This window comes from Euleptes europaea, chromosome 8 (assembly GCF_029931775.1).
Source record: "Euleptes europaea isolate rEulEur1 chromosome 8, rEulEur1.hap1, whole genome shotgun sequence".
NCBI classification, from domain to species: Eukaryota; Metazoa; Chordata; class Lepidosauria; order Squamata; family Sphaerodactylidae; genus Euleptes; species Euleptes europaea.
Window position 1 is genome coordinate 38,744,918 of NC_079319.1, and position 57,704 is coordinate 38,802,621.

General features: G+C 41.9%; 2 protein-coding genes and 1 non-coding gene across 3 annotated transcripts; 2 read left to right on the forward strand and 1 right to left on the reverse strand.

Annotated features, from left to right (window-relative positions):
• Positions 1–1,402: 1,402 nt before the first annotated feature.
• TRNAY-GUA (transfer RNA tyrosine (anticodon GUA)) lies at positions 1,403–1,496 on the forward strand. Its single transcript has 2 exons — positions 1,403–1,439; positions 1,461–1,496. It is a non-coding gene; the product is annotated as a tRNA-Tyr (tRNA).
• An 825-nt stretch (positions 1,497–2,321) lies between these two features.
• Positions 2,322–20,841, forward strand: MYBL1 (MYB proto-oncogene like 1). The gene is made up of 16 exons (XM_056854819.1): positions 2,322–2,373; positions 5,489–5,594; positions 5,684–5,755; positions 6,008–6,100; positions 6,357–6,577; positions 9,169–9,352; positions 9,925–9,999; positions 11,708–11,806; positions 14,377–14,607; positions 15,317–15,673; positions 17,196–17,341; positions 17,533–17,647; positions 18,246–18,362; positions 18,451–18,555; positions 19,502–19,678; positions 20,679–20,841. The coding sequence occupies exons 1-16, from the start codon at positions 2,354–2,356 to the stop codon at positions 20,805–20,807; spliced, it is 2,247 nt and encodes a 748-aa protein (XP_056710797.1). The 5' UTR covers positions 2,322–2,353; the 3' UTR covers positions 20,808–20,841.
• Positions 20,842–35,215: 14,374 nt separating this feature from the next.
• VXN (vexin) lies at positions 35,216–51,909 on the reverse strand. The gene is made up of 6 exons (XM_056854784.1): positions 51,748–51,909; positions 44,609–44,664; positions 39,877–40,045; positions 38,728–38,789; positions 38,026–38,111; positions 35,216–35,410 (listed from the first exon to the last, which is right to left on the reverse strand). The coding sequence occupies exons 1-6, from the start codon at positions 51,809–51,811 to the stop codon at positions 35,224–35,226; spliced, it is 624 nt and encodes a 207-aa protein (XP_056710762.1). The 5' UTR covers positions 51,812–51,909; the 3' UTR covers positions 35,216–35,223.
• Between the last annotated feature and the right edge of the window lie 5,795 nt (positions 51,910–57,704).

Consider the following 57,704-nt stretch of genomic DNA (forward strand, 5'->3'; position numbering starts at 1 on the left):
AGGCTTGTAGTGTCTTTCATGAATTATGCATATAATGTCCATAGTTGTCCTTAATTCCAGTTGGGTACCGGATTCCTGTTCTACCCAACTGGAATTAAGGACAACTATGGACATTATATGCATAATTCATGAAAGAAAGACACTACAAGCCTATTGTTGATTTCTGTTGAATTTTATTATCTTCAAAATATTGCCTTGTTGTATATACAATTCTGTATATTAACTTTTGTTGGTTGAAAAGGCGCTATGAAGTAATAGTGCAACCTTATAGGATTATTATATATGTATAAAATATTGACATAAGTGAATTATTAGCCTACATCTGTGTTTTTGAATACTACCAATTTACAGTTGAATTTACAATTTTTTTTGAATAGTACCTGGAGGTTGGCAACCACAAGTATGCCCTTCAAAGTGCCATTTTCTCCAAGGGAACTGATCCCTATAGATCAGTTGTAATTCCAGGAGATCTCCAGCTACCACCTGGAGGCTGGCAACCCTATGGAGCATTACATTTCACCTGCTCTTTGTGGCTCTTCCTCCTCCTGTGTGTTGTTGGTGTGTAAGCAAAATGAGTAAGATGATCTAGTAAGAGCCTAATTCTAGCTGCTGAAGTATGCAAGCTTGCCAGATAAACAGAATTCTAAATCAGTCAAACTGGAAAATACAGTGACATATAATTATTTTATTTGTAAGATGCCTAAATGCCAAATAGCTAGTATTTTAAACACAGAAAAGCAGCGGGTGAGAACAACGTAGCGGAGGAGGGAAAGAAACAATAAGGTTAAACCTTTGCTAATTAAATATATACTTTCATTTCCTTAAACCTTTGCAAACTCCGTTGGTTACAATGAAAGTACTAGTAGATTTAAGATGAGAGCCATAACTATTGGTTTATAAAAGCTTTTCAATTAGTTGAGCGTTGGCACAAAGCGTTCTTTCCTTATACGAGAGATTAATATTTTTTTGTTAAATCTCCCACTGTTAAGACAAAAGGCATTTTCTGTCAAGATTATGATTAATGTCCCTTGCCGATTGTACTCAACATCGTCTTTAAAACAGATTGCAATGCTACCTACGTTTGATCCGATGTAAACTACGTGGATCTCAGTGGGATGTAGTTCTGAATAAAAATGCACGGCTTAGGGCCCCGGCCGATATTTTTATATGGCGTATTGACGCTTCTCCATGCCCCAGAAATTGTTCACTTTTACATCCAATAACTGAAATAATGTTTAAGACGCTTGAGAAATACTGACTGTTATGACATGTCTTGCGGCATATTTGGGAAAAGTAGGTACAAGTGAAATTTCCCCCCTGCCGGTATTTATTCATTTACCAGCTGTACGATGTTAGCGGTGGAAACTCTGTATACAGAAAACACGAAAGCCTTTACAAGGTCCCTTCGATAGCTCAGCTGGTAGAGCGGAGGACTGTAGAGGCGCGGCTTCAAAGCGGGAATCCTTAGGTCGCTGGTTCGATTCCGGCTCGAAGGAGACAAAATTTTATTTTTCGCTTTGGTGCTGCTTGCTGAGTTCTTGGAGACCCCCCCCATCCATCCCATAATTTTAGTGAAATGGGCTCTTCACTTTAATATAAGCACGTTTTCTCCTGTGGGACTCGGTAGGAGAGAGCCGATTTATGTGAGACCAGCAGACGGAGTACATGAGGAACTTAGACCGACGTTCGTTTATTTATTTATTTATTTATTTAATGAAGAAAAGGCGAAGTAACAGCTGTAGGGAGCACCGCTTTCCTTTAGGGACCTCTCTCACAGACACCGAAAAAGAGGCCCGCACCTTCCCCACAAAACCTGGAAGGAGGGGGGGGACTCTCTTTCCCAGTATCCCTTGCGCTTTAGGCCCCCTCCGCTCTGCCTCATCTTCCCTCCACCCCGCCAATATCCCTCCACCTTTCCTCCCTTACTGGCCGTTCCCCCTTCTCTCGCGCCGCCCCTCCGCTTGGCCGCGTGCTGCCCCCAGCAGCCAATGGGACGCCAGTCCGCGTGCGCAGATTCAAACGGCGGCTCTGGAAAAAGGCTGGGCGCGAGATTCGGCGGCAGGGACGAAGGGGAAGAAAAGTAGCCCGTCCAGCGAGTGCGGCGGCGCTCAGAGGGAGCCGCCGGAGGGCCGAGAAGTGGCAGCCCGGCAGGAGGACGCCGCAGACGCCGAGCCCTTCCCCGCCAGCAGGGTCTGGGTTAGAGCCATGTCCCCCGTCCGGGGGGCCGGCCGCGGCTAAAGCGCCGGACTCGCCTTCCGGGGAGGGGGGCCCCGCCGGCCCCCGGCTGCGTGAGAGACCTTCGGCCGGTGACCCTCCCCGCTCGCCTTTCCTCGCCTTATGGTGCGCGCCAAGGATGGCGAAGAGGCCACGCAGGTGAGTGGCCGCACGGACCCTGCCCTGACGCCTGCCCGTCTCCGCCAGGAGGACTCGGCCCGGCCCTCCTGACATCTTCGCGGCTGCCTCTCCCCTCAGCAGCCCTCCCTTCGCCGGCCGCCCAGATCCCCCGGGGCCCCTTTCCAGGGCCAAGTCCCAGTTTTTGTGGGGGCGATCGACTCGCTCCCTTCTCCTCTCTGCCGCACGAGCCCGCCACTCCCGTCTCTTTCCCCGTTGGGAAACTGACCCGGCCTCCTCCTCCTCCTCCTCCTCCTCCTCCTGGCGGTGTTGTGTTTGGCCCTGCCTGACACGCGAGGACTGAAACGGCTTCCTTATTGGCGACCCGGGCCGCCTTGTCACGGCAGCGTGGCCCTGCTGTTCTAGCCCAGCGTCACTTTTCTGACCGCCGTCGGCACACGCGGGAGAGGATAGTGGGGTTGCCTGTAAGCCGAGGCGAAGTTTTCTTGCTTGAGTGGACATGGTGGGAATAATGATTTGTGCTGTTTTTACGGGGAGATGGCAACAGAGAAGGCGAGGCAGGGAGCCTTTCTTTGGCCCTCCGTTGTGGAAAGACTTTTAAAGGAAAAACCGAACCTGCATCTTAAGATGTGTAGTGTTTTTGGGGCGGGGAGGGAGTCCCTCTTCTGTTAGTCCAGTGACAAAGGGCAGTGTGCTTGTTTTTGAAACCTGATTCACTTTTTCTACTTTGGCAGCTTGGTCTGAATTGGTAGCGAATATCTGTGTATATACAGATCAAACCTGATTTGAATCGTGCTTTATATTAGGCACCTCGTCAGCTAGCCGGCTAATATTTCTAGGAGCTCGGACTTATGCTTTGCCACAGTGGCAGGCAGCAACTTTCATTGAAATCAGTGGAATTTACTTCCAAGTAAAATATGGACAGGATCAGGCTATAATCCTCAAATGTGCGGCTTCTTGAATATAAAATGGGATGTTCATAGTGTGAATTTTGTGAATAGTAAGAATGTTCTGACGGATGCATGTTTATTTTCTGATGCAGTTTTAAAGATGTATGGCTAATTGCTATATGTACCGTAGAAATGTAGTCACTGATCAGTGGTCCTGAGGGCATGGCCTCTCACTTGAAATTACTTGACATGGAGTAGCATAACACTGAATGATATGATGTCATCACACAAGCATTGGAAATTAAGTACGTCTAAGTATGTTTTCTAAGCCTAAGTATGGGCTTAGGAAAAAGTAATGCACATCGTAAAGAACAACAGAGAAGGCTAATGTGTATCACTCAAGCATAACAATAAATGGCTTAAGTCTGTGTATTACATTCTTTATTCCTAAGCATTCTGCATTACTTGGTTATATTACTTGTTAAAGTCATGGTTTGCATTGAAGCTCTACAATATAATTTAAAAGGTGCTAATTCTAAGCATTAGAATTTACTTATTGTAAATAAGTATATAAACAGTTAGATACCACAGTACGTACACAAACCAGTTGTCGGACAAGCATTAAAGCTCTTACTCACTATAGCTGTGTACAGATGGTTATCTATATGTCTTTGCCTGTATTAGCTTACACTTCATATATACTGTCAGTGTCCAAAATGTTTTTATGGAACATCCTTTAGAAAGCTTTTAAAGTGGACACTATAAAATTGAAAATTTTCATTCGCTTCTCATAGCTGTTCTTTCTAAAAAATATTTAGGTTTTCATAATTTTGGCCTTTGATGAAAACTTGTTTTTGTCCCCAAATGTTTTGATAGGGGAAAAAACCCTAGCTAATCTGGGCTTTCAATGTGTTATGATGTCATCAAACAAGGGGGCTGAATCCTCTTGTGAAGAAGAAAAAATACTATTCATATACAGGATGGGTCTCTTTAATCCCTTAGTTAACTAATATGATTGATATGGAGTGCTGTTGAATCAAAGATTCTTGTAGATTTGATTATTTTGTTAATGTTGAAACAAGTGGGAATTTTCTGTGAAATAACTACAGCAGCCCCATGTTTACTGACTGAGTTTCTCAGAAGAAAGTAAGAGAATGAGAGAATAATTACGAGAGAAACATACAAAAGTATTTTATTAAGCCAGCAGGTGGCGCATGCCTCTCAAGGTGAACAAAGGTCACAATTTACTCACTGTTTAATTTCTTTAATAAGATGTGACAAACAGAGTGTTGCCATTGGAAGACTGCATCCCAACAATCTATTTTTCTTAAACACGTCACTTTCATGAAGGGGAAAAAGAGTTTACCCTTTCCCGCCTAACTTCTTTGGAATTGTCTCCATGAAGGAAAAGTAATGTTGCCAGTGAAACAGCCTGGTTTACCTGTCCATGTGTGCATGGTGTTCCAGTAACTACCTATTTTAGTTTTTATACAGCAAGAAGTGAGCCTTATTTTTAAACAGAGTACCGTATTTTTCGCTCCATAAGACACACTTTTTTCCTCCTCAAAAGGGAGGGGAAATGTCTGTGTGTCTTATGGAGTGAATGTGCACACAGAGCTGGCTGGGCGCGCAGGAATGATGCGAGCCGGCTCTGTGCGCCCCGTTCCAGCGCGCCCAGCTGGCTCTGTGCGCCCCGCCTGCCTCCCAGCTGGCCGTCGGGGTGGGGAAAGCCGGCTCGCGTTGTTCCAGCACGCCCAGCTGGCTCTGTGCGGCCCCGCCCGCCTCCCAGCTGGCCGTCGGGGCAGGGAACGCCGGCTCGCGCCGTCCCGACGCGCACGCGCCCAGCCGGCATTCACTCCATAAGACAAGTTTTTAGAGGAGGAAAACAAGATTTTTTCTTGTTTTCCTCCTCTGAAAACTAGGTGTGTCTTATGGAGCGGTGCGTCCTATGGAGCGAAAAATACGGTAACTGTTCTTACTTAGTGTTATGCTAAGTTCAGAAACGTCCATACTGTTTCAGATTGGTTCTTGGATATTTCACAACCCCACATTTTGATCTGACCTTATTGATTCTTGCTGTTTGACTTAGCAAGACTTTGCTACAGATGAAGGTAAATCTAGTAATTTGAAAACTCAGCTGGGTTTTAAAAGACAGATATGGTGGGTGTATCTCCATCTCCAGTGAGCTGTTACAAATGCATAGTTTCGCTGTCAATGTTAACTTAATAATAGCTTGCACTTTGCAGTGAGGAAGATGATGATGACCTTCACTACGCAGATCATGACTATGAAGTCCCACAACAAAAATGCATAAAGAAAATTTGTAATAGAGTAAAATGGACACGTGATGAGGTGAGTCTTAACTGATTGAGGGTATTCCTTCTGTGTGGATCTGGCATCATGTGGCTATTACAGGGTTTTTAAAAATTGTGCCTTAACAGGATGAAAAGCTGAAAAAACTAGTGGAACAGCATGGGACGAGTGATTGGACATTCCTTGCTAGTCATCTACAAGTGAGTTAAAATTCAGCTAAGCTCAGACATACATGAAATAGCCTCATTCCCTCTCTCCATTTTTCCTTGCTGGTTTGTGGCATGGTTCAGCCACGGTTTTCGAGTTCTGGATAGAAGGTAAACTGTAGTTTGGTTGACCCAAGCCACAATGTGTAAGATCTTTTTAATTTATGTGTTCAAACTTTAGTTCTCCCCCAGCTGTTCTGATTTAGCAATGATGCACAACAAAAAAATTTCCCTGTTCTTCTGCAGAATCGTTCTGATTTTCAGTGCCAGCATCGATGGCAGAAAGTCTTAAACCCAGAACTGATTAAAGGTCCTTGGACTAAGGAAGAGGATCAGCGGGTAAATAATTTACATTGTTCTGGAATAATAATTTTTTTAAGTACTGTAGGGTTACCCAACAGTGCATTACCTTGTTTTGCTCTATGGCTGTCTCAGACTTAGGAGGTATAAAATGAGCAAAGGTTCATATTATAGATATTTGCAGTCCCATTGTTGTGTACTTAAAAGTTCTGTTGCCCAAATATCATAAATGTGACTGTGATGCTTTTCCTGACAGGCTAACTTCAGCAGTGTCTCTGATCAATTTGCATTCTAGGTTATTGAACTTGTTCAGAAATATGGTCCAAAGCGATGGTCTTTGATTGCAAAGCACTTAAAGGGAAGAATAGGGAAGCAGTGTCGAGAAAGGTGGCATAACCATCTTAATCCTGAGGTAAAAAAATCTTCTTGGACTGAAGAGGAGGATAGAATCATCTATGAAGCTCACAAACGTTTAGGAAACCGGTGGGCTGAAATAGCAAAACTGCTTCCTGGAAGGTATTTTTAAATTTACCGCTGTATACTGTACATACAAATAGCAAATTATTTCTAGATTTGTGAAGTTTATACCCAAATTAAAGCACCTTAGTATCATAGCTTTGATGCAACAGTCATTCTGCATCTTAAGTATTTACTGCTTGCTATGTATCTTTAAATCCTAGCTTTCATGACATGCAAATATAGTAGCATCACCTAACCACATCCTGGTGGCTTGAAATAGACTGAGGGGTGTGTGGTAGATCAACTGCCCTGTGGCCTCTTGGTTTCAGCTGCCAGCATGCAAATATTTGTTCTCTGCTTCTTCAAGTGTCTGGCATGTGGTCTCCTGACACAGAACTTTCCTGGTATAAGCGGTATTATGACTCCCCCACCCGGCATGACGTGCAGCCTCACCTCACTTCTGGTGCAGAATTAGGGTGCACATTATTTATGTATTTAGTTTATACCCTTCCTTTCTTCCCAATGAGGACCCAAAGCAGCTTACATCATTCTCCTCTCCTCTATTTTAAGCTGAGTGGGTGTAACTGGCCCAAAATCATCCAGCAAGCCTCTATGGCAGAGTGGGGATTGGAACATGTGTCTCCCAGATCATAGGAATCCCCCGTGTGGGGTCGGTGGACGCCATGGTGCCTGCCAACACGTTTCCTGGTGCCCACCAGGTGCTTTTAGAAAATGGGTAGGGCTAGGTGGGTCTTCTTCTGTTTAGCTAGTCACATTAAAAGGCATCCTGTTAAACAGAGCATCTGCCTGAAATGTTAAAGAGTTACTATTAGAGTTATTCATGACCTCACTCCCTTACATTTTGTCATTGTGCCCACCATCCTGTTTTAGAATTCCGAAGGTGACCTCAAGATCAAAAAAGTTAGGGACCCCTGCTCTATCCACTATACCACACTGGCTTTCAAATTGTGTCAGTTACTCTAGGGTGAAATGAGAAATAAGAGCCAAGAAATATGACCTTCCAGTGGAATTTTCAGGATTTGTCAATTTGGTGATTATGTGCTGTGTACCTTCTCTATCTCTATTTTTAGTCTTCCTCCTTGTCTACAATTCACCTTTCATTTGGGGTTATGTAAAATCTGGATTTTAGAGGTTATTTTCAACTAGCTGTTTTTTGGAGTTGCATGATACGGTTCAGAAACTGAAGTGGGGTTGTATTCAGGAACAGTAAAATCTGAGTGGTCTGGATGTGAACATATATAAAAAACCGTATTATGGATGCTCTTATTACTCCTGTACAGGGAAGTGTCTGCAAATAAGCCTTGGGCTGAAACAGAAAGTTCTAGTTCTATTTTCTTAACTTGTTTTGTTGATTGATGAAAATAGGTGCATCCTAGACTATTTCCTGCATATTTAATAGTATGATTATGAGATACTTACTGATGTTTGCTTTGTTCCATTGACTAATGTGAGGGGGGCTTTCCAAGACCAGCGGCAAATTCTTCTGCCTCGAGCCCCTTTCTGGCCGTACAGTCCCAGGGCCCCATCCAGCTTTCCCCAGGACTTTTCCATGTATCCTCAACAAATTGTGCCACATTTTCTACCAAACTCTGGGTTGCAATCCAACTCCCCCTGCCCGTTGTACCAGCCCCTACTACATCTTCCCTACCCATTCCTTGTTCCTGGTCAGCCATACCATTTTCCAACCCTGCTGTTAATGCATCCGGTTTCACATTATGAAGATGACCGTGTGCCATCTCCTCCTGCTGAGTAAGGAACCATACAGTTCTGTCTCCAAAGACATTGTTTTATTTTGGAGTCTGTTCACAAGGACATGAATGTCCTCTTTTAAAACCAGAATTAGACTAATGTGAGGGAAGTGTATGTGATATTCTCACTTTCAAAAGTCTTAATTTATATAATTCATCTGTAAATAGGTGTTTGAGGTTTTTAAGTTGTGGTTAATGCTGGCTATTGAAATAATAGGCTTTCCTTTTAATCCAAAGAAAATGAAACTAGCTCTTGGAATGTAAGGAAGCCTGGGGGGATTAACTTTTTAAAAAAGTAAACAGTAGTCACTTTGCCACATAGCAACCTCCTTTTGAAATTTAGGAGACTTTCACAAGCGTCTCTTATACGACTCAGACAGAAAGAAAAATACAGTAAATCTACCTGTGCAGGTTTCGTAATGAATTTTTCCCATTTTTTGTGATAGAAAACTAGTACTTTGCTAAAATTATCACACTGTTTAGAAATATTTGGAACAATTTTTCTTCATTCTGGGAAAGTCTTGAAATGTATTTTTTTATCTTTATAAAAATAGATGTATCCTATTCCCATTGTTTCTACCATGAGTAAGTTACTTAATTCAGTTCCTGAGTCTATGCAATATTTAATCAATATAATTTCTAGGTTTTGGGCACAATCCAGCCAAGTTTAAGCACTTTTATGTCTCATTGATTTCAGTGAGACTTACATCCTTGATCCTATGTGTTTTTACTGAGAAGTCCCACTTTTATCAATATGCCTTGCTCCCAGATAATTGTGTAGGATTAATCCTTTAACATATAACTAACGTTTTCCTGTTGAAGTCGGTATGACTTAAATGTTCTTAATTTTGGATTGGTCATGCCCTGTAATTTTTTTAGGACTGACAATTCAATAAAAAATCATTGGAACTCTACTATGAGACGAAAAGTTGAACAAGAAGGATATTTACAAGATGGAATCAAGACAGAACGGCCTTGTTCATCAAAACTGCCACATAGAACTTGCTCTTCCAATGATCATCTTCATAACCAGAATCAGTTTTATATACCAGTTCAGGGACATGTAAGTTTTCCAAAGATTTTTGTATTTATAATTTTTTTAAAAAAAAACTGTTAATGAGAATGGGAGGAAGGTGAATTTATTATACTGCAAGAAAGCTACAGTAGAAAAAATATTTTATTTTGTTTGGAGGATGCTTAAAAAATTAGATTCTTAAAGCAAATACTGTTATGAATGTACTCAATGTAAATTCCTGAAAGGAGCAGTTTGGAGGGAGGTATATGCATATACACAATTTAAAAACACACCATAAAAGCCTACAGATTTAGATGGCATGTTTTTTGTAGTTTTCGGAACTAAATAGTCAAAATGTTTTCAGAACTCCACAGCTGACCTGTTTATTTGATACATTTTTAAAACTTAGCTTGGCATTTCATCATGGGGCTCTTGTCTTTGCAGAAATTTGATGTTTGTGATGCATTTTGGTTTCTTAATTTAATGCCCTGGGTGTTCATTTATATATCAAAAGATGATCAGTTTTTAAAATAAACCCATGAAAATTTAGTGTGCTACCATTGAAAAATACATAAGAAAATTGTCTAAAGAATGTATAAAGAACAATTATGACTTGTTAGATCCCAGGATACCAGTATATGTCATCAGAAGGCAACTGTATTGACCATGTTCCGACTTCTTCCAACTTTATTCAGGTAACTCTTTTACTGACTTTCTAAACTTAAAAAAAAAAAAAGGGCATTCTTTGCAGCTGGGGAACTGCAAAATGTATTACAATGTAAAGGCTTTGTATAAAAGTATTCCGTATAGGGAACTTCTACAGATCACAGTATATTGGGAATATGACCTGGAACAGTGTAACTGAAATGAATAACTAATCACAATTTCTCATAAGTTATCATTTCTAATTCCAAACTTGGTCCCATGGTACAAGTTTTTTGTTTTGTTTTTAAAAAACCCTATACAATGGCATCACATACAAATAGATGAGGCATTGTTACAAACTTAGGGAAATCCCCAGATTTGCAGAAAAATCTGAAAAGTAAAAAAAAAAGTGGGGGGAGGTCTAAAAACCCCCAATCAAAACAGTAAAAGTGCCATCTGTGCAAGCTTGAATGGTGTTGATGTTAGCAGAGTGAGTGCTCACCAGTTTGATAGAAAGGTGAGAGACAGAGCTGCTCTGAGAAGAAGCAGGATAGAGACCTAAAATAAGCATTTGGTGACAGACTAGGAATGACACTTATTGAACAAAGGTGGACCCCCACTTTCCTATCTAACTAACCTTCCCTTTGCTGCCCCCTGCAGGGGCTTCTTCTCATGTTTTGTACACCTGACTTTCCTTACTACAACAGCTGAGGTGAAAAAATATTGGGTAGCATTTGGCATTGTTAGAGCAACCTTATATGATGGCTGACAATAAGAGGAGGGGACTTGGAAGAGCAGGGGAAGAGAAGGAAAAACAGCAATGACTGGGGCAGGAAGTAGATGGACTGAGCCAGCAGGAGAGAGTGAAAACCAGTTGGGAAGGGGATGGGGAGAAAATAATTTGGAGGGCTGGAAGTGGGAGGGGAGGGAGGGCCAGTGGACTCAGGTAAAGAGATTTCCCTTCCTCTGGTGACAGGTCAAATGGAAGGGAAAGTGGAAGCCAGTGGGGAGTGGGCTCACTCATGAGCCTCCACAGTCTGCACTTGTCAGCCATCTTTGGTGGCTGGTGAGACAGCCCCAACAGCTGCCACTCGCTAACCGTCGTGGGTGGCTGCAGTGGTGGAAACAGTCCCAGGAGTTAAAGAGAGTCCAGCAGCTGCATTCTCACTCCCCTAGCAAAGAATGGAATGTGGCAAAGCAGGTTGATTTTATGTTGTCTGAGGATGGCTGCAATGGTGGGACTGTGGTTGGCAAGCCCCTGAAAAACTGATGTGAAGCAATCATGGAAGCCTACAAGACAAAATGCTATGGGGGATGGGGGTTGCAGTGAGGAGAGAGAAATTGGACGAACTTATCTGTCCTCTGCTGGCAGAGTTTCTCCTTGTGGAAGAGAGAGGTGGGTGTGATCACCCTGTTTCATGTCTTCATAATGCCCCCTTTTCCTTGTGGCTTTTTGACCCACAAGGTTCCTACAGGTCTCAGCATCAGCTTTTTAGAAGTCTGAGGGCTGCTGGAGGAAGAGAGAAATAGGAAAAAATCCTCATTTGTGAGCACCACCAGCTTGTGGTTTGTAGGATCCAATCCATGGCAGCTACCTAGTGAATTTATTATTAGGATTGTGGCCTCAATTGGAAATGGTTTAAATAGCTGTGGTCCAGGGAGGCAAAATTTAACAAATCAAACCTCCATTATTACTTTAAAAGATGTCTATTAAATACAATATTTTGTCTCTTGTTTTAAATATGTATACTTCACCAGCCATTTGATGATGATCCTGACAAAGAGAAGAAAATAAAAGAACTTGAATTGCTACTTATGTCAGCTGAAAATGAAATCAGAAGAAAGAGAGTCTCATCTGTAAGAACTGCTTGAGTAAATGTGCTTTTTTATGGTGCATTGATGAATAGCAGTAGAGCCCATCTGGAATACATTATATGTATGAGCGGCTTCATATTTCTAATTTTCTAATATGTGTCCTGTTCTCATCTGTGGATGGAAATCAAGGGGTATTGATGAGAGAGATTCTTTTTTTCTTCCCTGGGCATGTAGGACAAGGGGGAAAATAGCTGATACAAAGTTTGGGTAACATAATGTGGTACTTCTAACTGTTGCTTAACACTCAGAAGAAAGCATTTATGTACTTTTTGCTTTCCGCAGCTTTCCTTTATCTCAAGGCCAAATTGGGGAGGATAAATGAGATATTCAGAGAGATAGGGGAAGATCACAAAGCAGCATTTACAACAGTTGCTGCAGTGCTTTCTCTGGGTTCATAGGATTCTTACCTCACTATAGATGCTAATTTTCTGCCCCCCTAGCATTTCCCCTCTGTGCTAATCAAGCTAACACTGTGTGCATTATACCTCTGCAACCTGAGTTCCTTCTTTCCAACATTCCTGTCACCTTCTGAATGGGATATAAGGACTCAGAAATATCCATTCCAACTCGTATCTGAGGAAGGGAGCTTTGACTCTTGAAAGTGTATACCCCAAAATCTTGTTGATCTCTAAGGTGCTATTGGACTCCAATTTAGTTGTTTTGGCTTGGGATCCCAAAATTGTGGTTGGATTGTAGCTTGTTAGTAGATTAGACAGGCAGAGTCTAGAAGATATATCTGCACCTCCATTTGATCGGGTTTGAGGCACACTGATTTGTGTTCAGTTTCTCCAGAAGTTTATTTCCTGTGGATTCCAGAAACTTACACCTTCACAGAATCTACTGCTCAGTTGTAATTTACCATCAAGTTCAAAAGCCCTTACTGTCATGAATTAATATTTTGAAAACAAAGATTCCTGTGGTCCAGCTCTTATACATGGGTATGAAGAGCCCAAGGGCCATGTGGCTGGATTACAACAAGCTCTTACCTGTCTCCTGTAACTGGCCATGCTGGTAGGCTCCAGCCACCTCTCATCTAGTGGCCACAGGGCCTGAGCATACAATTACCACTTCTTGCTGCTTCTTAGCCTCAAATACAGGAGACCCAGTAGTGGCCGTAGGGCTACCTTCCATCAGCCCTTCTCCCTACTTCAGCTGTATATGTGGCGTGATCTGGACATGAGAAATCTGGGTACCTATTGCCCATAGGGCTTAGGACCCTGGCTGTAGCTCAGAGGACTTCCCAATCGTGTTCCATGGCATAATGTGCAACATTGTGCCTGTCCCAGTGTGGTGTGGCATGACGTGAAGCACGTTTTAGTATTTATTTACTTCATTTTTACTCTGCCTTTCTCCCCATTGGGCACCCAAATCAGCTTTCATCATTCTCCTCTCCATTTTTATCGTCTCCTCCATTTTATCCTCACAACAACCCTCTGAATGAGGTCAGGCTGACAGTGTGTGACTAGTCCAAGGTCTCCCAGCAAGAACCATGGCAAAGTGGGGATGTGAATCTGGGATGAGAAGCTAATCCGACACTGTAACCGCTATACCACACTAGCACTACACCACACTAGAATATGCATGGATATAGGTACAGGCTAAATGCACAGTTCCCTCCCCCCAAGGGGGGCATCCTCTTGTATCCTGTTCAATTGCATGAAAGTCTCACATTCTGCATTCTGTTTGAGCAAACCGTGGGTTGGGTCACCGTGCCTACCCTTGGTCCAGTGAATTCATCAGAACAAGTAGTGGCCTGCTTGTTACCAGTTCCTTAAAGAAAGGCAACCAAGATGGGTGGTGTATATGGGTGTGTGGTTTACTACAGATGAGATGGGTAGGAAAAAGAGTCGGGCTTCCCTTTTTCTTTTCTATGCTTCAAACTGCCTCTTACTCAAAGTTGTTTTTCCTTTAAAAAATCAATACACAACAAAGAAGAAAAAAATTTGAATGTTGAAAGCAAGCATTTTATTTCACAGTGAACTTGCATTTTTTTGGTCAGACTCTGGAAGCAGTTCAGTTGTGTGTGTACACATGAAGCTGCCTTATACTGAATCAGACCCTTCGTCCATCAAAGTCAGTATTGTTTTCTCAGACTGGCTCTCCAGGGTCTCAGGCAGAGGTGTTTCACATCACCTACTTGCCTAGTCCCTTTAACTGGAGATGCCGGGGATTGAACCTGGGACCTTCTGTATGCCAAGCAGATGCTCTACCATTGAGCCCCAGCCCTTGACTTGCTCTGCATAGCATTTGTTAAAATATTGCTGTATAATTGGCGTGTTTTTGTGAATTAGCCCTGAAATTTAGAAGAGCTAAGAACAATGTTTGTATTAATTAAACTAGGTGAGTTATTTAGTCTTTTTCTGGTTTGAACTTTACAGAATCCCAGCTTGTATAGAGCACAGGGGAAACAAAACAATTGTCTACTGGAGTAGGTGTCTAAACAGTCACAGGAACCTGCACACAAAATCTATCTATTGACATCCTTTTAACCCTAGTGGTTTATTTTTCATGTTTAATTTCAATAAAGCAGCAATATCTTTTTGTATTCTTAGCAAGCTGGAAATTTTTCTAACTGGTCTGGAAGTTTCATCATGGAAGATATGTCAAATACCCTGAATAGCCTTGGGGAACAAGCAAATGACTTTTACACTATAGAGGAAACCCATGCTGCAGGCACTCAGCAGAGCTCTCCAACCAAATATCTGGCTGTGGAGGCAAATGCGGTTTTATCTTCTCTACAAACTATTCCTGAATTTGCAGAGACACTAGAACTCATTGAATCTGTAAGTCTCAAGGCTCTTTTTTCAGTACTTAATTAACACCTTTATTTTTCTTCAGAGTATGTAACAAGAGAAATTTACAATTAATGTACTGGTATGTATATTAGTGCCTTAATCTGCATGGACCAGGCTAGCCCAATCTTGGAAGCTAAGCAGGGTTGGCCCTGGTTAGTACTTGGATGGGAGACCACCAAGGAAGTCCAGGGTTGTGATGCAGAGGCAGGCAATGGCAAACCAACTCTGTTTGTCTTTTGCCTTGAAAACCCTGTGGGGTCACCATAAGTCAGCTATGACTTGACAGCAATTTACCCCCCCCCCCATATTAGCATTAGCATCATGTACAGTGTTTGCTGTCATATACAGCTAGTTTTTTGTAGTTAGGAATTAACTAAAATTCTACAATAATGTTTGAGGAAATACGATATTGACGTGCAATCCTAAACGAAGAGAGCTTTAACTCTCAATAACCTGTACCCAAAAATCCTTTTGGTCTTTAAGGTGTTGCTGGACTTGATTCTAGCTATTATAAAACTAGTAAAATCTGTATATCAGGACAGAAGTTAAATTAGTCAGTTCCTACTAGGAGGAAGATGCACAGCAACATGGCTGATACTGATTTCAGCCCACACTTTCTTTCCAGTTGAAATAACTATTCCTTTCATCAACAGTGTAGCAGATAATTTTTCCCCTCTGTGTTTCTTGGATATGGTAGGATCCTGTGGCATGGAGTGACGTCACCAGCTTTGACCTTTCTGATGCAGCTACTTCCCCTGTCAATCAAGCACCAGTAAAACAGATGCAGATTCAACACAATGTTGGGGCCATGGAGTGTCAATTCAATGTCAGTGTTGTACTTGATGGCAAGAAAACAAGTGATGAAGAGGCAACTGTGTCAACATCCCCAAGTGCAACCAAGTTCAGCAGTCCCCCTACCATTTTGCGGAAGAAGAAGAAGCCTAAAGCTGGACAGTCACTTGTCAGTGAACAGAATGATGACTCATGTAGCAATGCTCCCAATATTGCACTAAAACAAACACCAGTGAAAACACTACCATTTTCTCCCTCCCAGGTAAGCACAAATTAATCAATATATCGAATTCTCAACATGGCCCCATCTGTGAATACCTAAATTCAGAGATTGGGGCTATGAACAGACAAGGCAGATCTTTCTGTGAACTTGAGGAAAACCACATGTCTGCAGAAAATATCTGGGGAAAAATACATTGGGAGTTAACCCCCCCCCCATGGTAGAGCAGCACCTATAGCACCTATAAGAAATGGATACCCTCTGAGAACTCCATGGTTATTGTGGGTGTTGCTAGATGATCACAATAGTATTGCCAGCTTCAAGTCCTGGTTTCTGTAAGTAAAAGGCAGGGATAGGGGGAAGGGGCCCTTTCCAGGGCTGATTTTGTCTCACAGGCCACCCAGCTCCCCTCACCTCCTGCCCTGGAAAGAGGACTCATCAGGGTCAGACTTGGCTGCAACCACTGAGCAACTCACTACCCAAATGACTTGTATGACTCACTTGAGCCAAGCAGCAACCACCTGTTGACTAACTATTTTTTGAGAGCAGCCACCACATGGAAGCTGGTGTGGTATAGTGGTAAGAGTGTCAGACTAGGATTTGGGAGAACCAGATTCAAATCCCTACTCTGCCATGAATGCATAACCTTGGAGCAGTCACTCAGTGTCAGCATACATTGTCAGCATACCTTACAGGGTAGTTGTGAGGATAACATGGAGGAGAGGCAAACTATATAAGTTGCTTTAGGTCACCACTGGGGGGAAAAGGTGGGGTATAAATTAATTAAATAAATAATGCATAAGGCTGAAGGGAAGGTTGTTGAGTGGGAAGAAAAGGAAGCAGAAGATATGGGGGTTGCCAGGAGCAGGGAAAGAGGGAAATAGTGTGGGGGAAAGGAAGTGACCCTGCAAGTCCTTGTGGGTTCTCCACTTTTATTTAGCTAGTAATGCATTTGGTTGTGTTAGCTGGATAGATATACTTTTTGCCCATTACTGAAAATTAGTTAAGTGCAGACTGATTCCACTGTGATTTAGAAGTTATTAAGCCTGGTGATTTCCTCATTCTGTCTGATGGATTGAGTCTTCCCTAGCTAAGATATCTGCTCCCTCCCTCCAAATATTTTGAATTGACTGATGGCAGGAATGACCAGATTGCAGTGCTTTTGTATAGTTTTGTTTCAGCCCTGCTGACTTCAGAGAAAAGCTCAGAAAATATGGGAATGGCTCCTTAAAGCTGTGCACATACAAAGTTGATTGAAATAATTTCAATCATTTGAAGGTGTAATTTGCAGAGATGAACTGCTTTTATCATTGCCAGGGTTTTTTAAAATCACCTGTACCTGGAATGATGTAGTTGAATTTTTCCAGAATGCTGTAATCGTCTCCCAGTGCTCTGCTACATCATGGCTCCCATAAAATTTCTCCCACAAATGTGTGTGTATATATACCAGGAAAAAAAAAGGCTGTATTGTTGAATCCAGTGCATTTACTCTGAAATGGATAAGAGGAAGCTATTTGCTTGACTTGCATGGAGCAATTCATATTCTTTTCTGTCTTATGTGTAGTTCTTTAACACCTGTTCTGGAAATGAGCAGTTTAATGTTGAAAATCCTGCATTTACATCAACACCAATATGCGGACAGAAAGTTCTTATAACAACTCCCTTGCATAATAAAGAAGCAACACCTAAAGATCAAAAAGAAAATGCAGGGTAGGTTGATATTAAATATTTGATTTGGAATAACTGGGGTGTGTTTTTTTTAACAGAAAACAAATAGAGCTGTATTTTTTTTAAATTACCTGCGGGTATAGAAAAAAGGCAAAACAGGTTGGCTTTCCCAAGAAACCTTGTCCCAAAATCATTGCTTTTTAACAATGTAACATCTTTTGACCCTTGTATAGTTTTAGGACGCCTACTATTAGAAGATCTCTTCTGGGTACAACACCAAGGACTCCAACTCCATTTAAGAATGCTTTAGCTGCTCAGGAAAAAAAATATGGCCCTCTGAAAATTGTGGTATGTAGCATTTTGGTCTGTATTTCCCTTACAGTTTGCTCTGAGTTAATTTGGTGGTAAACATGTACAGCAATAGAAGAAATGCTGTTAAGATGTAAGCACGGTCTATGTTGTTTGCTTCAAACTAGTTATGCCTGCTTCATCTTCCTAGTTTTAAGTCGAGCTTGGAGGCTAACTTTCCTACTTCTGTGTGTGTGAACATGTACAGAAATTCAAAAGATGCTTATGCTTATGATGTATAATAAAAAATGCAGCCATTTATTTTTGTTGTCACATTTCTCCCATATTATGCTGCCTGGAACTAGAATGAACTGTGTTTTAAAGTCATAAACTGGACTTCCTTTACAGGAAGTTATTATTCCTTAGGAGTTTTAACTGCAGAATGGAGGACAAGCTTATATTAATCTTCACATTCTGTGTGGTTTTCCAAAATTTGAATCACCACATGTGCTTATAAAGCTGTGTTATGTCTTCATCCGTTGGGATGGTTTCATTCCTGTTATAAAAAGAAAAAAAGAGCATAGGGACATGAAAAAAAGAGCATAGGGACATGAAACTATCACTTCGAATTTGTGTCTTCTGCCATTTTTTTAATTAGTCACAGCCACTTGCCTATTTGGAAGAAGATATTAGAGAAGTTTTAAAAGAGGAAACTGGAACAGATATATTCTTCAAAGAAGAGGAGGAGTCTGTCTATAAGGGCTGCAAACAAGAGGTAAATTTTCCTACATGACATCTTTGGGGTGGCAAGAACAATAAGAACGATTTAAATCCTTTCCTCGTCTTTTAAATGTTGTCCACAGAACCCTTCGGCAAAGAAAGTCAGGAAGTCGTTAGTCTTGGAACCTTGGGAGAAAGAAGAGCTTGGTGCCCAGCTTTTTACAGAGGACAATATGCTAGACGTGCAGGTGAGCAGCATGATTCACAAGATGCCAGTATTTGAGGAAACTTGAAACCTGTTTGCAATTAACTGGAGCTTTGTTGATGATAGCTGAATTGGGGGCGCTGTTGAGCATCTTAAACCAAAACTGTAAAAGTTCTGTCATTCAGCACTTGATTCTCACAGATCTCTCAGCAGTTAGCCAGCACCACCCAGAGGGCAGCTTCCTGTCAGCCACTGTAAAGTGCGCTCACCCCACCCTTGCCTCTCTAGCCAACCAACTTGATGCCTCTGGCAATTACAGGGCTTCTGAAGGCTGGTGCTGGCAGCTCACATCACCTCCTTCTCCCTCTGCCTGCCTGGAACTATCAGAAGCCAGCTATGTTGGAGGGCTCCTGGGCAGCTGGCTTGCTCGTCTGCCTGCGGCATAGGATGGCTCCCTGGCTTGGGGGGAAAGGGGGGGTCCCATCAGGTGTAGAGGCCGTCACTGTGGCATTCCCAATGATGTGGGATTTGTCACTGCAGATTCCTCTGGGTAGGAGAGAAGGGGCAGAGCTTGAGTATCCAGCACATTTGATTTATTCTCCTTGGGGGCTGGATAACAAAGCTTTTATATATTTATTTTATTTACTGGACTGCCTTGTTATGATGTGTTGTTGTAGGACAGATAGGTTGTCTTTTGTTCATAGCAATTGTATGTGTGTACTGTAGATGTTTCAGGCAGATGCATAGCTCATTTTAAATTATAGTTCTTGCAGTTAAAATGACTCCTTCCCCACTAGAATCATATTGTCTAAATCTTTATTTCAAGGGTCATCAGCTTAAAAAGGATGTTAATTAGATGCTTCTAAGGTTACTACAGACTTGCTAGGTACAAATCTTCTAGATGTTATGTCCACTATTTTAACTACATCAGCTTTCTTTATTGAACTACTATAGCACAGGTTATTTTATTACATTTTTTCCCCATATAGTCAGAAAATATCTATACTACATCACTCCTCATGATTCCATTATTGGAAATTCATGACAACAGGGGAAACCTGACTCCAGAGAAACAGGATTCCAGCTCAGCAAAGCTGAATGTAGCAATGAAAAAAAAGTTAAATACTTGCACTCCAAAAAATGTCAAGACAGAAAAGATGCTTCAGGTCTGTATTCAGGTTATCTTGGTATTATAGTTTGTTCTGTTGGACTGTTAAGTATTCTTTGGAAAAAAATTCTAAACAGCAACCATTTCCTGCTTGTACTAGGCATTTCAGTATGATCTAGATAGTAAAAAAGAATGGGAGATTCTTGCATGGCTTTGTAACTTGGAAGCAAAAACAGCCATGAAAAAAAGTCTTGTTTCCCCTCCTCTGTCATGTCCCCTGATGGCAGTGGACACTGAACAACTGCACCCAACTTTCCCAGGGAGAGGCTACCAGGGGAAGGAAAGGAGGAGGTAAAACTGAAGGCAGGGGTAGGTTGGCTAGTGGGCGGAAAGTAAAGAAGGAAGCAGGAAAGGGGAGAGGCTATGAGGGCTGCAAGGGAAAGGAAACAGGAAATAGTTGGAGAGGGGGATGCAGGGGAATATTAGATGCCCCTCGCAAGGGTCTTCTACTTGTATATGTTTATTTTTGGAGATGTGTCTTTTTGTTAGCCTAACTGCTACTGAAGTTTCAGCAAGAAGCATTGTATAATGTTAACAGTATACTACAACCAGATTGTTGGAAAGCCACAATCCAGCACCCTCAGACTAGTGATTCTGTGAGCTGTTTTCTTCCTCCTGCCCATGTCTGTGCACGCAAGGGTAATTCAAGGAGCCATTAGAATGAATGGAAGATCTGTGCAAGACTCCCACATTTCCAACCAGCCTTTCTCTACCAAACCAAAGGGAAGAGGTAGATGGGAGTTGTATACAGACCTGTTTGCCCTGCCTGTCTGTTGGAATTCTCCACACTTGGGCAGTATTCTGCAGTGAACTAGATCATATCTCAATTGATTCTTTGCATACATTCTTGGTAATATTTATAATAGCTTTTATTACAGTCCCAGTATTGCAGGGGTCTGAGGTATTGGGGCAGTTTGTCTAAGGCCATCAAGTAAAATTTAAAAAATGGCTGAATTGTTCTTGTTCGCACTAATTGCTAACTGGATTGTGTGTTACAGACAAATTGTGAATGGGAAACTGTTGTTTATGGGAAGACAGAAGATCAGCTTATCATGACTGAGCAAGCAAGAAGATACCTGAACACCTACACAGCTACTGGCAGCACTTCAAGGGCTCTGATCTTGTGATTGGTACAAATGTACCAATCTGCCTTTTCCTTTTTCCTACAGACTGTATGCTGAATTTTTTTTCAGCGGTGTACATTTTGATTCTTTTAGGATGCCTTATAAGGATGCCTTGTAAGGGAAAACAAATCTCTTTAGCAAATGACAGCTGTCATACGTAAACCTTTTTAAAAAGTGAATTTTAAATGGTCTTTTTAAAACAATCTAAAGGAAATTGTGAAAGAAATAACTTTATTTTTAAACCATTTTTAAATTATTGTTTAGAATATGCTTCTACTCTTTTGTTAAGAAATGTTTAATGTAGAATAGGTTTACAGGTACTTGGGGAAAGTATAACCTACACAACGTCTTGGAAACGCTTTTGCTTAAATGCTCATTTGCTTATGTAGCAATTTTATAAAGAAACACAAAAGAAAGACTGAAAGGAATAATAGAAGGTTGCACTACTAGTTCTAGAGTATGCTGCACAGACTTAACTACAGTGTTAAATATATTTATTGGAGAATGGTACTTCTGAGAACAGAGGTGAAGGGAGAAGTTGAATTTTATTAGGATAAAGCATCAGTATTCATAAATGTCTAACTGAGACCATTGTTGAATGTATTGTACTGCATGTAGGAGCAGGAAAGCTTTTGTAAATTGGAAGGGCATTTTGTGTTTAATTTATTATTTTAAAACTGAAGGCTGCAATCTTACAAAGCATGCACACATTCCTGTTGCGTTGCAAAGCCAGTGGCACACTTACAACATGCAGAGGAATTAGTATTTTAACACCATTTCCTCAGACTATAGCTTCTGGCTCTCCTCCACTTCCTCCATTGTAACTCTTCTTTTGTGTACAATCTCTTTCTACGCACAGTCCATTCCAGTTCTTTGAGAGGGCCTGTGTCTCTTGCTTTCTTCCTCAACTACTTCGGCCAGTGGCAGCTCCTGTTGTCCCTTATTTCCCATATTCACAGCTCAGTATTTATAGGATAGACATGGTAGTCTCTCAGTCCTGAAAAGGTAGTCCGTCCATCTCCTTGGGGCGGTAAATCTGAAAGTACCCTGCCAACTGAACTCCTTTCTTCTCCCCATGTCTAAGATGTGACAACACCAGGCTCAGCCTTCATGTGATAGGAACTGGAATAACTGTGCAGAACATACAATTCAGGGCAGCAAAAAAGGTTTCTTTTTCTTTTTTAATAAGGAAGCTGAGTTGTGTTGTGGAAGGACTATAGAATATTTTGTTCAGTAGAATGTAACAAGTTTTGAAAATGAGAAGCGACCACATCGGTCCTGGTCTCCTCTAGCAAGAGCCCAAACTTCCAGTTCTCACAAATGCATGATAATTGTCCTTCACGCACTGATTTTGAAAAGTTGTGGGGCCTAAGTCTTCTCTGGTTGGGGAAGGGTGTCTTTAAGATGCTTGCAGCTTATCTTGTCCTGCTGTGTCTGATCATTGCAGGAGTATAAGACGGCATGCTATGTTGAGGTCATGGAGAAGCATTCTAAATATAAAGACTTCCCCAAGAGGAAGACTTCCTCTTTTGAGGGCTTGGATGGTTTTTCCCTATAGTCTGCACAGTGTAAATAGGAAAAGGGACAATGTGAGGGATCGTGGTGGAGGATCTGCTGCTATGGCATGGTGCTTGAAGTTCTGTAAACATCAGCACCTCAAAGAAGTCTGTATTGGCATAAATGCCTATGTAGGATTGCAGCCTTGATGTGTAGTCATTTATATGTATGCAGGTTGTCTAGAAGCTGCTGATGTTTTCCTGATAAAGTGACTATAGCAGAAATAAGAAGGCAACTTTTAACCTTGGGGCATAGAATAGCAGCAACATTACATGCTGTGAAGTACATAAGCTTCAGAATTGCACTGTCCCCTTTTTAAATCATGTTGGTCTACATAGTAGTTTTAAATTCAGCTTAGTTATACTACAAGTATTCCAATAACTTAGTTATAGAGGGATATATTTGTGAAGGACAGAAGTGGAGGACCTGCTGTGTGAATTCTTACAATCCTGTTCATAGTTTGACATGACATTTATGCACCTGAGAGAAACTGTGAGTGCATTCACACAGTCTCTCCTCTGTGCATGAGCGCTATGGGTCTTCCAGAACTACCTTTTCCTGCTTTTGTCGGGAGCTGGTGTGGTGTGAACTAAATTGTAGACAGATATAGCTGCAGGTATGCTTGTGAATATGGTAGCTGGAAGAAGCGCTTCTGCAATTGCTGAACTTGAATTATCTGTGACCAGCCTGGGTTACACTGATATTTTCCCATGTAAGCATAGGCTTGTGCATGGCTGTGGGAGGAGCACTCAGAATGGGAACGAGTTCTAACACATTAATATCTGTCCTTGGAAGCCTCAACTACACAGCTCCTAAACTGTTTTTAAAACCAAGTCTTGTATCCATGCTTCACACCGTCACAGGTTAAATAGCCGCTTCAGTTTACCTGCCTTAGACATTTGCACTTATTTTATCCTGTTTGAAGGGATGTCTTGGTTTTGCTTTGTGTTGTAGCTATTTTTAGTTTATTTTAGAACATAATGGTGTGCTGTCAACCTAAATACTGACAGGAGAAAGAATTGTATACTGTAGATGTTAGCTATTTATAAATCTGACACTCTTCCTCTCCACTCCTGGGTGTGCTGCTATAGATAGCAGCAGAATCTGCTTGCTGCTATGAGAGATGGAAAGAGCGAGCATCATATGCACTGTATGTAAATGACAAATAGAATGATGGCATGTTCTCAAGTTAATGCTGATATCAGCCTATTTTGGTGTGGGAAGTAACACAGTTACTAGCAAGAAACGTGATACCACCACGAGCTCTCAGAATGAATTCCCTTGTTTTGTGTGGTTTGTAAAATGTAGAGTACTTTTAAAAAAACAGCTCAAAGCCCCATACCATGGTTATTTATTTATTATTCTAACGGAATATTTATATATATAGAATGTTCACCAAGTTGCCTTCAATAGGCACAAAAAGTTTTATCCAGTTTTAAAACTGTTTTTGCTATTTTTTTCCAGAACAATTCTCTAAAGAAGAGAATAATTCCTCATTATCAAAATGTGAGAAACCAGTTTGGAACTCTCTATGGCATTGTTAGTTTTGGTGTGTTCACTCTTTAAGGAAGCTTCTTCTGAAGACTCCCGATCTGAAGCACGAAGGAGTTAAGTGAATGGAGCAGGCATAGTAAGGCTACAGTCCAGGAGATTACTTACCTAATGACATGTCCATCATAGCTTTTATTTAAAAAAATTGCAACTCAGTCACGTAGCCACATAGCAAGTTACTTCTGAAGCTTAGTGGCAGGGGTATGAGGTCATGTGGGTGAGTGACATCTCCTCCAGGGTGTATATGAGCACTTAACTTGCACCTAAGCCAGCTGTCTGGATTGCAGCCAGTATGCCAGGATCCAAAGGTTCCCCCTTTGTGCATGTACCCTAGTGTGTGCCTTTTGGCTGCAGTTCCCAGTGCTACATGAGCGCCTACTTTGGAATGTCCCCTGATTTTCTGGAGGGGCTCTTAGAGGAAGGGATATGAAAGGTGACAGTAGGATTGGGGTGGGGAGACTCAAGCTGTGTGATACCAGTAAACTTTGCCGGCCGCTCTTTGGACCCTTCTGCTGCTTTGCAGGAGGTATGTAAATTATTCTGTAATTTAAAAAATGGTACCAAAGCCACCATTACCAGCATTTAACAGAGGTCTCTGGTACATAGTACCAACAGGATTTGGTATTGGTTGAAATAAGTGCTTTAGTGTTGCTTTAGCAGAAGAAGGTTTAAAACCTTTGACACATTAGGCATCTCTTTTTTATTTATAAAAATACTTTTTCCGTCTTAGGAATGTTGAATTTTTTAAAGTTTATAAGTAGGATATACATGCAGCAGCCAAACATGTATGTTGGAAACTGACAGCATCTGTTAATACTTATGTTTGTTTTTAAAGTTTTGGCTTTAATTATAAGATGAATCTTGATAAAGTTCTGTTGTGTTTGTTGTTGTTGTTATACTGCAGACTTTCATTTAAACGTATTTTGCATGCAATGCAGGTCCATATTAACATCAGAAATAAAACATTTATGAACCCATCTGCTGGACACAAGCATAATCTGTTTGGTATTTTGTTCCTTGTTACCCAAAATAAGGGGCATGCCTTACTATATCTGTTTCTAACTTGTAGATGTATTAACATTTCCCTAGTTATTAAACATCACTTTCCATTTCCCATTGATGCCTTGGGCTAATGGGAGCAACAGGAACCTGCTTTTGATACAGGCAACTCCATTCTTCCCTCAGTGAAGAGAAGGAGACCGGGGGGTGCTTACTTTGACAGCAGGAAGAACACTTGGGGGTCAGGGTCAAGTGTAAGTTGGTATGGGACAGTGAAAGGTATCTGGGATATGGAAGAGCTAGAATGGAGGAGTGTTGGGGACAAAACCAGGTAACAGATGGGAGATGGAAGACAAAGAGCTAGAATCTGGGCTAAGAGAATGGAAGCCAACAGATCGAATCTGTAGGTGCCCGGGGATTACAAATGGGTAGCAGATGGATGACGAGAGTCCTGTCAAACAGGAAGGAGAGAATGCAGATCTCCAAAGGCCTGCGAGGGCAAACCTGACAGATTCTTTTAAGAGAGAACATCCTAGAAAATAAAATTCAGAAATGCTGAAGATAAAAAAGCAGGGAAGAGTGAAATAAAATGTAAATTGAATGAAAAAGAGATGGATCTTTATTTCACTAAAAAACTTTTAGTTTACACTTGGGACTGATGCTCAAGCAATGGTTTGTAGAGTGGTAAATGGTCTTTTCAAGTCTAAAAACCATGTGTGTGTAAAACTTGGAAACAAGGATGCACCTTTGCTTGCAAGTATTTTAAAGAGGCATATAATGAATTGTGTGCAAGTGTACCTTTCAGACCTGATGAGAGGTATCTGTAAATAAGCGTTGTCCCTGGAGCATTTTTTTTAGAGAACAAAAAGTTCATAAAATGATTCTTGGAACTCTCTCAGCCCTTCCTACCTCACAAGGTGTCTGTTGTGGGGAGAGAAAGAGAAGGCAGTTGCAAGCCGCTTTGAGACTCCTTAAAAGTAAAAAAAAAAAAAAAAAGCAGGGAATAAAAACCAACTCTTCTCCTCCTCTCACTTTTATTTAGATGTAAAACCTGTCTTTAGAGGGGATTATTCTTGAGTAATTGTGCAGAGGGTCACAATGCGCATAGGTTGTGTGAAAATACTCATTGCCCAGCCAGTGTGGGCCATGGAATGTGACCAGTACATCATTTGCCCAGCAGGCATGCAAGTTCATAAAGTCAGAGAGTTTGATTCCAATATAACTTTTTCACCCATATCATGAATTCTTTTGAAATAATCTGATGGGCAGTAAACTGACATTCTTTAACTTCTTTAAACACAAACTCATCAATCACTTCAGTCTGAGCGGAATATTATCTTGGAATCTGTTCAGGGTGGCATCTTTAAAGGTTTTGCATGGCAGAGCACAAGCAAAATAACTTTAATAGGGTTACTTTCAGCTTTTAATTTAGCAGTGAATGCACAGATTTGTAATAAAAAATGTGCAAAGTGACTTGTTAAGATGCAGCACTGCAGTTCTCTGCAGGCCAGCCAGTGTTTAAAAAAAATACTTTTTAAAGATGCCGGAGCGGGTAGAAGGCAGAATCCTACTGTCTACCCTTTAGAGATATGTCATTACATTGTTTGGATTAATGTAAATACTCCTAAATTTCAAGGGAAAGTCCAGCAGAAAATGCAATCTACTGATGTTTCTTATTACATCTAATTCATAGCAACAAGAAATCTGTTTAGAGCAGAGTAGAATAGTTTTTATGAGTGAGCGAATGCAATGTACTCGGAAGTATTAAGCTGAGTGGGATGGCCATATACCCAGAGGCTGCCACATCAGAAGTGAAGCAGATCAACTTGCGAGGGTTGTCCTGCTCTGGCAAGCAGCCAGGCTTTGTGCATGCCAGACACCAGATGGCACACAATTATGAATGCGACAAGCAGATCATCTGGCAGGCACTCTGCAGGCTGTTGAGACGGCATAATTTTTGGCGGGAACAACACTTCCTTTTGACTTTTTAAAAAAATGTTAACCGTTTCAATGGGTAACAGAGTCCTTGTCAGAAGCATGTTTTTCCCCCTCAGTGTGTAAGTGATTGTGGCATGAATGGGAATTTTTTTTTTTTACAATTGTAGTTTGCTTAAGTTCATTCTCCTGTTTCCAAGGCAGATATTGTGTGTGCACTGAAAATGCTAGCCAAGCAAGAGGGGCTTGGGTTCTCTAACAGTTCACTAACAATGGTGTATTCCTGACATGATGAAACATTAATCTGGTTCTTTCTGTCAGTAAGGAATACATTTTAAAAATGTTATTAGCCATGAGAAGCAGAATAAAAATAGAGACACATACCTTCAAGCTAGTTTCAGAGTGTAGCTGTGTTGGTCTGCAGTAGAACAGCTAGATTTAAGTTCAACAGCAACTTAGAGACCAACAAGATTTTTTGGGTATAAGCTTTCAAGAGCCAAAGCTCCTTTTGTCAGATATCCAAGGTGCTACTGGACTTGAAGAATCTAACATAACTTCAACAATCTACAACCACACCTCTCTGTTACAGGCCAAGGAGGGAAGGAAGCAACCAAATGTATAGCATTTTATCAAATGAAAAGAATTTATTCATTTGATTCATTTATACCTCACCATTGGGGACCCAAAGTGGCTTACGTCATTCTCATCTCCATTTTATCCTCACAACAACCCTGAGAGGTAGATTAGGCTGAGAGAGTGTGACTGGCCCAAGGTTTCCCAGCAAGCTTCCATTGTAAAGTGGGGATTCAAATCTGGTTCTTCCAGATACTAGTCTGACACTCAACCACTGTACACACTCTCTGTGTTTCTGTGTGATGAGTGTGAATTTTTAAAACTCCCTTAGAGAATGCTTAAAATTTGTTAGGGTTTTCTTCCCAGCACAATGATTACAATAAGGAGTAACTATATTAGTCCAAATGATCAAATAGCCGTGTGAAATTCTCTCTCTCTCTCTCTTTCTCATTTTGCTGACAGGGCCTCTATGGTTTTGTGACAAGTACAAATTCACCAGTTGAGTTTTTCCTGAGTTTGGGGATTCAGTGAGTTTTTTTTTTTCTTCAGTAGTTGAATTTCAGTTTGTCATGAACAGGAGCGCTGCCATTTCTCTTTTTGTAATCTTATGAAGCTGATGTAATAGTCCAAGGCCCCAAACACCATTGTGGCCAGACTATTGTCCCTTAAAGTAGAGGGGGAAAGTTTGTGAAGGCAGTTAGGAAGACTTAAAGCAAGCAGTTCTCCAAAGAAACGTGAGAGGCTGGTAAGGAGCTTGGCTCAAAATCTTGCGGTGCTGCTCCGCCATCTCCTCCACAGAGTGACCTAGCAGTGAAAGTTTGCTGTTCAGCTCTTCTTTGACAGCTCAATTCCATCAAAAGTCAAGTTGGTCCCTTTGTCAACGGGAAGAAGGCACCAGCTGCAACGACCTTTCACTGCAAGTAGAGAATACCGATGACTAACCTGGGTCTGCAGAGGGTCACTCCTCTGGGCCAAAAGCACTCAGCACGTTTGAAACAGTCTACATTTGGCCAAGACCCCTACGTTAGTCTTAATTGAGAGAGAAACCCGCAGGCGGTTTTTTAAAAACCATCAAAACTATTTGAGAAGAAAATACATAATCTGAATGTGATAGGCTATACGACTACAGAGAAAGTACTGCTGCGTTTGAGAAATGCCTCGTGTGTAAAATGGGGTGGGGGGAAGGATGGCTGTACTACATTAAAGAATCTCCTGCATTTGAATAGTTGTGGGGACGCCCAAATGTTTTGGAGAATCCAAAATTTAACTGAGTACTGTTTCCTAAGTGGTTCCAGAGACATAGGAAATATATGGTAAATTTGGCATTGTGGATAATGGAAACTCAATTATGGTAAGAAGAAGAAAGTCTTCCTAAGGAGCCTTTTCATCACTATGCATGCAGTGGGTTGGATCCAGCCAATTTTTTCACTCATTCTCACCCAATTCCTCTCTTTACTCCAGCCTCCATCTGACAGAGGTCGCCTCGCTCTCCCTGCACATTTTTGCGTAATTTCTGGATGCTGGCTAAACACAAATCCAGAAAATGCAGGCAGCATGGTGTAGTGGTTAATAGTGGTGGTTTGGAGCAGTGGACTCTGATCTGGAGAACCGTGTTTGATCCCCCACTCCTCCCCATGAGCGGCGGATGCTAATCTGGTGAACCGGGTTTTTGTCTCCCCACTCCTACACATGAAGCCAGCTGGGTGACCTTGGGCTAGTCACAGTTCTCTTAAAGCTCTCTCAGCCTCACCTACCTCACAGGGTGTCTGTTGGGAGGGGAAGGGAAGGTAATTTTAAGCTGGTTTGATTCTCCCTTAAGTGGCAGAGAAAGTCGGCATATAAAAACCAACTCTTCAAAACACGCGGAAATGTGTGGGGGAGCGAGGCGACCTCTGACGGTCGGCAAATGCAAGCAAGCATAATCAAAGCAAATCTTCGACGTAGTCGGCGGAGTGACCATGAGGAAACAGCCATGCATAAAGGGCCTTTGGCTCTTGGAGAAGGGCTTGCACACTGCAAGAACTCCTATGTGCATATACTAATTTGTGCGCAGTACGTTTCTGTGTGTACACACACACATGTACCTTGTGTAAGCTCTCTGTCCACAAGAGCTGGGCCTCCAAGTATCAGGGTGGAGGGCAGTTTTTTCCCTCCCCACAGTAGTTCCTTTCAGTACAGCACACTACTTCCTGTTATAAAACTTTCTAAAAACAGAATTAAGTTTATTTCCATTTCTGTCAAGATATTTCCAGAATCCATTGTCAGATGGCAGCTTTCATTCCTGACTACAGGGAAATTGTTCAGCATAATGCCTTAACTGTGTAATTGTTCCCTAGCCCTTCAAAACATTATTTCTTGTCTTTTCAACTCTTCATCAAATGTGATTAACAGTCTTTAAGCTATTGGTTTCCCTGAACAATACGACAGCTGCGAGGAAGGTGAAATGCACATCTGATGCTAAATGCCCTCAGGCCACCTGAGGGGAATTAAACTTTATTCCACAGAATTATATTTAATTCTGCTGGTGAGCTGCCAGACTTGTTACTGTCCTATAACTAACTGCCTGCAAGATGAGTATTATTTTCCTAGGCCTTGTGCTGTAATGATCGTGTTTGTGAGACCAAACAATGTGAATTGGTACAGGTGAAAATCTGAATGGTTAGTAGGCCAGGTGTTAGCAAGTCTCCATCCCCGGATAGGCCTTTAATGCTAATAGTAGAAGATGGCTGTAGTTATGAAGTGAGAGGGGAAAGGCGATAGGAATAGCAACGGTGCGTGCGTCATATAACCGATTTGGGGATGGTGGTGACTCCACTGTATGCCTCTGCACGCTCCAACTCAATAAACGACAGTGGTTTTGTTGGCAGTCCCAGCTGCCATGTTTCCTTAAAAACTAGAAATGTGTATATGAGTGGCAACCGGAGAAAACATGGTGGCTAGGGGTAGAGTGCCATTATAAGCCATCCTTAACTTTGAACCTTTCTAGTATCATAATCATTACCTGACTAGTAGCGAACATGGAGAAATAATTGAAAACCACTGTAACAGACAGAAATTTGAATGGCTTCTTTTTTTTTTTTTTACACAAAATACCAGTGATGTTTTCTTCTGTGCTAGCTGAGTAATTCATGTGGTACATTATGTAAAGGCAAAATGGCATAATGTTTCTTGAACTCTGTTCTGAATAAGTCTGGTTCTGTAGGAGATGATGGGCATTTTAACAGTTCTTACCAGGGATGGCCAGATAAATCTAGGACCCCAAGCAATTTCATGAGACTCTGAGTGGGGCCTACTAAATTTTAATCGAATTATAGTTTTTAAACGGTCCAGATTTACTTATAAAACTTTAAGCTTGGGGTAGCCCTGTTGGGCTACTGTGCTGAAAACAAACAATCTTATGACAAACAATATTACCTAACCCTTTTAAACTTATCCTTGTACAAAGGGAGGCAGATTTTGTACTACTTGAGCCTGGCTCTGCGGGGAAGGGTGGAATACAAATTTAATTAAATTAAATAAATACTTTTTGCCTTAACATCTAGAATATATATCACAGTGCAGTTTCCTTCTGGGTTTTTCCACTTTGTTGACCATAAGGTTACGATGGCTAATGGTCTTTAGAGCTATGTATCACAAAGATATTAAAGTGTTCTACCAATTTAGCTCAGGGGTAGAGCATCTGCTTGGCATGCAGAAGGCCCCAGGTTCAATCCCCAGCATCTCCAGTTAAAGGGACTAGGCACGTAGGTGATGTGAAAGACCTCTGCCTGAGACCCTGGAGAGCCACTGCCGGTCTGAGTAGACAATACTTACTTTGTTGGACCAAGGGTCTGATTCAGGATAAGGCAGCTTCTTGTGTTTATTTTCCAGCTAATGGACAAAGGGCCTTTTTTATATAACCTCTTCAGTCTGTGAGAGTCATAGGAAAAAGCCAGCCCATGGTGAGGTGATCTTGGGAATCTGAGAGTACACACTGGATCTAAATGAGAAGCGTGGCATGACACTACAAATGTCCCAACATTCCCGTGTGTGGGTGGCATGGCCGTGATGGCATCTGGCAGTGGCGATGGCCACTTCCAGCCTAACTGGACCGAGTCAGAGAAGGTATTGCTGTATGGATCGGTGGTGAAGCATGCCAGTGTGGCCCTTGCCACCACCTGCGGCAGCCTAGCTACCACTCGTCACCGTGACTTCTGGCATGAGGCAGAGGAGTAGGCCTTTGACCTGGGACAAATGGGGGGGGGGTACTGTATAAACGCCCTGACCTGGATGGCCCAGGCTAGCCTGATCTCGTCAGATCTCAGAAGCTAAGCAGGGTCAGCCCTGGTTAGTATTTGGATGGGAGACCACCAAGGAATACCAGGGTTGCTGTGCAGAGGAAGGCACTGGCAATCCACCTCTGTGAGTCTCTTGCCATGAAAACCCCAAAAGGGGTCGCCATAAGTCGGCTGCGACTTGACGGCACTTTACACACACACACACTGTATAAACACAAAGCTCCTTTATCTGAATTGAGATGAAAAATTTGAAAGTGACATGTGAGTTAACAGGACTTCAACTACTGCTTGGATTCAATCCACTGCATAAACACAGCAGAAAGTACATCTTAAATCTGAATTGTCCAGAGGAGCCATAGAATAGGTGAGTGGGAAAGTTGTGTGTGGGAACAGCCTCCTGCAAGAAATTCCTGCAAAGGAAGGGGAGGAGCAAATAATTGAGTGGACTCTTTGTGGGGCTGTACAGAGAGGTGTGGACAATGCAGTGCATAACTTATCAAGAGTAAAGTCTCTGGGATATACAAAATCACTTCCAAGCTGCCAACTTGGAAGGCTTTAAGAGGGGAGTGGACATATTCATGGAGGAAAGGAGTATTCATGGCTATTAGTTAAAAAGGATACTAGTCATGCTGCATACCTATCAGAAGCATGCCTATTATCTTAGGTACTGTGGAACACAGGCAGGATGGTGCTGCTGAAGTCGTCTTGTTTGTGGCTTCCTAGAGGCACCAGGTTTGTGTGAACAGACTGCTGGACTTGATGGGCATTGGTCTGATCCAGCAGGGCCTTTCTTATGTTCACTCTGCATGTTCTTCTCCTGAGCTTGAATGAGGTTGGGCCTGGCAACCCTACAAACAACACAATATTGCTTTCTTTTCTTCCCTCCTATTTACTACTCTTTTTGTCTTGGACTCGCCAGGCAAACAGGAACAGGGAAATAGTCCCTATATTCTCCTTGCATGGAAAGTTGTGCTTGGCAAGGATTCAGGAGCTTCTGGATCCCAGGCAAGTTTGCAATCAGCCCCTGAATGTAGATGTTGCATAGCTTTATTAGTGGGAGGGAAAGATGTAACTGACTGCAAAATACTGGATGTTGCCTGGTGGGTTCAGGGTTGCCAACCCTGGCTGTTTGTGTGTCTGTGTGTGTATGCCTGTGGAGAAAAAATTTGGGGAGGAATTGCCCCTAGAATCTGAGGTATACAATAGAGTTTACTCTCTGAAGTAGGGTTGCCAACTTCCAGGTACTAGCTGGAGTTCTCCTGCTATTACAACTGATCTCCAGGTGATAGAGATCAGTTCACCTGGAGAAAATGGCCGTTTTGGCAATTGGACTCTATTACATTGAAGTCTCTCCCCTCCCCAAACCCCGCCCTGCTCAGGTTCAGTCCCCAAAATCTCCCAGTGGTGGCGAAGAGGGACCTGGCAACCCTACTCTGAAGCTACAATTTTCTCAAGGGGAAATGATCTCTGTAGTGTGGAAATCAGTTGTAATTATGGGAGAACTCCAGGCCCCAGCTAGAGGTTTGTAGCTCTAGACAGTTTAAGTTCTCCCATGATATATGTAAACCAGCACTCCAGTAAACTGAAATGTAGGCTAGCCAGCATCATACTGGTATTAGTTATGCAATAACTTTCAGAAAGAGCTGTTGAAATAGGGTTGCTAGGTGCCCGCTGGTGGCGAGCAAACCCCCAGTAAAGTGCCCCTCTGCCCGCCAACCAGCTGAGGGTCGACGGGCAATCATGCACGCGCAGGCCTGCGCGCCAACCGGGAAGCCTCTCCTCTCCCTCCCTCCCTGGGCCTTGTGGGCCGCCTGTTGCAGGCCCACGCGCCAGCCAGGAACCCTCCCTCGCCCTCCCCGAGGCGAGCGGGCCGCCCGCGGTGGACCTGCGTGCCAGGCGGCACGTTGGCGTGTGCATGCATGCACGCACACACAACAGAAACCTCCCACCGAAGGTAAATGGGAACCTGGCAACCCTATGTTGAAAGTCAGCTGCTTCCTTCACGTTTTCAGAGACCTGTTTCATCTCAAATTTGAAAATGAGGGCAAATTGCAGGGAAACACAAGGGAGAGTAAAGCTACCTTCTGACAGTTGGAAACGGCATGCATAATCAAAACAAAGACCCAAAGTCATTGGAGGGGTGACAGCGAGGGAAACAGCCACGCATAAAAGGCCCATGATGAAAAACACAGGAAATAAGGATTCAATAATGTCAGGAAATAAATGTAAGGAAATAACATTGAATTTTTGCATTTTCTTCCACTCCTGCTTTTGTTTGTAGTAAATTCAGATAGAGCAATCTCCCCCGCTCTTTTTTAGAGCAAACAGCCTTATGGAATTTAGTGCAGGAAGAGGACAAACTTTATTTGGAATAATAAAACAGGTGCTTGCTACATTTAAGAAAAGGTGTCAACATTGTCAAAGATTATAAATTAAATTACGACTTCTTTTGAAAATCTTGTCAGATATAGCTGAGTTATAAATTAAATAAATTAGGGGGAAACATGCTTTAAAAAAAATACTGTGATTGTTAGGGAGAAGACATGGTCACATGGACCGCCCCTTCTTTATACTTTTAAAGCTATTCTATAATCAAATACTAAAGACTTCTGAACTTACAAAGTTTTTCTGCTAACTTGTCACTGATATATGTTATGCCTCAGTGGTTTTAAAGATCACTGTTTCTGGTGGCCGAGTTTCAGATATACATGTCTGCACAGAGTGGTGTATATTTCTTTGAGTTGTTTTTAAGTCTTGTACTTGAGAGGGAGAAAAGATAGTTGGGCTTGGCTTAAAGCAGTGGTTTTTAAACTGTATTCTAGAGAACCACGGAATTCCTTAGCAGTTTTTCCTTAAGCAGGTCAGGAACGGAAGACAACTTTCCAGGCTGTTTGCTCTTCTCTACTGATGATTCTCAGGCAAAACTGCAGGAACACGTTGGGTATATTTTTGGGAGGGCAACCTCTTCGCACAGGGCAACAGTGAAGTCCAGTAGGCCTAGCCTGCACAGCGCGTGAACAGAATGTTTGCTCTAGAAAACCTGTTGCAACATGCAGGGGTTTCCTCTGCAAACAAGGAAATGCAAAAAAAGATACCCTGAATGTAGAAAGGCTGAAAACCAGAACCTTTTGTCAGGAATGGCAACAACATATAGGAATGTACTTTACTGGCCCACTGTAGTGGATGTGGGGCCTATTTAGAAGTACGTTCATTCACTGAACCCAGCGACCTGATGAATCCAACCCAAACCAAGCAGGACAAAAAAAGAAACAATATGTTGATTCATGATCTTAGCCAAATCTGTTAACGAGTTCATGGACATCAAAACATGCACAAATATATTCATCAGACTGTTTGTATTGTTTCCTGTTCTCCTGGGCACCTGGTTTTTCATTCTTTTGCTTCTGCCAATTGGGCAAATGATATTTGTGTGGATACGTATGAGCAGCACTTCATTCATTACTGGATAAATGCGACAGAATTATCTCAACGGAAACTCTGTCCTGCGAAAGCAAGGCTGAAGCTTCTCAGTCTGCCTCAAAGGCACCGTTGGTGGCCCCGAGATATTCTGCCTTCTTTTTATGCTTCATCCATATTTTTCTCAGGAGGCTGGGTGTGCCTTGCAAAGTGCTCCCCGTCAAAGGTAAAGTGGCTTCAGTCCTATGAGCGAGGGCTGTGTCATCTTCAGTATTTTTCCATGAAAGCTTTGAAGACCTAGAGCTGAAATTGGGAGAGGTTTAGGCAGATTCATTCTCAGTTTATTTCAGAATAACAATGGGGTGTTTGCTAATTTATGTCATGTTTTACATTTTTTTAAATTTTAAAGTAGTATATAATTATTATATCCAGTTCTGAACTGAGCCATAGAGTATGGATCAAAACTCCCACAGAATAGGGCTATGGACAGACAGGGTATTGTTCCACAAGCCTGGTGGAAATTCCCAGTTTGCAGAAAAACATGAAATGTAAAAAAAGTGGTTTTTTTTTTTTTTTTTTAGAAAACTAAAAAATAATACAAGCAATATATGCTTCTTTATGAAAAGCGTGCCATTATGATTTCACAAGACTACATTATGAGGTGTTTGGCCATGGGGGTTGCTAGGCGACTTGCAACCAACATTGCTGAGGATTTCAAGACTCACAGTCTCAAAGTGGGGGAGGGGGAGAAACAGAAACTTTAAAAGGTAAAAGACAGGATGGAGGGAAGGTAAAGCTGGAAGGGGGAAGAACAAACAAGGTTAAAAGAGAAAGCTGAAAGAGGGGAACTTAAAATGGTAGTTGGGGGGAAGAAACAGTAAAAGGAGACAAGTAGGTGGGTAGGAGAGAAGGAAAGGGGAGAGGCTGCAGGCTCTGTGCGGGGAGGCAAAGAGAAAAACCAAGAGGGAGTGGGAACATGAGATTTTGCCTTGCAAGTTCCCCACTTTTAATTATACAATTATTATAATTGTTTGGTATGAAGCATCTCATAACCAAAAGGAAGACTGCAACCAAGAAATTAGAAGGAAATTGCTACTTGTAAGGGCAACCATTAAGGTAAAGGTCCCCTGTGCAAGCACCGGGTCATTCCTGACCCATGGGGTGACGTCACATCCCGACATTTACAAGGCAGACTTTGTTTATGGGGTGGTTTGCCAGTGCCTTCCCCAGTCATCTTCCCTTTACCCCCAGCAAGCTGGGTCCTCATTTTACCAACCTCAGAAGGATGGAAGGCTGAGTCAACCTTGAGCTGGCTACCTGAAACCAACTTCCGTTGGGATTGAACTCAGGTCGTGAGCAGAGCTTGGACTGCAGTACTGCAGCTTACCACCCTGTGCCACAGGGCTCTTGGGCAACCATTAGGGAACTAGAAAAGATCCTGAAGTGTAAGGAAGTGTTGTGTGAGACAAACATCAAGATAATTCATACTATGGTATTCTGTATTACTATGTATGGTTGTGAAAGTTGGACAGTAAAGAAAGCTAACCAGAAGAATATTAATTCATTCTTGTTTGAGGAGTTTTTTACAGATACCATGGACCTCCAAAAAGACAAACAAATAGGTTCTAGATCAATTCAAGCCTGAATACTCCTTAGTTTTAATGGAAGATTGTATAGATGTTCTTGTAGCCACTCAATTCACGTATGTTTTCTTCTGCTGGTCTATGCCCTTAGTAAATGATTGATTGATTGATTGATTGAATTCTCCCTAGAAGCTAAAATGACTAAACGGAGACTATCATACTTTGGTCATATCATGAGAAGACAAAGATTAACTGGAAAAGACAATAATACTGGGAAAAGCTGAAGGCAGCAGGAAAAGAGGAAGACCCAAGATGAGATGGATTGACTCAATCAAGGAAGCCACTACCTTCAGTTTGCAAGACCAGAGCAGGGCTGTTAATGATAAAATGTTTTGGAGGTAATTAATTCGTAGGGTCACCATAAGATGGAAATGACTTGACGGCACATAGCTAGAGCCAGGCATGTTGACAGCGTAATGGTGGAGAGGGGGCATGGACTTTTTTCTTCCAAGTGCTGCCAAGTTCATTTGGAAGCTGGATGGAACTGGCTTCAGTCATAGTCCTCAGTGCTTCTTTCCCCTTTTTTTCCAGGAATGCTAAGTCCAGCTACAGTACGTTGCTACAGTAGGTGGGAGGATGCAGATTCTTTGTCATATACCCAAATGTTTATAGAGCCCAAACAACTAAATGTCTCACACTGTTGGAACATGAACAAGAATCTGAATATATATCTATACTACAGCTTTAAACTGATTTAATAGTCACCCCCTCACCCTAAGAAACTCTAAAGGTAAAAGGTAAAGGTAGTCCCCTATGCAAGCACCAGGTCTTTACTGACCCATGGGGTGATGTCATGACATTTACTAGGCAGGCTGTATTTACATGGTTTACCATTGCCTTCCCCAGTTGTCTACAATTTACCCTCAGCAAGCTGGGTACTCATTTTACTGATCTCAAAAGGATGGAAGGCTGAGTCAACCTTGAGCCAGCTACCTGAAACCCACTTCCGTCAGGATCAAACTCAGGTTGTGAGCAGAGCTTTGACTGCAGTAGTGCAGCTTACCACTCTGTGCCACTGGGCTCCTAAAGTAACTCTGGAAGCAATCAAATGTGGAAGCTGTAGTTTCAAAAGAGGGGCTAGGGATCTCTAATGGAATTCTCTGCACTCCTCACCAAAGAACAATTCCCAGGACTGGGGCGGGCGGGAGGGGGACACACACATGACATTTAGACTGGTATGAACATATACGTTTCTAGTACAGATATACCCTGAGATACCTTAAAGAAATATGTTGTAAAGAGGGTAATAATAATAATTTTAAAACTTACTCTTCTGCAACACCATCCCTTATTGCTGGTTCTGTGGCTGTAATCCATTTTGCATTGTGGTAGGATCCAGGAGATGCTTGAGGTTGCTAAATTGTATAGGAATGAAAAATGTCCATAACATCTTGGCACAAATTATGAGATGCAAGGGGAAAACAGTGTGACTGTACTTTTGATACCTGGGTAGAAGAAGGAATTTTAGCACTGTATAAACTTTGCAGGTATCAAAACCTAACCCCTGGTAGTTCCGATTAGCTCTTTTTATATATCCATACAAAGTTATTAAACTAGATAGAGTGAAGAGTGGGAGTGGACAACATTTAACATGCTCCCCTTATTCTCAAAAACTTCAGTCTTTGTTATCACTATCTTTATGCTTACTGGCTTTGGAGAGACCCTCCAAAAACAATTTAGCAAGGGATTGTGCTTGTACAATTCTCAGATATTCTTTAGAATACTCTTCATTCAGATATTCACTACAGTTCTTTTTAATAAGCTTTCTCTGGGTCTGACCGTTGCAATCTAGGTGTGCCATTTTCTTCTTGTATCTCTATTGGAAGGACAATCCAACCAAAGTAAACACAATATCTGTTATAAAAAGACGGAGGTTGTTTTATGAACCGTTGTTCTAAAACTCTCGCACGCAGGCTATAACAATCATCACAGTTGATAAACAAAGCTGGCTTTGTATTATGTTTTACTTACCAAAGACTTTACATCTGACTGGTTATTGCCACAGCTGAATGCCTGTTGCTTAGATCTTTCTGCTGCAATGTACAATACAGGGGAGAAACTTAATGGTTTCGTTACTCTGTGTGTGAAATCTTATATGTGCTGAGAACTGCTACAATAGGAGACTTTTTGAGGAACGAAAAGTCTGAAAGGTATATTGCCTAACTAGTGAAGGTGAAACTTGGCTGAATCTTTCCTGTTCTGAACAAGGGTTGCCAGATAAAAAAAGGGATTGTAGTGGTAGAGTGATGTTTGGGGAAAAATCGTGAGAAACAAGAAGTAACCTTGTTCTTTATTTTTTACAAGGATGTTTGAATGTTATATATTATCCCGTAGAGGAACAGCTTTGAATGCTGCTTAAAATAGGCACAACGATTCTCAGTTCAGTTTACTTTCTACAGGTTAATATTCTACGGCATGATTACCATAACCTTGATTTTGTTGGGATCCTTATCAAACCTACCTTTTTCAAAAGAAAAAAAAGCTTCATACAGATGAAAAGTTAGCACATCAACCCGTGTGTTCTGTTTGTTCATGCATGCCATAATTAATTTGTTAGGGTTGAGCTTAGGTACCATGAGTGCAAAGCATTCATGGAAGCAAACCTTCTCTGCCTGCCCCAAGTAGCCCTCTGTGACACCAACAGGTATTTGGGGAGGATGGTGGAGCCTCGTGGACAAAAATCCATGCAATAAGGTGGAAGAACTCCACTGAAGCAAAATTGTTGTTCCTTTCACTCTTCTACCGGGGTTCATCTGGAGGCTCTGCTGGTGGAAGAGGGAGTGTACAACACCAGATTTCCTTGACTGAGGTTCTACTGGAAGGAGATATCAATCTCTCCCAATTTCCCCTCTTCATTGCCGTCATCTCCAGTGATGCCTGGTGAAGATCCCCTGATCCTGAGCAATGGCTTTGAGGAGTCATAGGGTACTGGAGGAAGGAGAAGGCAGAGAAAGTTCTCCTTATGTGGGTGCCTTGTGTTTACATGTTGTGGGATCTAGTCTTCAGTCTGTAGGGTTCAAAAGGATTCTCTGGTATGTGTTTTTTTAAAAGAGATTAATATGTCCACCTTTTTAGAACAGTTACAAAACCTGAGTTACTGCTTAATTTCTAGGGACTTACTGTGTATTTCAGGGCACTTGAGAGGATTAGGGAAGAATCCTTTCTGTCTGTTCTGTAGATGGCTCAAATCTGGCCCCTCTTTATTTTTGTAGAAGACTTGAATGAGATCACCTTGGCGTGACAACAATTCATCCGTCCCCTGAGAATGATAGTCGGGCACTGCTACCACCTATGGGGAAGGAGATGACACCGTCTCATTACCTGTTTGCTGTGGATAGCTTCAATGAATGAATCTACAGAATAACTTGTAATAGTGCTGGATTGTCCGCCTCTTTGCTTGTTAAATAAAACTAAACATTTGCATCTTTGTGGAAAACCAGTAAAAGTGCTGATAACAAGAAGGTATACGTGGAGGGAGTAGTAAAGTGCTAGAAAAAAGTATTTCATTAAAATGTTTACCCAGCTGTTTGGTAGAAATACCCAAAAACAGTTTATGGTTACATAAAAACTTGCAGAAACAATTTAAATGTAAGTAAACACAATTTAAACTGCTGAAACGTTTAAAGCAAAAGAAAAATATGGAAAACACATAAACACAGACCAGCAGTTTTTAAAACCAATCTTGTAGCAAAGGCACCAAGGTTAGTCTGAATGTCTATTTTAACACCAAAAGTTTTCACCACATTCCCAAAAACCATGAGAGAAGGTACAGGCTGTGTCTGGCAGGGAAGGATGTTCCATGGTCTTTTGTCACCAGAAAGACCTCCAAAGGTGACAAAATATACAAATCACACACTAACTTATTTTTCTGGAATAGGGAGTGGCATCCAAACAAGAAAAGTTGGGTCCCTGGAAACTACCTATCCAATCTCTGAAGCAAACACGAAGAGCAGGGTTTCTGATTATGTTCTCTGCAATTAATGTTTTTAGAAAGTCTTCAAAAGTAGCCCCACAGAGAATACAATACAGTAATCTAACCTGGATATGATCAGAGCATAGATAATTGTATCCAGGTCTTGGTTTTCTAGTAAGGGACATAACTGGTGAACCAGTCAGAGCTGATCTGAAGGGAATTGTGCCAGAGATGAACAATATCTGTTATCTTCCAGAATATAAAGATATATATTTTATGTACACAAATAAAATCAGAGATTGTCTCCCAGTTAATACAGACCCCAACTACGGTATGGGGTTGCTTCTTCTACCAATGATACTTCAAAGGATTAGGAATGTGAGTGAATCACTTGTGTCTATGATGGCCTCATGCCATGCTGGAGTAAGTCTGGATGACTTATGTGGGTCAGGAAACCATGTATATAGTAGCACAGTTTAGATCTAAACAGGATTTCATGCTTCTCTAGGTCATTCTGAACACTCAAGGTAAATCTCTAGGATAATCTTGAAGTCACTTTTCTTTTCTAATTGTATCACAGCCACAAATGTGAGTTTGCCAGCTGTTCAGATGAACTGCAGAGTCCTTCCAAGTAAGCAGCACAGCTGAGCAACTCTCTACATATTTGATTACTGTTTTAGCAGCCATTAATTCCTTTTGTCTGGGTTTAACTTGTTCCTCTGCTGTGGTGTCCTGAAATATAGAGCCTAGCAAAACATGCTTTCCCACATCCTGCTTCAAGGCATTTCCCACGAAACCAATCACTGTCTTTTAGAAACATTGGGTTGGTTCCCAAGGAGCCATTCCACTAATGGCCGTTCTGTCCTCTGGTCCAAGGAACATACATTGATGCAAGAGGCTCTTCCATTGGCAGACAAGACTCTTGCGTCAATGGAAATCTCCTTTCACCAGAGGAAAATGCTGCCACTACTTTATTTATAATTATGTGGATTATAATTATTGCCAATTGTCTTCCAACATCATTGTCTCCTCTTCCATGTTAGCCTCACTACAATAACTCTCTGAGGAAGCTTAGGCTGAAGGAGTGTGCCTGGCCCCAGGTCTCCCAGCAAGTTTCCATGGCAGGGTGGAAATTCGAACCTGGGTCTTCCAGATCCTAGTCCAGCACTACACCATGCTGGCTCTCTTAGTGGAATGGATCAGTGGGATCCAACCTGACCTTGCCAAGCACTCTTGTACAAACTGTGGCCCAATTGCCCAGAAACCAGTGTGGAGAAATAAGAATACTATGCACCATTAGTGCATTACAAACATTACTCTTGAAGCAAACCCCTTGATAATTCCAAAAGGCTAATGAAAATTATTTTTATTATAAAACTGTTCATGATTTAAAAAAATGTTCAGAGAAATCATTGTTTCATTAAAGAAAAGTACCCCAGCTTACAGGCTAAGTGAAAGACACTCAAAGATAAGCACTTCTAAGCCCGATTGATGTCCATAGGAGAGAGTTAAGTACTTGCTTAGTATGGATTTACTGACTTAATTAAGAAAATGTTATCTCATTGTGATAATGCCCAATTTTGGGGCAAAACATCAAGCCCCATCAAAAAAGTATCTGATCGTTGACCTTAATGGGATTTATTGAGATATACTGTGTTTTTTTATTCTTAAAGATGTCCTTTAAAACCCTTCAATTACACATATTTTAAAGACTTTGAAAACAAATTTAGCAGTTGAGAGAACACATAAACAGTGATAACACAATTAATAGACGCCATGTTTTGTTGAAAACTGATTATTTAGAAATTCCCTGTAGTAAGAACTTAGATGGGTATTCTTTAAAAGTGATTGCAGCTAGGAAATAGTTAACGGGAGGCATCTGAGGCTAATTCACAGGGTTAGTCATATGACTGTGAAGCACGTAACACTGCCCCAGCTCACACAAGTATTATGGCTGTGGAAGAGGCTGGCAGGTTTCCAGGTGACTGCTATTTTTGTCGTTGTCTAGGATTAAATGAGAGTATCAAGATTACAAGAGTGGAAGACCTCATGTCATCTCTGGCAGAGTTGCAATTCTAATAACAGGTACAGAGGCAATTTTTTAAAGAGTTTTTTTCCTGCTTTGCATCGGAGAGAAAAGTGTACCTTGACATCTCTTCCCAGTTATATGGAAGCTTCTGTTGGGAAATGATGATCCACAGGGCAGATTATGTCACCATGATTCTTTGAACTCTGTACTGGCTGCCCATTTGCTTCCATGTTCAATTCAAAATGCTGGTTTTGATCTTTAAAGGCCTTCACAGTCTGGGACCCTCATACTTCAGGGACAATCTTTTCCCATATACATCTATGTGATAATGTTGGTGGTTGCCCCAAGTTTCTATAATAATACCCTCCTGTAAGGAGGCAAGATCTCTGTCGTTGGCCTAGGGCTTTTCTGTTGCTGCTCCGACGCTTCAGAATAGTTTGCTGGAGTGAGTGAGGAAGATGTGGGATTTACAGCAGTTCATGTAGCTGCGCAAAGCAATATTTATCAACAAGCCTTTGAAATTGCCTGGTAATTGGGGTCTTCCTTGGGCTAGTGACCTGTTTTGTTGGAATGGCTCCCTTGGCTCTTATAATATTTGTGTTGTATTTTAATTTTGATTATATTATTTTATGATTTGATATGCAAGCCACTTTACGTTTAGGTACTAGAGAAAATTGGGAAATGTGCATATATATACACACACACACTAAAAATGCTCCCTCCCTTTTCCAAGTTGTTTTTGAAGAGCTTTTAATGGCTAGTTTTCATGTAATTTTTGGTCTTTTTTATTTCGCTGCTATCTTTATAATTTTATTGTACTGTTTTACTTGTGAGTCAACTTCAGCAGGTCTTTGGAGAGGAGATATATACATTTTCTAAATAAATAAATAAGGGTGGCAGCTTAGAGGGGAGAGGGTTTCTCCCCCCCCCCTTCTCCCCGGCTTTCCCCCTGTCTTTACTGCTATTACGTATAGCAAATTGACCTTAAACACTCATGCTATACTGTATCAAAGCTGTTTTCTGCCATGATCCTAAATCAGGGCATAAATGATAGGTTTACCATCCCAGTATCTAACTGTATTTATTTGCCTATTTTTGCATTTATTTGGCACATGTTTTAGTATTTTTCTCTCCAAATTTCTTTCCCTACAAATAAGCTTACTATGTATGTAGTGGATTATTTTGTATTTGTTACACCAATTCTGATTTTTCTTGGGGTCTAAGAGGAAATGCTACCAATTTTCACCCTATGGCAGCTGGTACTACTGATTGCAAGTAACAAATGACGGAGAAAGTCCTAATTTTTTACATTGCTTAGAGAACCTATTGTGGTATGAAGACTGTGGCATGTCAGTCAGACTTTGGGAACTGATGAGTTAGCAGGGCAGTCTCCCCTGCCCCCCACCAAATGTTTGAGCAAATGGCAACATCTTAGGAAAGGACATTGTTTTTCTACATTTATGTGCTCTCCCAGTAGAAGATATTTCCTCCTCTTCTTCAAATCATCCTTCCAGAATCATCAACTTTTATTCTTTTATTTTATTATTTTAACCTAACTTTGATTTTTACCTAGAGCTGATATTGTATCGAAATAAAACTTGACTTGACATATGTGCAAAGCCATGCCACATTAATCCGTGTTTTAATACATTAAACATATTCCAAATGGTTCCTGGCTTCTCAGATATTTTAAATATAGGACATGAATTTTTTCTTGAGAGGCTATCTTCAAAGCGAACAAAATGTTTTGGGGAAAAAAAAACAAACACAACCCTGTATGTTATTTGTGTCCTTTAATATTTCTTTTTGCACTCTTACATGTGCTAGTTGTATATTATGTTCTTGAATGATCCATTTATCAATTCCATGGGCAACAGAAATTGACTTTTGTAAGGTACATTTTTTCTTACCTTTTTTGATCGGCTGCATTGAGGACCTTTGGTTTTTCTCCTGATGGGACTACATGCTACAAAAAGAACAGAAAGATGATCAGAATGAATGGAAGGCACTGGGTGAGTTCAGTGTTTGACCTAAGAAGGAATTTGAACAGACTGGTCATGCTGAGAAAAGTATGATCGAACTCTGGGCTGTTTGACAACTGTTTCCCCACCATCATGAGATACTATTTGATGACCATCTTGTAGTAGATACACTTGGAACTCTGTATTATGAACACTTTACAGTTAGGTGCCTGTTATCATGTACCCAACTCAACTGAAACAGTTGTTACAGACATACTGGAAACCTGGCAATTATGTGTGTTGGGAGCACATGGTCCTCCCAATATGCACGGTCGCCGTTTGAATGGGACAACATGTGTACATTCCAGCTTCAGACCACATATACCAGAACTTTGGAAACGCAGGGTTCTGAAGCTGGACTGTATGTGCATTGCCCCTTTCAGATAAAAAGGCAAACACGTGTACTGGGAGGTTTGCTTGTGTGTACATGTGTATGTAGTAAGAGCCCCGTGGCGCAGAGTGGTAAGCTGCAGTACTGCAGTCCAAACTCTGCTCACGACCTGAGTTCGATCCCAACAGAAGTTGGTTTCAGGTAGCCGACTTAAGGTTGACTCAGCCTTCCATCCTTCCAAGGTCGGTAAAATGAGTACCCCGCTTTCTGGGGGTAAAGGAAAGATGACTGGGGAAGGCACTGGCAAACCACCCTGCAAACAAAGTCTGCCTAGAAAACGTCGGGATGTGACGTCACCCATGGGTCAGGAATGATCCGGTGCTTGCACAGGGGACCTTTACCTTTACATGGATATGTATACACATAGTCAAGTGTAACGATTGAAAAGAGCTAACATCACAATAATATATACATTATTACTGGTCTCTCTGTCTGCAGCAGCCCAGTAGAAGTGAGAAAGGCTCAGGAAGAACTTGTCTAAATCCATCCGAGTGAAGGAAGGATTTGAAGCTCGGTTACCCAATTGATACATTACAGTGCCTCTGTAATATTACAGTCTTGTACAGATCTTTTCTGATAAATGTGTCTTCTGCGGGAAAGAAATATATACTGTTTTGCTTATTTGATTGCTATTGACATTAGGGTTTCCAGCTCTGGGTTGGGAAATACCTGGAGATTTTTGGGGTGGAGCCTGAGGAAGGCAGGGTTTGGGGAGGGGAGGGACTTCAATGCCATAGAGTCCAGTTGCCAAAGCGGCCAGGGGAACTGATCTCTATCGGCTCCAGATCAGTTGTAATAGCAGGAGATCTCCAGCTACTACCTGGCTTCTACATAACTACATGATATTTGCCTTCAAGAAAGAAATTGTACTCTGACAAGAGACTTAAAAAAAAAAACAAATTTGACTTTATTGTACTGTATTCTGACAAGAGACTTTTTTGAAAAATTTGACTTTATTGTACATATGAACTATTGTTGTCTGTCTTTGTAGGTTTTATGTGTACACTCTGTTTTGTTTGTACATTAATGTGGTAGTTTATAAATAGCTTTTGCACTTTGTTTAAACCTCTTTCGCTCCTGCGTTTGTGTGTGTAAAGTGCCGTCAAGTCTCAGCCGACTTACGGCGACCCCTTTTGGGGTTTTCATGGCAAGAGACTAACAGAGGTGGTTTGCCAGTGCCTTCCTCTGCATAGCAACCCTGGTGTTCCTTGGCGGTCCCCCACCCAAATACTAACCAGGGCTGACCCTGCTTAGCTTCTGAGATCTGATGAGATCAGGCTAGCCTGGGCCAGCCAGGTCAGGGCTTCGCTCCCGTACTGATTTCCAAATCTCATTGATACTAGTAGAGTGGTGTTTATTTTCCCTCTACTACCTGGAGGTTGGCAACCCTAATTGACATGTATATTCGTTTCTGATTCTAATTCCCAAACATCAAGAATCTAGATTTATGTATTTTGACTTCTGCATTATGGTGGCCCAAAAACCTGAGAAGAAGGGATGAAATGTATTTATTTACTTCATTTGTACCTCACCTTTCTATCCAATGGGAACCCAAAGCAGTTACATTGTTCTTCTCTCCCCCATTTTATCCTCACAGTAACCCTTTGAGGTAGGTTAGTCTGACAGTATGTGCCTGGCCCGAGGTCACAGAGCGAGCTTGCATGGCAGAATAGGAAGCTGAACCTCAAAACTGAAATACTTTGTGCTGTTTTCTAACCACTGAAGATGCTGCCACTGTTCCAAAATGACCTTGCAACTGGGATGAAAGTTTATTAGTATACTGAACACTCTGGATGAGTTCATGTTGATTTACAATAAAGTTAATGTACAATATAAATACAAGAAAACAGTATCTGTGTTATAAACATCAATCAAGAAAATATAATATAATATATCAATAAATGCTTCTGTAAAAATACATATTTCTTAGTGCTTCTTAATACATCATACATCATTACCTTTATTAGGCATTTACATCAGCATACAATAAGCAGAGCTGCGAAAATGGTTAAAACAGGTTACATTAATATGTCATTACTTACAAGTACAAACAAACTGCTCGCAAATCCTTTGTGCAGACAGGAGAAAACGAGCTACTTGTTGGGTGACAGAGGGGTTTCTATCAGATAAAAGATACATCACCAACTGCTGATCTAGTCAAAAAGGGCAAGAGTCCAGTAGCACCTTAAAGACTAACAAAAATATTTTCTGGTAGGGTATGAGCTTTCGTGAGCCACAGCTCACTTCTTCAGATACAGCTAGAATGTTGCTGATCTGAGAGAGACTGATCACTCGGCAGTAGGGGTTTAATATAGGTATACTTCGGCTTCATGTAAAGCTGGCAGTACAACAGCACGTGGGTTAAGTGTTCAGGATCCCCAGTCTTACATGGACAATACCTATCAATAAAAGGGATTCCTTTGTATCTTCCTTGTAGAATAGCTGAAGGAAGAAGTGCTTCTTAATTGTTGGTCTACATGAGCTTTGGAGCATATCTTTTTATGGGGGGAGCATATAGGTTTGCCAACCTCCGGGTGGTGGCTAGAGATCTCCCACTATTACAACTGATCTCCAGGCGACAGAGATCAGTTCCCCTGGAGAAAATGGCTGCTTTGGCAATTGGACTCTATGGCATTGAAATCCCTCCCCTCTCCAAACCCTGCCCTCCTCAGGCTCCACCCCCAAAATCTCCGGGTATTTCCCAACCTGGAGCTGGCAACCCCAGGGGCATACTATTAGCATTCTACTACATTGGGACAACTGCAGCTTGCTCTGTGCATATTTTACAAAACAGGAAGATGGAATCTCAAGCAGGGCTACCTTGGCTAATCTCAGCAGCTATGAGGGTTTTACAGAAAGCAGCACATCCTTAGGTATGTAAGATTATAAAAAGCTTTCTATATAAAAAAACACCTTTATTATAAATTTTGTCAGTATTTTAAAAACATTGACACTAAGTTTTAGTAATGTATATCTTGCATGCATTTGGGCAGGGACTGTGGCTCAGTGGTAGAGCATCTGCTTGGCATGCAGAAGGTCCCGGGTTCAGTCCCCGGCATCTCCAGTTAAAGGGACTAGGCAAGTAGGTGATGTGAAAGACCTCTACCTTAGACCCTGGAGAGCTGCTGCTGGTCTGAGTAGACAGTACTGACTTTGATGGACAGAGGGTCTGATTCCGTATAAGGCAGCTTCATGTGTTCATGTGCCTCTACAATAATCCTGAGAGATGCCACTATCACTCCATTCTGTATACAGTGAAGAGGGGACTCCGTGGTAGGCCGTGGTAGGCCCCTGAACCGAAGGCTGAAGGGCCTTTTACTAAAACTCAAAGAACATAAGACTTCTTGGTTTGGTTTTGCATTCCATCTGTGATCCCTCCTTCCTGACCAATGTTTTAATTGTTTTTATAGTTTGCATGTGTATTTTAGGTCTGGTTTTAATTGATTTCATGATGTGTTTTTTTTTTTTTTTTAAAGGAGTGATTCTGTTGTGTATGATTTTAACTTGGTAGCTGCCTTGGTAGCCCTGATGACGGCAAAAAGACAGGGTATAAATTTTGTAAAAGAAGAGCCCTGCTATATCAGTAGGGTTGCCAGGTCCCTCTTTGCCACCGGTGGGAGGTTTTTGGGCCAGAGCATGAGGTGGGCGGGATTTGGAAGGGGAGGGACTCCAATGCCATAGAGTCCAATTGTCAAAGTGGCCATTTTCTCCAGGTGAACTGACCTCTATCAGCTGGAGATCAGTTGTATTAGCAGCAGATCTCCAGCTAGTACCTGGAGGTTGGCAACCCTATGTATCAGGGCAGTGGTCCATTTAGTCTAATAACTATGTTCCACACAGTGGCCAACCAGTTGCCATGGAGTGCCAGCAAACAGGGCAAGAGGCCAAGGCCTTCCCCTCAAGTTGCCTCCTGGCACTGGTATTCAGAGGTTATGGCCTCTGGATATGGAAGTTCACTTGAGTCATCATAGCTAGTAGACACTGATGGACTTCGCCTCCGTGAATCAGTCTAATCCCCCTTTAAAGTCATACATGCTTGTGGCCTGAGTCATGGAAGAGGGACCTTTAAATGTAGCCTTACCAATTGCCCAGACCTGGCGGGCAATTGCCTACCAATTAACTGGGCTGCATGCAGAAGTAGTCCTGTTTTGTCTCAGAGGTGATCCCGCATGTGCATGGCTGTGCCTTGCATGATGATGCTACTTCTGGGTTTATCCCAGAACTGCTGGCATTGCGACGGGAATGCTTTAGCACATCCCCCCAAACTCTAAGGTTTCCATAGAGATTTTGGAGGATTGTGCTAGACTGAGTATCCTGCATGATGCCGATGCTTTCAGGGTAAACCTGGAAGTGACGTAAGCGTGCAGTACATGGCTGCCCCGCCCCCACCCAAAAAAGCTCCCACCAGTGACAAGGGGGGGGCGGGCTGGCAACCCTATTTAAATGAAACAGAGATGCTGGGAAGAGTTCAGAAATATAAAGCTAGTGGATGCCTTTTCATGGCAGTTCACTTGTCATCCTATGGGAAAGGACAGCAAAGGGAAACGACTATTTCCTTTTCTGTAATGCAATTTTAATTATGTTAATGATGCTTCAGATTTTAGACAGTGAGCGAGTGCCTTATCACTATCATGCTTTCAGCTTGCCTTTGTAATCCTCTAGCTGAGACACTGAATGTCTGTAGGCTGGGAAACCAGCAAACTACTCAACTGAAAGAAGAAGAAAGAACTGCATGAGCAGCCTTATTTGAATAGGACTTTAAAGGAACGTTTGTTCCTGGAGGTGGGTACTAGTGATCCCCTTAACATGCTGCTGATAAGTGTCCTGGAAAGAGGTATTTCCCAACACGGCTTCCAGAAGTCCCCAAGTGAATGATGCTAATGACTGGAAATGGAACAATACACCTTCAAGTGTGTGTTCTGCTTCTTCTCCCTGAGCCATCAGCGATGCAATCTCAGGCAGGAAATCTGCATACTAAGATCACGATTTATCATTTTCTGAACGCTCAGTGCTGCCGTGTGCTTAAAAGCGCTGGGGTTCAAGCCTGGATTACTTCTTAATCCAAGATTTATGTGGAGGGCTGTGGTTCCTCACGATAGAGGGGATGGCACTCGAGTCAACACGTACTCGGAAGCACTGCCTGTTCTTAGTTCTAGCTCCAGATTAAGGTGACAAGATAGGAGACAGAGTTCCAGCATTTTATCAGCAACACAGGGCAGGGGATTGCAACAGATGCAGTTTGACATGCCACAGTGCTGTAGGGGAGAGAGAAACAGCACCTGCCAAAATTCCTTCTTCTTACCAGTGGTTACTGGCATAAACTCCCTTGCTTAAACTTGATCATGCTATTTTGGCTGGTTCTTTACTACTTACAAAAATAAATTTTGTAGGATATTCCCTGCAAACTTGGGCTTGACTTATTACTGACTCCTCTCACTCCTAGTCTTGTCTATTAAAAAAAAATGTACAAACTCTGGTTCCAGAGAAGGGGTTGCTACCCTCCTCCCTCAGTAAGTCACCCATGCCTCTCATAGCTGTGTAAAGAGGAAGAAATGGACCAAAGGAACTTTCCCTGCCTTTGCAGCTTTATGCCGGGAAAGCTTTTCCTGTCACACAATTGTTAAAGGCATAGGAGCCCTGCCAGAAAAAAACATGGTAACCTGAAGAAAGTCCACCTGGCTGCTTTGGCCTTGAAGAAAGGGGTTTTTTTTTTTTTTATGGGCCAAGTTCACTGGCATGAATGCATTCCCTCAGAATGTCAGACACAATAAAAAATGCAAGGCAGACTGCCTTTCTTAGCCATGGGAGGGAGAGGTGATCAATGGAGGCTGAGGGAAGGTTTAATTTAATGTTTGTTTCTTTAAAAAAGGATACGGGGGGGACCCTAGCTGTCATGAGTGAAAAGACAGTGGAATTTGAAAACAAGCACATTACTGGGGAAAATTAAAATTAAGAGTGGACTAAATATAGGTTACTCCAAAAAGTTTCAATAATGATGTTTTAGTCCATGCATCAAATAGCTCCAGCAATGAATAGCACATTCATGTGAACATAGTGACAATTCAATCTGCATAATTTTCTAGTGATCAGAGAAAGACAACTGTGTAACCCTGGGCTGAGTTTGCTAAGAAAAATTAGATTACATTGTTTTCCACATAAAGGTAGCTCTCTCTTTTGGCTTAAGGAGCTAAAAAAATTATTGTTCTTGTGACTGCATATGGATCTTTGTCTGAACTGTGCTCTTTGTGACAGGCTAACACTAAGCTGAACTATACATTCAGCCTGAGGACACCCATTTGCAAACACCTCTTTTGATCGTGGGCCACACACAATTGAACAGAGCCACTTTCTGCATCTAACTATTCTGCATCTCATTCTTTTATATTCTTAACATTAAGTATTGTCACCTTAAGGTTCACTTTGAAGATCTAGGAACAAAGCTACATGAAATCACACCATTTGAACACTGTTTATTCCCCTGGAATCGTTTAGATAGCAAGGGGCGGGGGACAGATCACCCCACAGCAAGTACAGTGCAGCTGAGAATGCATCTGAATGTATAATTCTGAAGATCCCCCCCATGCCATTTCAATAAAGCCCAAAGCATCGGCAATAACTTTGATTGACTGGTACTCACATTTGGATGAAATCACAGTAAACACTTCTAAATTTTCATCACTGCAGCTGTAAATCTGGTGCATTTTTTCACCTCTCTCTCCTGGCTGCCTATCAGCTTCATGCAACTGCTCTGAACTTCTGGTAAATAGGTTTCACTAATCCCATCTGGCTCCGTGATCATTGTCCAGGTCCACAAAGGACAGACTGATGCTGTGATCTCATCTCATTCCATATTCTTCATTGCCACGTTTTCTACCCTTGTCTGCCTTTGTATGAATTCTGCTCACGCCAAGGTTTGATTTAGCTGTTCCTTAAAGCCACTGCCTTGCTAGTAATATTTTATTTGCATAGCCCCTCTTATTACCATACAATTTACAGGCGCACCCTCAAGAATAATAAGTAGTGAAGTACTGAAGGAATGTGGACATGTTGTGTGCTGATAGTGAATGATCAAATAAATTATTGTTTTTTATTTAAAAAATTTATTTTCAAAAATAACTTAAGACAAACATACACTTTATACATAATCAATGCGCCCTGCCTGCAACGGGACCTTCATCAACTGCTATTTAGAGCAGATCTAAATCATTCTGTACCTTCTTGCGTTATTCTAAATAAAACTTAAGAAAATATAAGCCCTGTACGAGGCGAAAGATGCCTTAACATTTACTCATACCTTCATACAAGCTATATAAATTGCAATTCTTAATTACTTTATATAATACTGATACTGTATACTAAGCCACCAAGTCAGCATATTTAAAATTTGATTAGCACTACATGATTATTATTATCAAGTCTGGTAAGATGTACCTTTGTCTATCAAAATGGTGCAGTTTAAACAATACAGCATCAAATAATATTTATCGTTATCCTTCAATTCCACTTAACACATGAAGAAATAGACATATTCCTTTCTATAAAATAAGCATCCAATAGTTAATACATGCTGTGAGGCAAACACACAGTTTTATAAGCCAGTGGGCTAAAATGGTCCACCAACGCCTGCCTTTAGCACAGAGATCAACATTTTCAAATATAGATACTTGCTGTTAAGCACTTCAAGCCCACATTTAGCCCTTCTAATAGGTGGCCTGGTTTGCTGATGTGTCTCTTGAGCTCCTGCTAAAACCAATAGACACCAGCTGTAATTCTACATCCACTTACTCAGAAGTCCACTGAAATCACTGCGTCTTTTCCCCATCTTATTAGATTTTATAAATCTTTTTGAGCAGGTTGTTGAGAAGTTATAATGTATAATTATAAATGCACTCTTTACCTGACTGTATATAGGTTAAAGTGGGTCAGAAACACTGTTCCCTGGAACAAGATCTCATAGAAAGAGAACTTGCTACCACTGTCATGATGCAATAAAACGTTTAAAGGAAAATGCGGTGCATTCCTGAAGGAGGGGGCCAATGCTCCACAGGAGCCGGCGTAACCCCATGCTGGTGTAAGTGCCACTTTGCACCACGATAAGGGGCACATTCGCCAGCAGAGGGGGGCACTTATGCCGGCCCTGGAGAGTGACGCAGCAGCGCTATGCTGTAGGGTTGCCAACCTCCAGGTACTAGCCGGCGATCTCCTGCTATTACAACTGATCTCCAGCCAATAGAGATCAGTTTAACTGGAGAAAATGGCCACCTTGACAATTGGACTCGATGGCATTGATGTCCCTCCCCTCCCCAAACTCCACCCTCCGGAGGCTCTGCCCCAAAAACCTCCCCCTGGTGGCTAAGAGGGACCTGGCAACCCTACGGCGCTGGGATGATGGCACAGCCTCCCCGACACCGTTTTGCCAGTGTAAATCCTACGCTGTCATCCTAGGAGACGTTCCTGGGGGGCAAAGCTGCTTTTAGGCACCTTCCTAACCCCTTTTGGCCCAGGAACGCCCCTCTACACCACAGCGGGGCTACACCAGCAAAATAGCTGGCATAGCCTTGTTAAAGTCTATGGGGCATTGTTTTTAAATGCATTTATTTTTCTTTTTTTGTTTGCAGCCAGGAAGCCTCACAGGAGGCTGTGCGGCTCTGCTGTCTACAGCCACCATTGTACTTAGGATTGCTCTGCCCTACTGAGCAAATTAGCCAAAGACTGCTGTTGTATTTTTTACATAACGGTAGAGAGCCCTGTTCACATGTTACAGTGAACACATGTACGACCTGCATGCATATAGGTACACCCGTTTCTAAGAAAGAGCCAATGCACGTTCACTTTATAAATGTAGCTGGGGACCAGTACTAGCATAAATGTGTGGTTTAAATCATATGTTCAACTGTATATGTGTACACAGATTGTACATGTGTTAATTGTAACTTGTGAACCAGAATACAGGCTCAAACAAAAAGAATTTAAGTGAATATCTGCCTCACTTGTTGACCTTAGGGTGATCTCCAAACCGTCCCATGGCAGCAAATCTATTACGGCATGAGGAGGGAATGGCTGTTGTTCTAGAAAACACTGGCATGTTTAAAATGTTCAGAAAGCAATCAATACAATTGGCTCAAAGTTCAATTAGTTTTTGATTTATTGTGCCACATGTTATGCTTGTATGACTGATGCCATTAACATCAGATGCGTCTGGCTTGTTCATCTGTCTCTGTCCACTTCCTCCTGAACACAGACACGCTAAACAGATGGGGAATTTCATGGCCACAAACGGAATTGTTTATCCTTCCATTGTTCTTGTGTCAAGCAATCAAATCAAATCCATTACCGACTAATAAAAAGATCAGCGCCCCATCCATTCAGCGGTGAGCACAATGGAGTTTAGGCAGAGGGGATTTCAAAGCTTTCAAAAATGATCAAAAATAAAAAGGGCTCGCATGGAACCACAGACAAAACTGGAAAGCTGTAACAAATTTAGTCTCTCTTTCTTCCACCTGCTAATTTTAAGGTACTCAGTAAGGAAGATGCTCACAGAGAGCATCCAGATCAATTAAAATCAATGCTAATTTTGCATAACAATAAATTGAATCCTCCCTAAGAAGAAGAAGAGTTGGTTTTTATACCCCCGTTTTCTCTTCCGAAAGGAGTCTCAATGTGCCTTACAATCACATTCCCTTCCCTCCCCCCACAACAGGTTCTCCAGATTAGAGTCCGCTGCTCATGTGGAGAAGCAGGAAATCAAACCTGATTCTCCAGATTAGAGTCCACTGCTTTTATCCACTACACCATGCTAAGTGGGCCTACTATTAACTTATCACTAGCATAAAGATAAACCACAGGTATCTGGGATAGGAATATTGTTTTAGCATGTCCGCAAAATAATATTGCACGAAATAAATATATCACTGCCTGGATAAAACAGCTAAAGACACTTTCTGAGAAGCAGATACTGCTTTATCTGCTGTCAAACAGATCGATCAATTGTGTGAGAAATGTGGCAACTTTTTATACTGTCAAGGAAAAATTAAATGTCATTTCCCCTTTCTAAAGTGTGAAGTGGTTGATGGATAGCCAGTGGCTATTAAATCTAGGGAAAGGATTATGAATTTAAAAAAGGTAAAGGTCCCCTGTGCAAGCACCGGGTCATTCCTGACCCATGGGGTGACGTCACATCCTGACATTTACTAGGCAGACTTTGTTTACGGGGTGGTTTGCCAGTGCCTTCCCCAGTCATCTTTCCTTTACCCCCAGCAAGCTGGGTACTCATTTTACTGACCTCAGAAGGAGGAAAGGCTGAGTCAACCTTGAGCTGGCTACCTGAAACTGACTTCCGTCGGGATCGAACTCAGGTCATGAGCAGAGCTTGGACTGCAGTACTGCAGCTTACCACTCTGTTCCACGGGGCTCCTAATATGAACTTAACTATTGCACAAATAACAGTTAAAAAAAAAAAACGGGATGCAAAGCAATCTGTTCAGTTTATTCAAGGGAAATGTCCAAAAAGCCTATTGACTGTTAGACTCTCAAAATGTAGCCCTGAGTCACAACACAACCCTATCTGGCAGGTCTCTCTGCCATTGTCAGCTGCTTGGTATATTGCTAAGTCTGGAAGGCTACAGCTTTGGGCAGGTTAAATCATCTGTCCTTTCTATATATTTATGAATAGCTGACAGATGAAGGACCATGGGTAAGCACATCTACCTCCTCACCCTACCTATGCACTTTAGAAATTAATTCATAGTTTATGTAACAAGCTAGCTTGACAAATATAGAAACTGCTGCCTTTCACTTATCTGCAGAATAAATACAACCAAATAACCACATAGGGTTGCCAACCTTTCAGTACTAGCTGGAGATCTGCTGCTATTACAACTGATCTCCCGCCGATAGAGATCAGTTTACCTGGAGAAAATGTTCGCTTTGGCAATTGGACTCTATGGCATTGAAGTCCCCTCCCCAAACCCTGCCCTCCTCAGGCTCCGCCCCAACCCCCAACCCCCCGTCAATGGCGAAGAGGGACCTGGCAGCCCTATAACCACAGTTACGCATACAGCTCTGCATTGTTGTTACCTTGCTCTGCTACACAGATGTTATAGAAGCTGCAGGGCATCATGATAGCATTCTCACTAGAAAACATTTATTGGTGGGGATAATAGTAAAGACAACTACTGCAGCTTTTATGACAGAGACTTTTTAATGAAGAATTAGATGAAGCAAATCTTTGGCAGAAGTTACTACGACTGCATCTGCAAACTAGAAGCAACAGAGTTTTATTTATCATTTCCTTCCTGTTGCCAATAGACTGAAAAGGCCCCATATATCCCCCCTTTCAGTTTTTATGCCAGAAATTAGTGTTCGCATGTGTGTAAATATAGCCATACTTTCTAATCTCAGTTTTGCACTGCATCAGGCTTTTTCTAAAGAGAGATGAGCATGTACACACACTCACAGGGTAGAGGATACAGCTGCGTCCACAGCAACACCAACAAAGCCAGACAATGATGGGTGCCCTTCAAGTGCCGAGAAGCAAGTGACACTACAATGGAAAAGGGCAGCAGCACACTGGAGCCCCTGACAATCAATCAATCTTTAAGATGCGTTATCCATTTTAGCTGCAGCTGTAAATCAGCATCTGAATGGCAAGTAGTGAACTTAAGGCCTTTGGGACCAACTTTCAAGTTTGTGTATCTAATTAAAAGTGCAAAATTCAGCTCATAGGTCATTGGGGTGACTGAGGACTCTTTGCTATATGCAAGTGAGACTTCTAGCAATACAAACCCCTTCCCACACAAGGGTGAGTGTGATGGGAACAGGCTATAGCAGTAAAGAATACAGGTTTTCTAGAATAACTACTTGGGACTGATTCACACACTATATTTTTAAGGTGTATCTGTGAAAACCTAATGTATGAATTGAGACAAAGACATCTTGCTGGGATTGACTATAGCAGGGGTGGATCTGGGCTGGATCTGGCCCCTCGAGAGCTCTTATCCAGCTCATGAGCCAGCCACCTCCCCCAGTCCCAGTCTGGGCTGGTGAGGCATAGTCCAACCCGACCAAGGGACATTTATGTTTACGGGGTGGTTTGCCAGTAGCGTCCCCAGTCATCTCCCCTTTACCCCCAGCAAGCTGGGTACTCATTTTACCGACCTCGGAAGGATGGAAGGCTGCGTCAACCTTGAGCCGGCTACCTGAAACCAAGTTCCGTTGGGATCTAACTCAGGTCGTGAACAGAGCTTGGACTGTAGTACTGCAGCTTACCACTCTGCACCACGGGGCAAAAAGATCTGATCCCAAGAAGTTTTCAATGCTGGCTGGGGCATAGGGACCCAGTAGTTTATATACCCAGTATCTGCATAAACAGATACTGGGTATATAAACAGAAATATTCCATCTCCTCCTCCTTGTTCCAATCTCCTTTAACAAGCAATAAATTTACTTCCAGCCCCACATCCAGAATTACTGCTATAAGAGTCCCAACCCAACAATCTTATTGCGCCAAGAGAACTATACAGTCATAAAAAGGCTTCAGTGTTTGACTGGTTGTGAATGAGAAATGGAATAGAAGGCAGCATTTCCAAACTTGTA

Bases quoted from the DNA above. Each gene is read 5' to 3' on its own strand.
- MYBL1 (XM_056854819.1), top strand. From the start codon at position 2,354: ATGGCGAAGAGGCCACGCAG. The intron at 2,374-5,488 runs GTGAGTGGCCGC...TGCACTTTGCAG, and splicing joins ATGGCGAAGAGGCCACGCAG to TGAGGAAGATGATGATGACC. The intron at 6,101-6,356 runs GTAAATAATTTA...TTTGCATTCTAG, and splicing joins CTAAGGAAGAGGATCAGCGG to GTTATTGAACTTGTTCAGAA.
- VXN (XM_056854784.1), bottom strand. From the start codon at position 51,811: ATGCACCAGATTTACAGCTGCAGTGATGAAAATTTAGAAGTGTTTACT. The intron at 44,665-51,747 runs GTGAGTACCAGT...TTCTTTTTGTAG, and splicing joins TACTGTGATTTCATCCAAAT to CATGTAGTCCCATCAGGAGA. The intron at 38,790-39,876 runs GTAAGTCCCTAG...TGTACATTGCAG, and splicing joins CAAGTGCCCTGAAATACACA to CAGAAAGATCTAAGCAACAG.